This window comes from Phocoena phocoena, chromosome 15 (genome assembly GCF_963924675.1).
Source record: "Phocoena phocoena chromosome 15, mPhoPho1.1, whole genome shotgun sequence".
Classification (NCBI taxonomy): Eukaryota; Metazoa; Chordata; class Mammalia; order Artiodactyla; family Phocoenidae; genus Phocoena; species Phocoena phocoena.
This window is the reverse complement of record NC_089233.1, coordinates 71,230,518-71,291,465: the sequence shown is the minus strand read 5'-3', so window position 1 is coordinate 71,291,465 and position 60,948 is coordinate 71,230,518. Positions and strand designations below refer to the sequence as shown.

Genomic DNA, 60,948 nt, shown 5'->3' with positions numbered 1-60,948 from the left:
TCAGCCAGGGGGAGCAAGTGCCCTCTCCGGGAAGCAGCCATCTGCTCACTAGTTGATACGGGGTAGGAAGGCCCCGCCCCCTTGCCTCAATTTGGGACATCTCTGCAGGGCCTTCTTCCCTCCAGAACTTCCCTTGGGACAGGCAGAGGCCTCTGTTAAGACTACATCAGCAGTTCACATTCTTCCTCCGCCCAACCAGCCTGCTGTCTTCACTCCCCCTACAGGTGATATTCCCAAGGCCACCCCGATAAACCTACACTCAAACCTCCCTCTCAGAGTCTGTTTCCAGGGAACCCGACCTAAAACAACCGTTGGATTCCCAACCCAGATTAGTGTCTAGCACATAGCAGATGCTCAATAAATATTTATTGAGTGAATGTGTCCGTGTTTATTTTCTCTGTCTGCCAAGGCTTCCCCCGGCCCTTGCCCGTCAAGGCCTCACATAAAACAGACCCTCAATAAATGCCCTCGCTCTAGGAGTTGGGGGTGGCGAGCTACCGCCCCAGACAGATACCCTCAACACACACTCTAAGCCTCAGCGAGCCTGAGCGCCGCAAACTTGGGGCCTCGGCCCCGCCCCCCGCTGCAGCTGCGGCCTGAACGCCGGAGGGATGGCTGCGGGCTCCAGGGTACCCGCCTCCAGGGACTAGTGTAGACGGCGGCGGGCGGGGCAGTCACTGACCAGTCAGCCCCGCGGAACGGTTACTTTTTAAAACGCCAAAATGGCGGAATTCTTTTTATTCTTTCCCTTTATGGCAAAATAATAATTCAATTTTCCGTTATAAAAATTGGAAATTAACGGTAGGAAAGAGAAAGTTTGCCAAATGACCCATTTCAAGAAAACCAAAGCCCCGCCCTCTACACCCTCTCTTCTATTAATGAACAACTCTTAATTGACTGCATTTCTCTAAAAACCAAGCCGCCTCCCTCCCCACCCTCCCGATCGCCGCCAGCAGCAGCACGGCGGACGCGCTCGCCTTGCCCTCGAGCCCCGCACCCGCCCAGACCCCCTTGCACTCAGGCTCCCCCAACCTACTTCTGGGCCCGTGCACCCCGCCGGAGGCGCTCTGGAGGAGCAACGCCCCGCGGCCGCAGACGCGAGCACTCGCTTTGCCAGCCGGGCGGCGCGGCGCCCCGCACCCGGGGTCCTACCTGCAAGGCCCGCGTGCGGCCACCCAGCGCCGAGCTGCGGTCCGAGCCCCGCGCGGCGCGCGCCTGCGCGCACAGGGGGGCGGGCCCGCCTCCCCGCAGGACGCGGAGCGCAGACTGCGCGCGGAGCCCGTTTGGGGGACGCCGGCCGGCGGCCCTCCTGCCAGGCACCGACTGCGTGGGCCTAATGTCCCCTAGCCCCGGGGTCGGGTTGCTGCGCGGGCGGGGCGGGTCGAGATTCTCCCTGTCCCCCACCCCCTGCCTCACAGCTAGCAGCGCGCAGCGGGGCGCGGGGACCACGGCTCCGGAAGAGAGAGCCTGGTGGGCCCCTGAGCTGAGCGGTCAGTGACAAGGCCAGGCTGCACTCCCGTACGCACCCCGGCCGGGTCGCTGCGCTATCCAACGCCTTCCCACGGCGCGTGCTTCTCACCTGAGGAAGGAGAGCCGAGGAACGTCAGAAAACCGTCTCAGGGCGCACGAAGGGCCATGCGACCAGAAGAAAGGAGCCCCCCGCGAGGTGCGGGTTCCGATCCTGGCCCTGATGGCCTAAAGGGCAGCATCAGCCGCGCCTGCGTCTGGATGACCACATTGCCACTGGCTGCTGCTGTGACCTGGGGCATATCACTTATCCTCCTGGTCCTCCATTTCTCCATTTGTAAAGACTATAAGCTACTTCATGGCGTAGGGATTTTGTTTTGGGGTTTTTTGTGTGTTTTGTTTTGTTTTGAATAATGGGTTCCCGTGGTGGTGTTGCCTTGCGCAAATCATTGCCTGTCTGTGCTTCGATTTCCTTGGTTGATCTAACTAGTCAAATCTCCCTGTTACTGGTTCTTGTAGCACAAAATGCCTCTAAACGTACGGCAGCTGTAACTTCACATAGATTTGTGTTATTGGAGAGGTTAAGAGACTGCAAGCTCCAAGAGGGAAGGAAACACACTAGTTTGTGTATCCCCAGCACCTCGCACAGGGCTGGACACTTGAGTGGGTGGTCAATAAACGTTTGTTGACTAATGATGTACTGCATGCAGATGAAAACAGGGCAACTCTTGGTACAGTCGAGTTGTGCCCCACACCCACATTAGTGATTTAATCTAACCTCTTATTTTACAGAAAAGGATATTGAGGTCCCTCTGGCCTAAGGTCATGGCCACAGGTCAGACCTCCAGGCTCCTGATTTCCAGTGCAGATGAGAAAAGAGTTCCTAATTAATTGTAGGCAAATTCCCCTAATTGTTGTGATCATCAGATTTAAATTTATGCAGACTTTATTCTGGTTGCCACACCAACGCATTACATGTGTCCTTCCTCGCCGCAGTGTCAGTTTTTAATCACAACTTGTATTATTGGGAACAGGATTACAGCAGTTGAGGATGCTGGTTGCCATAACAATGGAAGTCTCTTTATACACACCAACATACACACCATCCACTCACTTTTCTCTCATTTCTACCCAGACTGTGCTTGTTCTAGATTCCAAAAGGTTTATTTTAGGTATTCAGAAGATTAAAGGAAAGTGACAGAACTACACAAACACATAAATTTCAATAAGGAATGAGTCTTTTAGACTAGTGGAATCTGATCTAGTGGGACGCAGGAATAAACAATGAATGCGGGTGTGAGTTGCCGATATATTATTTTTTTCTGCTCGTTAACAGTATTTGGTGGTCTTGATACCTTTGGTGGGCCTGCTTGCCTCCACACCTTCAGGGATGGAGAGCTCCTCCCAAGTGGATGTGTTTGGGGAAGGTTCTCCCTCTAATATAGCCAGAGTTTGCTCCGCTGGTCCAATCTGCCCTCAGGAGAAAGTGATCAAGTCCAATTCTTCCCTCAAGAGACAGCCCCCTCTTCTACAAGTTAATAGCCCCCAGTGTCTTCTCCAAGTTAACCCCCTATCCAAGAGTGGACCCAAAGCTTTTTGAAATGTTGATGAATAGAAGCACAGAGAAAACTGTTGTTTGTGAGCAGCCCACACCTTTCTGTTCCTACAGGAGATTTTAAATTCACCATTGGGGCAGTCCATGTATTTTACAAAAATCATCAGGATGTGCCCTTTTTGTAAGTGGGAAAACACTTCTGGTTTCAGCGGTATGGCACATTTTGCTAATAGGGAGCATTTTGTAGCACAGACACCCCAAAATCCTGGATAAAATATTACAAGGAAGGAAGGAAGGAAGCAGGCAAGCCAAGAAGGAAGGAGAGTAAATTCATGGCTGAACTTGAAAGAAGGGGAAGTCAGCAGGAGTCAGAAACAAAGATGGAAACAGAGCACCCAGGGGGTGGCCTGATGTCTCTCTTGTCCTGGAGGTGGTTGGATAGGGATTTGGATTTCATCACACACATAATGATGGGAGATGGGATCTTGGGTCCATGTGGTACTGGGAGTTGAAACTGAATCCCCTGTATAAAGACTGGATACCCCTGACCTGGGGGGTCCCACGGTGGAAAAGGCAGGGGAGGTGCAAGTTTCCGAATATGATTAGCTTCAGGTCCTGCTTTCCCCCTGGACATAGGTGTATGGGTGTATGTTTTCCAAAGCATCAGAAACTGACAAATTTTATATTTGGCTTTGGGAATTGAAGCTTATATTTGCAACCACTAGGTAAATTTGTCTCAGTGAGGGCCAGAGCCTCGGCTATTTCTGTTACCCCAGCCCTGCTAAATATCTGAATCTTGTTCTCAACATACTGATAGAATTCATGTCTCATGATGCTACTGAAAAACCCAATGGGTGGGCTTCCCTGGTGGTGCAGTGGTTAAGAATCCGCCTGCCAATGCAGGGGACATGGGTTTGAGCCCTGGTCAGGGAAGATCTCACATGCCATGGAGCAACTAAGCCCGTGCATCACAACTACTGAGCCTGTGCTCTAGAGCCCACGAGCCACAACTACTAAGCCTGCACACCACAACTACTGAAGCCTGTGCACCTAGAGCCCATGCTCCGCAACAAGAGAAGCCACTGCAAGGAGAAGCCCGCGCACCGCAACGAAGAGTAGTCCCTGCTCGCTGGAACTAGAGAAAGCCCGCATGCAGCAACGAAGACCCAACGCAGCCAAAAAAATAAAATAAATTTTAAAAAACATTAAAAAAAAAACAATGGGAAAAAAATCACTGGATTAAGCTTATTTTTTTTAAAATTTTGGTTGCGTTGGGTCTTCATTGCTACGTATGGACTTTCTCTAGTTGCGGTGAGCAGGGGCTACACTTTTGTTGTGGTGAGCTGGCTTCTCGTTGTGGTGGCTTCTCTTGTTGCGGAGCATGGGATCTAGGTGCGTGGGCTTCAGTAGTTGCAGCACACAGACTCAGTAGTTGTGGCACGTGGGCCTAGAGCACACAGACTTCAGTAGTTGCGGCGCACTGGTTCAGCAGTTGTGGCTCACAGGCTCTAGAGCACAGGCTCAGTAGTTGTGGCACACGGGCTTAGTTGCTCCACAGCACGTGGATCTTCCCAGACCAGGGCTCGAACCCATGTCCCGTGCATTGGCAGGCGGATTTTTAACCACTGCACCACCAGGGAAGTCCTTACTAGTTTTTAATTGGTGAACAAATGACCACAAAGTTAGTGGCTTATAACAATACAAATTAATTATCTTGTAGTTCTGGAGGTCAGAAATCCAAAATGGTGGTGCTGAACTCTTTTATCTTTTGCTTGTCCCTAGAATTCTTTCTCTCTCCTTCCAATTTAAATGATAGACTTGCTGGGTAGAGTATTCTTGGTTGTAGGTTTTTTACTTTTCATCACTTTAAATGTATCACACCACTCCCTCCTGACCTGCAGTTTCTGCTGAAAAGCCAGCTGATAGCCTTACGGGTGTTCCATTCTACTTCCCTTGCTACTTTTAAGATTCTCTCTTTGCCATTTTAATTACAATGTGTTTTGGTGTGAACCTCTTGGATTGATCTTGTTTGGGATTATCTTTGCTTCCTAGACCTTGATGTCTGTGTCCTTTCCCAGGTTAGGGTAGTTTTCAACTATTATTTCTTCAAACACATTCTCTGCCCCTTCTCTTCTTCTCAGACTTAGTACCTCTGATGTTGACCCAGAGGTCTCTTGAACTATCGTCACTTTTAAAAATTCTGTTTTTCTGTTCAGCTTGGGTTATTTCCACTACTCTTTCAATTCACTGATCTGTTCCTCCATATCACCTAATCTACTGCTGATTTTTTCTAGTGTATTTTTATTATTGCATTCCTCAGCTCTTTGGCTTTTCTTTATATTTTCTAACGCTTTGTTAAACCCCTCCCAGTGTTCATCCATTCTTCTGCTGAGTTGGTTGAGCATCTCTATGATCATTACCTTGAATTCTTTATTGGGTAGATTGCTCATCTCCACTTCGCTTAGCTCTTCTTTTGGAGTTTTGTCTTGCTCCTTTGGAACATATTTCTGTGTGTCCTTATTTTGCCTAAATCTCTATTTTTATTTCTTTGTATTAGGTAGATCAGTTACATTTCCCTTTCTTGGAAAAGTGGCTTTATTAGATGTCCTATGGGGCCTGGCAGCACACTCCCCTCTGGCCACCAGTGCTATATGCTCTAGGGGTGCCCCCATGTGGGCTCTGTGGCCCTTCTGTTGTGGCAGAACTGATTACTGTGGGTGCAGTGGTAGGTGAGGCTGACCCCTGGGCCACAGCTGGCTGTGGGGCTGGGGTGTTCTGGAACTGATGCTGGCCTGCCGGTTGGTGGGTTAGCGCCTGGCAATAATAGGCCACAGGGAGGACTCCAAAATGGCGCTTGCCAGCACCAGTGACCTCATGGTAGAACGAGCTCCCCAAAATGGCTGCCACCCATTTCTGTATGCCCCCGGGGGGAGTCTCACTTGCCTCCTGCCTCTCTGGGAAGCTCTCCAAGGTCAGCAAGTGGGTCTGACTCAGGCTCCTGAGAATAAAGCAGCAACCAGGGCTCCTGGGAGAAAATGCCTGATTGCAGGTTTGGGACTAGATATATGAGCCTGGAAATCTTATACCAGAAAGCAAAAAAACTGCTAAGATTATTAGGGTTGTTTCAAAAGAACTCAGGAAGCAACTTAAATTGACTCCCACTGATCAAAGATAGAATAAAGCAACATCAAAAAAAACTGCAGTGGGTTGAAAAAAAGTTTTAAAATCAAGGGTTCTTGGATTAATGGATCTTGACAAAGATCCTGACAAAGATCAGTGGCTGCCAATATGAACAAGAGATGAATCAGAATCTTATAAAAAGCCTCCGGAATAATGGGTCTCAAATTTGAGCGTGCCCCAGATTCACCTGGAAGGCTTGTTAAAACACCTATGGCTGGGCTCCACCTACAGTTTGATTCAGTGAGTCTGGGGTGGGGCTTGAGAAACTGCATTTCTAACAAGTTCCCAGGTGATGCCGATGTTACTGATTCAGGAACCACACTTCCAGAACCACTGCTCTAGGTTTATTAATTCACAGGGAATGGAGGGGACAGAACACACTAAAGGATGCCACGAGAATGCAATCAGTGAAATCCAGACCAGGAAACTACTCAACAGTGACCTTCAAGAAATACACTGCAGAAACAAAAAACAAAAAAACTCCAAATACAGTGCAAGGAAAAAAACCTGGAGGACCCTATAGATAAATGGGACTTAAGATGTCTTTTTAGAGGTATATATTGAACCATCTTCAGCTGAAATGTCTAGGATTTCCTTCAAAAGTATCTATAGAGAAAGTGGATAGGCATCTAGATAGTTAAAGCTGGATGAGTGCACAGGAGGTCCATCACACTATTCTCTAGCCGGTGTTTGAACTTTTGTATAAAAGTAGCAGCAATATATTTAAATAGTACACGCAAGGCTGTTCGTGAATGACTGGAAAGGGGTAGTGACATTTCTAATACTTGGGCACCATATTCAGCAACTCTGCTTTACCTTTTTCTCACCTGGCTAGAACATTAAGGTTTGACTATTCTAATCATGGAAATTTTTATTTCATCTTTGGCTGCACCGCTCGGTGTGCGGGATCTTAGTTCCCCGAGCGGGGATCGAACCCGAGCCCTTGGCAGTGAAAGCGCGGAGTCCTTAACCACTGTACTGCCAGGGAGTCTCCTGGAGTGGTTTACAACACAGGGAGCTATTATTTCACAAGTGGCTGTGCCAGCTGCTCTGATGATCGCACGCACTGCCTACAACGCGGGAAGACACTGTTTCATAGCTGAGGACAGTTTTCTATTGCATATTCCTCTCATCTACGTAAAAGTTACCTCCAGCTCCCTTTCGGCCCTTGGCCAGGGGAACCACTGTCCTGGTTTCCACAATAACGGAGTACAAATTGATGCCATCAAAGCTCTCCGTTCAGTAACTTTGTCAGCCTCCAAAAGGATTCCCTCCCCTCCTAAAACCCAAACACCCCTTCTTTAGATCTGACCTTTAAAACAGTCTACCCCCCACAGAAAGCACCCCGACAGAATGTCAATGAACAAAACTTAGAAAATCAACAAATGTTAATAGTGGGTGACAGTTTGATAGGAACTGGGTATTGAATAGGCTCTGGTTATCTCCCACAAATTATTGACTATAAAGGGAAAAAGCGACTTCATAATTGATTCAGGTTATTATCACAATGTGCCACTAGATATGATGCACTGAGGACAGTCTCATTCTTGTGATATTTCTGCCAAAAATGCAATCATGAGGAGACATCAGACAAACCCAAATTGAGAAAACTTCTACAAAATAACCACCCTTTACTCTTCAAAAATGGCAAGGTCAAGAAAGGCCAAGGACCTGTTCCAGTTTAAGAGACTAAATAAAACCATGACAACTAAATGCAGCAAATGATCCTGGGCCAATTGAAAAAAAGTATAAAGGATGTTATAGACAACTGACAAAATATAAATACTGTGGATGAGATAAGATTATATCAAAGCTATTTTCCTGGTTTTGACAGGCAGACACTATAGTTATATGAGAATGTCCCTGGAAATACACGAAATTTTAGGGATAAAACAGAAAGATATAACTTACCTTCCAGAGGGTTTAGGAAAAAACAGCGTAAATGAAACAAAATATTATTGGTGAATGGCAAAGGGTATGTAATTTTTTGTACTATATTGCAAGTTTTTCCTAATTTTGAAATTTTATCAAAATAACTATAAAAGAAGCCTGCTCATTCATGCCTCTTCAATGCTTTTCACTAAGAGGAATTGAGTATCTGAAATAGATACTAACACTTTAGGGCTGTTAAGAACTGAACCAGGATTTAAATCCTGCCTCTGTTGACAACTTCCCATACAAATAACATACTTTTCTCAGTAATGATCTCAAAAATGGGTGCAAGTTTCTGGATGTTAACAATAAATAATATAAATTACATGTGAGAGTTTCTTCGTAGAAAGTATAATACTTAAGTATCACTTGACTTTGTAAAATTCAGATGAGCTATGATCAAACTACCTGGGAAACATTAATTTTACCAGGTTTGCAGCTCCAGAAAGATGCATAAGAAACTAGTAATCCTGGTTTCCTCCAAGGGGTCAAGGATGGAATTTACTGTTTGTTAACTTTTTGTATTTACCTTCTGATTTTTGAACCATGATTCCTTTCTATTCACTTTATCACTTTATTAAGTACTATGCTGGGGGCCCATATGTGAAGTTGTTGTAAGCCAGCTAGGCAAATCTAAACAAGCTATTTAGGATCTAGAAGACCAATTAACACAACTGCAAACACACATCCTTTTAGTGAATGGAAGCATACATGGTGTTAGGGACACAAAGATGTATCTTGTTCAAGATGTGGTTGCTGCCTCAAAAAGCTCAATATTTTGGGACTTCCCCGGCAGTCCAGTGGTTAGGACACCTCGCTTTCACTGCTGAGGCTGCGGGTTCGATCCCTGATTGGGAAACTGAGATCCCACAAGCCGCACAGCTTGGCCAAAAAAGAAAAAGCAAGTCGCAGAACACACTCATGGTATGAATAGCTTACTGAAGCACACAGGAATTACGACTGGAGAAGTCTGGGCAAATACACTGTGTTAGAAGCAGCTACCTTAGTAAGTGGGCTCTAAAAGAGCGATACTTTATATTCCAAGGACATACTACTTTTGCAATTAAAAAATCAGGAACTTAAAACATTCCACAAGATTTGTGTACAACCACAAAACCTGGATGAAGGTAGAAAACAATGCTTTCTGAAAGCAATGTAAATAAAAGTGAAATTAGGTGGGAAAAGATGACTGAGCTCCCTAGTTTATCTGAGTAATTGTCACAGAAAATGTTCAAACTGCTACAAGGTAACAATGGGTAAATTCTGTGTGAAAACTAAAGCAGGACAATAGCAGAGACTTAGCATGTTTAGTCCTTCGTAGCAGCATAGTTACTTATTATGGTACTGTTCTAAGTACTTCTCACATATTAACCTTTCATCTTCACCACCCATGAGGGGTTATCCCTACCACTTTGCAGATGACACTGAAGCACGATGTTAAGTACTTGCCCCAGTTAAACCATCTACTATGTTGATCCTAACCTCATGTTTCTGAGGAGCTGAAAACAAGACCTTTTCTCATACTCAAATCAGGAATGAAACTTGCCAACGGCAACTCAAATTCAAACAACCATCTGCCAAATATGTGGCGCTAAGTGGGAATACACAATAAACTCAAAACAAACCTTTCCCTCAGTGAACATTTTATTGAAGTAATAAAGCACAAAGCAGGTTAACAAAGTGGGAGAAAGAAGATACGAAGAGAAAAGATGGTAACAACACAGGAGTGGAACATTAAGTCACAGGAGCAGGAAGGACTGGAACTGGCCATAAAGGCACTATGGCATGTCCACACGCTATCACATAAAAGAAAGGGGGATCCAGTTATCATTCACTTCTAGTTTGCTCTCCACCAGGTTAATACTCCATCTAGCCACAGATGAACATGTGGCAAGTTGTAGAGACTCAGATTCTACTTCAAAGTTAGCAAGGAACTAAACATTTCACTGGTCAAGTTGGGCCAGTGTTATAAATACAGTGGTTTAGCACATCCAATGATGTAGGTTCACAGGTGTGGGATAGGAACCAGAATTTTAATAAGTTGGCCTTTGCTGCTGAATTCTTATGGTGCAGACATTTAGCTATACAATTACCCACGGGGTGGGGGGGGTGGCGGGGAGCTAACAATGCAAACAAACCTGACTACCATGCGATGGAATATCGACACAAGAAAGCCCAGTTGAAGGATGCTGCATACTTTTAGAAAGCCTAATTTCACATTGTAGTACTCCCCTCTTTCATTTTAACAGGCTGTGGTTTTAAAAGCTTTTGTTCTTCCGCTGAAAACAAGAGAACTTTGGTCAAAGCCAATTCTTAAAAGTAACTTGTCCTTAAATGTAATTTGAAAGGCAGTGGAGGCTTGCTTCCTCATGTAAGAGTCCTAACTTTTGTTCCTTCAAACAGGCAAATCAATGAACTATAATTACAGATACCAGTTTCTTCTCTCAAAATCTGAAGTTTATATTGAAAAAAAACCCCAAACAAACCATATTTCTTATGAACATCTAAAAAAAAAATATCAAAAGCATTAAAGAAAATAAGGTCTTGGAAGAAGCATCAACCTTCTGGGGCACTATGTTCCTAAGATTAGGTTCTAAGATTTCATAACAGGAAGCCCAGTAATTATTAGAACAAGTCTTTTTACATGAGCAAACACTAGCAGTTACAGTGTCACTTTGGCATCTAGATCTTTGACTCAATCTTTTCCACACAGTCTCAATTTGATTAGGCTTGCCTTCTGGATTATCTGAACCTACAAACCAACTCTAGATTATGATGCTTTCTAGTTCCCCCTGCAGCACAATGAGTGGTACCCACCACACCCTAACACTACCCAGCCCGTAACACCTTATATAGATTGACAGCTCCCAGGAAGATGTTAAAGCTGAGCCATATAACCTACATCTTGATTTCAGACTAAGATTAATGAGTGCTTTTAATGAAATTACCTTATTTAAAGAATCTGGAGAAAGATATATATATATAAGGTAATTCATTTCTCAAACTGCAATCCCAACTAACTAGGCTTAACGGATGTATGGACTAATTGGTAACCCAGTAACTCCTACAAATTTGCAGTATTATAAAATTTGGTTTCCACAGTATTCATTACCCTTCATGACGAAGTACAAAAGTTTAGGGTTAACCCATTTAAATTTTTTCCAAGCCAACCACATAAAGTTCTACAAGGATGATCTAACCAATTATCACAGAACCCCACTAACTAAAGGGGACTGACTTATTAGGTGGAATTTTACTTTAATCAGTAAAACTGATTTATCAAGCGATCTGTTTTAAGTGCCTGTTAAGGATGTTTCAGTAGAAAATGAAATATTTGCTTTTCCATTTTGAATAACACACCAAATTTCTGATCAAAGAAAGGTTACTCCCATTTTTACATAACAAACATTAAAGACCACGGAACCTTTTTCTAACAAAACACTAATTACAATGACCACTTCCAGAAAGTGGGATTACCAGGCTAGATAAGATCCCAAACAACAGGAACTATTTTTTGAAGAGTTCAATCAATTTAAGTTTGAAAAAGGTTTCATTATTTAAAAAATCTATTAATTTAGGCAAAACTGTATAACAGATCGACTATAAAATCTTTTTTTAACTTAACCTGTTTAGGGGGCCAATATGACTTTGGCAAATTTGAATAACAGGACAAAATAATGTTATCCAAATTGAATAATTTATTGCTGGTCTGAGACTTGCCTTGTTTTACACTTAAGTAGAATTTACATTACTTCCACAGATAGCAGATAATCAATATTTGAAGGAATTTAAGAGTGACCTATTCAATAAGGCAATCATCTTGGTAGCAAACTTTTATTGAAATCTTACATAACTCAAGCTTTATAAAAAGCCAACATAATTGGAAATTGGGTTCTCCCTCTAAAGCCTTAAGTGTTCAAAGCTTGAAACGGTTAATTTAAAATTAAGCAAACAAATATAACAATGACAGAAACCCCTGCAGCAGATGCTGCTGAAATACTTAAAAAAAAATCTAAATGAGCTTAATCTTTACAAAAGTTATTTTAGCTCAAAAGCTATAAAATCAAAGTTATCTTAATTCTACAAAGGGAGAAGATCTTTGACTTCATGCCATTTCTTTAGAATCTCATCTTTTTCATCAAATTTGGCTACAAATCCAATTTTTGTATGCCCCTGTTTTCGGGGGACTCTTCTTGCAGAAGAGGCCAAGTACAAACGTGGAAGAGTAACTGCCTAAGCAAGTAGGAAAGTGTTCCGTAATAGTGTGCAAAGAATGTAGAGTTCTGGGTTAATCTCTGGAACTCGATCTGGATCGTGACCTTGACTTTGAATGAGATCTAGAACGGGATCTTGAAGCTCTTTTTGGTGGAGGGGACACAGAACGGGCCTTTGAGGGTGGAGCAGGTAGGGGTGAATTGGAACGAGACTGGCTCCTTGATCTGGATTTTGACTTTATATCACCTTTCCCATTTTCTTTGGGGGAACGAGATCGAGAACGAGACCTGCTTCGAGATTTCTCATATTCATCCTTCGATCTGCTCCGAGAGCGCGAACGGGAGCCTCGATCAGACTTAGGTTTAGATTTGCTTTTTGATCTAGATTTCCTGCCTTTTGAACGAGAACGTGATCGACCTTTGCTCCGAGACCTGGATCTAGACAATAAAAGCCAGATTTTTTTTTCAGTACCTTGCCAAACACATAAGCACTCTATAAAGTATGTAATTCAGAAAAACACTCAAGAACACATTTACCGGGAGCGACTTTTTGAGATACTTCGAGATCTACTGCGGCTGCTCCTACGACTCCTACTTCGTGACCTTCTTCTAGACCGTGACCTGTAACAAGAAACGCGACAATAAATCTTTATCTCAAGACATCTTGATGTGAATGTTTGTACCATTTATGAAAAATAGACTAACCAACAATTGCTCCAATGATGCAACAAAAGAAACTAAGAACTGACCTAATTTCAATTAAGCAGCAATTGAAATACTGCTGATTGAATTTTTCTTTATTTGTGGCAAATACTGTTTCCTCCCTTCTCCATATTCTTCAATAAGTTACCTTGATCTGCTTCCAGAATAAGACCGCCTGTGGCTTGTTCGTGGTTTATCTTCAATTAGTCTAATATTTCTCCCATTGATTTCCGTACCATCCAGCTTATCCAAAGCACGCTTCATGTCAGAGTAGGAGCGAAACTCAATGACGCCTTCATTTGTGCGTTCTTTGTGAGCATCCGCATAGGTTACTTCACCTGCTTGTCTCATGAAATCCTAAAAAGAGCAACAAGACACATCAGACCCAAAAATCTAAAGAAAAAACAACTATGCACTAAATCCAATCCTCAGAAACGAAAGAGCAATACAAAACCCTACCTTTTAACCATTAGTCATATCTTTTTTACCTCACATTATAGCACTCACCTTTAAATCTTGCCAACTGCAACGACTAGAAAGATTTTCTACAATAAGCCTGAATTCTGTGCGTACAGGTGGTCCATATTTGTCTCTGCCAGAGGTTCTCCGACTGCTGTATCCACCTCCACCACCTTTATCACATGAAGAGAACAATTAGATGCTTTGTAGTGATAGGGATACAAGTTTTTGAAAGTTAGTACAAACATATCAACTTTTATTTACTGGAGTAGGACTTTGCTACTATATTGCTAAACCTTTGATACAGTTGTGATTTGCCATAAATTAAATTAAGGGCAAGTCAAATAGACTAAATCCAACTAAACTCTCCTACATTCTGTTAGAAAGTGACTGCTCCTTTATTCAATTTACCTCGCTAAGTTTTATTTTACAGAACATTGTAAAATATAAAACTTAACTGATTACATGCATTTCTACATTTTACAAAAATGTTTACTAGTTACACTAAGTACTTACATCACAGTGTGAGGTTTTTGGTGGTGGTTTGGCCACAAAACACGCAAGGTAACAGTCACCTAGTTCAGATTAACCAGTTTTGTCTAACCCTTGGAATCCTCACCATCACCCTGCGTCTAATGGCAAAAGGCTGCTGTCGTCATGGCTTCCGGTAAGGTCAGCCAAAGGGTCATAGGGCAAGGGTCACACAATGTATGGAAAAGCCAAGGCCAATCAGGAAAGGCAGTCATCTTAGCCTCAGTGGACACAGCCTCAGCCCCATTGGTCACTTTCAAATTGAAACATCAAGGACTTGTTAAAAAGTTTGAATTCAACATGCAACAATTTCAACATCAAACATTTAACATAACCAAAAATCCCCCCACCTCCTCCCAATAACATGCCCCAACTAGTTCAAATACAGCATAAAGCTCATTTAAATCTACTTTGTGGTAGACTACCACATTACTTCTAAAGAATATTTCCTTTGGCCCCCGCCAATTTGAATAACACTAAAATCTACTCTTAAAACCCCACCCCCTTTCCCGCCCCGACCCCACCTCCACCCCAGCCTGTCCCCAAACTTCTAGGCTAAATCATTCACATTCCCAGCTAATGCACTGACAGGTAAGTAAGGGGCATGCAACAAATACAGCCATCCCTCACTTCCTCCGTAGGCAGAGCCCACGACAGTGCTGACAGGGGCCCAGCACGTCACCCCCTCCCAGCTTAGCAACCCCGCCCCCAAACACCCAAACCCTGGCTAGGCAAAACCCACCACCCAATCCCCGCGCTCCGGCGTCCCGTGTCTTCACCGGGCAGGCGTGAAGGCAGCGGGCCCCGGGGACACCCGAGTCAAACGACCCCGGCCACCGCGCCTGCCCGGCTGGGAGGCCCCACCCCGGCCCCCCTAAGCCTGCGCCCGCCCCCCGGGGTCCCAAGGACGCGGAGCGCGCGGGGGTGGGACTCACTGCGGCTTCCGTAGCTGTAGCCGTCACGATCGCGGCGCGGGCCCCGGGCGTGCTCCACGATCACGCGCTCGCCGCAGAGCTCCTTGCCGTTCAGCTCGTAAACGGCGTCGTCGGCGTCGCGGGAGTCCTCGAACTCCACGAAGCCGTACCTGAGGGGCGGTGCGAGGGCGGGAGACCGGCGGGAGTCGTTAGGCCGGGGGCGCGCACGCACGCGCCCCCGCTCCCCCCGCGCGCTCCCGCAGCCCCGCGCCGCCGCCATCTTGGCGGCCCTGCCACGCGGCGCCGCGGCCTTGGCCGTCTCCTCCTTCCGACGTTACCCTGCCGCCACAGGCCCGGGGCGCTGCGGCCGGACGTGGGCACCCAGGCTAGACTCACCCATTTTTAAGGTCTATTTCGAGAAGGCGGCCATAGCCACTGAAAAAGCGCTGGATGTCCTTCTCCCGGACGTTGTAGCTCAGGCGTCCTATGTAGACGCGCGGCATGTCCGTGGCGGGCGAGGGGCCCGAGGGCTGGCTGTCGAACGGCGGACCGCAAGGCAGAAGCCGCGGTGCGGGTGCGGGGACGGCGAGAGCCCGGACACACACCTCCCTCCGCAGCGGCGGCCGAGTCCAGCCACACAATGGTGCGCGCGCGCCTGGGCTACGCTATAAGGGCGGGCGGCTGTGGGAGGGGCCCGGCGTGTGGCGTCAGCGCGCTGCACCTACCCTCCCGCGCTTTAAGCCGGAGCGCTGGGCGCGAGGGTGACTTGCGAGTTCTTCGCCCGCCAAGTTTTGGGGAAGTGAGGGTCTAGCAGCTCACCGAATTTTCTCCACACATCCTTGTAAACGTCGTATTCCGTCTCCAGCCGCGGACTTGTTTTCTAATTTGTACTTAAAATAAAAAAACGAACCGTTCCTCTGTGTGATCTCTCCAGGACTGGCGCTAGGAGAATCCCTTTTTTCATTGGTTCTCGAGGTTGTCATGATAGGCCTCCGCGGTCTCTGATTGGTCCCGGGAAACGAGGCTCGAATTTTCTCCGCGGGTCGTTCGGCTCACGCTCGGCTGGTGGGGAAGGTGCTTTCGGACACAGTCGATTAGGTACCCTTTTCCACAGCGTACGAGGTTTGCGCTCCGAGGTCGTGGGGACCCGGCCGGGCGCGCACAGCCCTGCTGGCTTTCTGTCCCTCTTGGTCTCACAGCCGTCATCGTGGTCTCACTTCACCGCCTCCCTGTACGTCCACCTCTCCTTCCATGGGTCTTTCTTGGAGCACTGGCACCTGGAGCCACCTATAGATTGAGGTGTATATGGCAGTCTCACGCTCGCTGTAATTGCCGACGAAAGGAGCAGGGCCAAGGCCTCTGGCCCAAGAAAGTTGAGCAAGACCTGGCAGTCCTGCCCCAGAGGTACGCTCATGTTCTCCCCACTGTGGAGAGTCCGTTGTCCCAACGCGATCCCTTCCCCCATTGGTTTGGAAAGCATCTTATCTATGTTGCAGAAACGCACATTTTGGAGTTTTATCACTAGAGATGCCATTTAAAGCTGGAGAACTAGATGAAAACCACAGAGGAATAAGTATAAGTGGAGAGCAGAAGACCCTGGAGTCCTCTGAAACTTCAGTTCAGGAAAAGGTGCTGGGAAGAAGTGACCAGAGAGGTGGGAAGGAGAGCTGGAGGGCGTGGTGTCACACAGCTGAGACGAAATGGCATCACGGGGATAATACTGGCTGTTTAGGTATCTCCGTATATTCCAGCTCTTCGTGAGTGGGGCAACCTTGATATTCTACAGGTTCTGTTGAAAGGGGGCGATTTTGCCCCCACCAAGGGACATTTGGCAAAGTCTGGGGGTCTGTTGGCTGTTACGACTAGGGGAGGGTGAGTGTTAATAACTGGCATCTGACGGTAGAGACTACACTGTCTGTGCTTAAAGTTAGGTAAGTAAAATATATAGGTGGATCTTAAAAAAGTTGTGTGTGGCATATAGTAATTAGGGAAAGAAGAATTAACGGGATAACATTTTTTTCACTCATTGAATTGTCAATATTTTAAAGTTTGCTCAAATTCATTGTTGGAGGGGAATTCCCTGGCTGTCCAGTGGTTAGAACTCCATGCTTTCACTGCCTTAGCGCACAGGTTTGATCTCTGGTTGGGGAACTAAGATCCCACAAGCCAGGCAAAAATTCATTGTTGGCAAGAGGTGAACCAGGAAATGCCACTCTGAATATTCCTTTTGGGAAGGTAATGGGGTGGTACTTAGAAGCATATGGGGAGTGGGGTGTCACCTCCTCTCTCCTTTCGGTTCATTTGCCCAAAGAGAAAGATGTAGCTGATGTCCTCCACACTCTCTCACCTCTCTTTCTCCAGAGCCCAGTGACGACTCTTTTTTTTTTTTTGGTCGCACAGCAGCATGCAGGATCTTAGTTCCCCGACCAGGAATTGCAGTCATGTCCCCTGCAGTGGAAGCACTAGACCGCCAGGGAAGTACCACCCACTGACTACTCTTAACAAAAAATTTGAGTTGCCTAAGAGGTAACAGTCTCAAGTAGCATCACTGAAGGGAGTGTTGGGTCATCAGCTTTCTGTGGAGTCTTGCTGATAATCTAACTCACCTCTGTTGATATTTTGGAAGAACAACTCAAAGGAGAGATGATGGATGTACAGCATGTGGCGGTGTCTGAAGTGTCTATAAACATGGTGGCAGATACAGGTCACTGCTCATTTGAAAGTTGTGGAGTGCTGACAGGAGTGTGTCAGAAAGAGAGGGAGAGGAGCCTCAATCTGATACGGAAGAGAGTTAATAACTTCAAATCCATAATTACCCAGATTGTAAAGCACAGTCTGGAGCAGGGCATAGTTGTGATTTTCAATCCAGTGGGTATACTTACTTTTGGAAACCAAAAGTATTTCCCAGCATTGTAAGCTGGATTCTGATAGGCTGTCTTATGTTTGAAAAATTTATCATTCCAGAGGCTGTCAATTTGAACGGATTTTGGGAAAACATGGCAACTCAAGAGGGTGGAGTGCAATGACTGTGGCAAGCTATGGCCCCAGACCAAATCAGGCCTGCTTTCGGGTTTTGTAAATAAAGTTCTGTTAGAGCACCGCCACACCCTCTTACTTACCTAGTGTCTGCTCTTAAGCCACAACAGCGATATTGAGTAGCAGAGACTGCCCACAAAGCCTAAGATATACACTAGTTGGTTCTTCACAGAAAAAGTTTGCCTACCCCTGGTCCATGTTAGGGACTTTAAAGATGCCTGTGGTATGTTGTTAAGTGAGAAAGGCTAGTTTTAATATATGCATGACTCTTTCTTTTTTTTTTTTTTTTTTTTTGCTGTACGTGGGCCTCTCACACGGGCCCAGCTGCTCCGCGGCACGTGGGATCTTCCCGGACCGGGGCACGAACCCGTGTCCCCTGCATCGGCAGGTGGACTCTCAACCACTGCACCACCAGGGAAGCCCTGACCCTATTCTTATAAACAACAACAATCACCCCAAGCCTCAACCCTATATATGAACGTATATGTGTGTAAGGGTTGGGTTTGTGGTTGTCTTTGAGCATCCGTGGGGGTGAGTCCTACCCAATCATGTCCCCGCTAATCCTCTCCTAGCATTCCTTACTCCTCCTCCCACTTGCTTCTTACTGTGCCTTGAATGTGCCAAGCACCCACCCACCACAGGGCCTTTGCCCTGACTGTCTCCCAGTATCTGGAGCTCTCTTTTCTAATGGTTTGTTCCCTCATTTCTGGTTTCTGCTCAAAATCACCTTATCACTCCTCTAACCACTCACTTTATTTTATTTTTTCCCAGTTTTATTGAGATAGTATTGACATATAACACATGTAAGTTTAAGATGTAAAATGTGATGATTTGATACATGTATATGTTGCAAAACGATTACCACAATAAGGTTAGTTAAGACCTAAATGTAAGGCCAGAAACTATCAAACTCTTAGAAGAAAACATAGGCAGAACACTCTATGACATAAATCACAGCAAGATCCTTTTTGACCCACCTCCTAGAGAAATGGAAATAAAAACAAAAATAAACAAATGGAACCTAATGAAACTTAAAAGCTTTTGCACAGCAAAGGAAACCATAAATAAGACCAGAAGACAACCCTCAGAATGGGAGAAAATATTTGCAAATGAAGCAACTGACAAAGGATTAATCTCCAAAATTTACAAGCAGCTCATGCAGCTCAATAACAAAAAAACAAACAACCCAATCCAAAAATGGGCAGAAGACCTAAATAGACATTTCTCCAAAGGAGATATACAGATTGCCAACAAACACATGAAAGATGCTCAACATCACTAATCATTAGAGAAATGCAAATCAAAACTACAATGAGGTGTCACCTCACACCGGTCAGAATGGCCATCATCAAAAAATCTAGAAACAATAAATGCTGGAGAGGGTGTGGAGAAAAGGGAACACTCTTGCACTGTTGGTGGGAATGTGAATTGGTACAGCCACTGTGGAGAACAGTATGGAGGTTCCTTAAAAAACTACAAATAGAACTACTGTATGACCCAGCAATCCCACTACTGGGCATATACCCTGAGAAAACCATAATTCAAAAAGAGTCATGTACCAAAATGTTCATTGTAGCTCTATTTATAATAGCCAGGAGATGGAAGCAACCTAAGTGTCCATCATCGGATGAATAGATAAAGAAGATGTGGCACATATATACAATGCAATATTACTCAGCCATAAAAGGAAAAGAAATTGAGTTATTTGTAGTGAGGTGGATGGACCTAGAGTCTGTCATACAGAGTGAAGTAAGTCAGAAAGAGAAAGACAAATACCATATGCTAACACATATATGGAATCTAAGAAAAAAAAATGTCATAAAGAACCTAGGGGTAAGACGGGAATAAAGACACAGACCTACTAGAGAATGGACTTGAGGACACGGGGAGGGGGAAGGGTAAGCTGGGACAAAGTGAGACAGTGGCATGGACATATATACACTACCAAATGTAAAATAGATAGCTAGTGGGAAGCAGCCGCATAGCACAGGGAGATCAGCTCGGTGCTTTGTGACCACCTAGAGGGGTGGGATAGGGAGGCTGGGAGGGAGGGAGACGCAAGAGGGAAGAGATATGGGAACATATGTATATGTATAACTGATTCACTGTTATAAAGCAGAAACTAACACACCATTGTAAAGCAATTATACGCCAATAAAGATGTTAAAAAAAAGGTACAAACTTCTAGTTATAAGATAAGCACTAGGGATGTAATGCACAACATAATGAACAGGGCTAACACTGCTGTGTGATGTGTAGGAAAGTAGTTAAGACAGTAGATCCTGAGAGTTCTCATCACAAGGACAAAACATTTTTTTCCTTTTTCTTTTTCTTGTACCTTTATGAGGTGATGGATACTAAATAAACTTATTATAGTAATCATTTCACAATATAGGTAAGCCAAAACATTATGTTGTACATCTTAAACTTCTACAGTGATGTATGTCAATTATATCTCAAGAAAACTGGGGACAAATGAAGTAAATTAAAAACAAACAAACCAAAAAATGAGGTTAGTTAACACCTCCATCCCCTCACATAGTGACAATTTTTGGGGAATGTGTGTGGTGATGATTTTTAAAGTCTACTCTCTTAACAACTTTTAAGTTGTTAATACAGTATTGTTAATTATTAATTATAGTCACCATGCTGTATATGAGATTCCCCAGAACTTATTCATCTTAGAGCTGGGAGTGTGTAACGTTTGACCTGCATCTCCCAATTTCTCCCACTCCCCAGCCCCTGGCAACCAGTATTCTACTCTGTTTCTATAAGTTCGACTTTTTTGGACTCTGTGTATAAGTGCAAACACGCAATATTTGTCTTTTTCTGTCTGACTTACTTGGCTTAGTATAATGCCCTCAAGGTCCACCTATGTTGTAGCAAAAGGCAGGGTTTCCTTCTTTTTTATGGCTGAATAACATTCCATTGTGTGTGTGTATATATCACATTCCTCACATTTTTTTTCTTTTTGGCTACGCAGTGAGGCACGTTGGATCTTCGTTCCCCGACCAGGGATTGAACCTGCGCCCCTGCAGTGGAAGTGCAGAGTCTTAACCACTGGACTGCCAGGGAAGTCCCTCCCCACGTTTTCTTTTCTTTTTTTTTTTTTAATTAATTTTATTTATTTTTGGCTGTGTTGGGTCTTCGTTTCTCTGCGAGGGCTTTCTCTAGTTGCGCCAAGCGGGGGCCACTCTACATCGCGGTGCGCAGGCCTCTCACTATCGCGGCCTCTCTTGTTGCGGAGCACAGGCTCCAGACGCGCAGGCTCAGTAGTTGTGGCTCACGGGCCTACTTGCTCCGCGGCATGTGGGATCTTCCCAGACCAGGGCTCGAACCCGTGTCCCCTGCATTGGCAGGCAGATTCTCAACCACTGTGCTACCAGGGAAGCCCCCCTACGTTTTCTTTATCCATTCTTTTGTTGATGAACACTTAAGTTGTTTCTATGTGTTGGCTACCGTGAATAATGCTGCAGTGAACATGAGAGTACAGTTATCTCTTTGAGACAGCACTTTCATTTCTTTTGGATATACTGTATACCCAGAAGTGGAATTAAAAATAAGTCTATTTTTAATTTTTTAAAGAACCTCCACATTGTTTCCATAGTGTCTGCACCAATTTACACTCCCACCTTCTCCCCGCATCCTCACTTTTTGATCATAGCCATTCCGACAGGTGTGAGGTGATACGGTGATCACCCACTTTAAACCAGCATCCCTCCCTGTACTTTCTTACCCTGTTGTATTTTTCTTTATCAAACTTTCACCACGTGACATGTATTTATTTACTCTCTCCCCACCCCCACTAGAGCATAAGAGTCATTAGCACGGGGATGTCGTCTGTCTCTTCACTGCTGTATCCCCAGTATGGAGGAAAGTGCCAGGCCCACAGTAAGTGCTCAGCATGGTGACTGTTCAGAGCCCAGGAACTGAGGCTGTCCATCCAGCAGATACCCGCGCTGAAGGGCTCACTGAGACATGCTGGTGGGATGGAATCTTCCTCCTTCTGGCTCCTGCTCACCCACTCGTGTTGCCCATACACTTACCCGCTCCGAGGGCTGAGAGGTGTGCAGAGATGTCCACTCCAGATCCCACACTTCCTCCACACAAGCTTATCTAGACAGAGGGAGAAGGCTGGGGTGCCTATGGAGACACCAGAATTCTCATACATTGTCAGTAGGGATGCAACTTAATACAGTTGCTTTGGAAGACTGGCTGGTAGGGTCCACTAAAGGGGAAACCTGCTAAGTGCTTACCCCATAACCTAACAATCCCACACCCAACAGAACCATGTACATTTGCTCTCCTTAGGGAACGTGCTAGAAATTCACAACAGCATAATGTGTAGCAGCCCCCAAATTGGAAATCACTCAGATGCCATCAACAGGAGAATGGACAAATTAGTTGTGGTTTATTCACACAGCAACGAGAAGGAATTACAACCATACACAGCAAAGTCAGTGGCTCTCACAATGATGTAGCCCTCTGAGCGAGATGCACGGGAATCCGTACTCTATGATTCCATGTATATAAAACTGAAAAAAACAACCAAAATGAGGCTATGGTGTTAGAAGTTAGGACCGGGAGTCTGGGGAGTGACTAGAGAGGAGGCTTCTGGCGTTCTGGTCATATTTTGTTTCTTGAGCTGGGGGCTAGTTACACAGTGTGCTGTGTTTGTGAAAATTCATTAAGGTGTACGCTTATGATTTGTGCACCTTGCTGTATGTGTGTGGTACTTCAATGGAAAATTAAAGAAAAAAGATAATAAATCTCTCGCAAAGAAAATTGTAACTTACTTGACCTGGAGCCCTCTGGATCCTGCTGGGGACTAAAGGTCTACTGAGGACTTGATTCATAATTTTTGCCCATGAATGTTGATTTGAATCCATTAGTTGCTGTGTGTGCTTCCAAATGGTTTTCTGTAAGCTAATTGCTTCTTGGCTGGGAAGATGTGGCTCTGTCGCCACCTGGTGGCTATTTGTTATTACAGTGGTAGATAAATTCCACCTGCTGCCTCGTCCACGCCTCTTGAAGCTCAGTGACAAGGCCTTTGAAGGTCCCTGAATCCAAATCTTCTAATTGTCAAGCCCTTACCCAGAGGTTTTCTGGCCCTTACTTGAACACCTCCCCTGATGGAGAGTTCACTGACTAACTGGGCAGCCAAGTCCATTCTTGGACATCTTGCACTGTGATTAAATTCTTTGTAGAAAGTAAAAAAGTTGCTGCCTTGAACTGTCTACCCACGGGTTCTGATTGTGCCTCCGAGGCTGTTCAGTAGCCACATCTGTTTCCCACACATAGGTCTTTCAGATGTTTGGGGGCAGCACACAGACCCTCTCCCTGTTCATGCCCCCTCTTTTGGCTAAATGTCTACAGTTTCTGCCAAATCTTTCCTGGGGCCTGCTTTCAAGTCCATTTGTCACCTTGGCTGCTGGCTGCTCGTGTGTGGAGACTCATCTGTGGTCCTCTTCAGGTGCGGCCCTAAGAGCCAAGCTCATCCCCTTGGGCTTGTCTGGACGTGCCCGTTGCTGCTGCCGCCATACTGTTCTCTGGGCCAGTTAAGAGCTTCGGCCGCTGTTGGCATAGGTGGCGGCTTCTGTCTTATTCCTCACTCAGCCCTGCCTCTCTTGCTGTGCGGAACCAAATGGGGATTGAGAAGCTCCTGGAATACCCCACTGTGGCAAAAAATGTTTGTCTTGTGAATGGAAGCAGGCTAGGCAGCAGGATGGAAATCCAGTGCTCATAGGCAGGTGGACTCAGAATCATTGCTCCAATTTCTGGGGCAGCCGGGAGGCAGAAGTGCCGATGAGAAAGGTCCGAGTTGGCCATGTGTCAGGTGAAGAAAACGAGGCCGTGGAGGAAATCCGAAAAGAATGACTACAGAACCCACAGCCGACTTCAGCCAGTGCTGTGGGCTCCAAGCCTGTCAGAGTCCCATGAGAGGCAATGCTGGGTCCCCTCACAGACGTTCCCCGAGGCCGCTGCATGTAGGTTTCTGTTCTTCCACCTGGCACTGAGCTTGGCTTGCAGACATTTTACCCATCATCAGTTCCACATGCTGTTATTTGGGGAAATTTAAGCTGAAGCTGATTGCCTTGTCAGTGCTTGTGCTTCTCACTACAGCTCTTACCCTGGCAGCAAAAGCTACATCGCATGGTGGCCCTCTAACGTCGTAGGGCAGAGAATGTGAGTGGAACGTGCTGGAGAGCATCCAGGGGTGTGCCCAGCGGACGAAATCCACTCCTAGCAGAGGGAGGGGAAGTAAGTCTTTTTAAAGGCATCTTGCATGGTCCCGGCACTCTGTGAGGCTCAGGGGACATAACCGGTGTGAAAACAGACCCAGTCAGGCCCTCCAAAAACGAGTCCCAAAGCAGTGGTCCTTGGACACTGGCCAGCATGATTTCAACTCAAAGCTATGCAGGCTCCATCCCTCAGAGCCGGGGTCAGTGGGTATGGGGCAGAGCCTGGGAATCTGCATGTTTAACATCCTCCTGCGTGATTGTAAAGCAGATGGTCAAGTGACCATGCTCGGGAATTACTGGCCTGGGGTCTTACTACTCAAAGCGTGGTCTGTGGACCTCCCACCCATCAGCATTCCCTGAGAGCGTGTTAGACAGGCAGGATCTCAGACCCCATCCCAGACCTACTGAATCATAACAGGCATTTTAACAAGATTCCGGGGGGATTCGTGTGCACATTCAAGTTTGAGAAGCATTGCCAGTGCAAGGTGCAAGGGAGTCGTTCTTTTGACCCTACTTGTATATTATTTTGATAAGAGGAAGAGTGTATTCATGCATTACTCGGTAATTAAAATAAATGAATGAAAATCTTTACCAAAACTGGGAAAATCTTGTACGTGAATGTTCACAGCAGCTCTGCCCATAATAGCTCCAAACTACAAACAGCCCAGGTGAATGGATAAACAGATTCACAAAATACTACTCAGCAATAAGAAGGAACAATGTGGATTAATGCATTATACTATGTGGAAGGAGCTGGACTCAAAAATCTGCATGCTGTGTGAATTCACTTATATGATGTTCTGGAAAAGGCAGAACTAAAGGGACGGGTTGTGGGGCCTGGTGTTTGGAGGGGAGGATTGACTGCAGAGGGGCAGGAAGGAACTTTCTGGAGTGAGGGAAATGTTCCATGTCATGACTGTGGTGGTGTGTACACAAACGTATGCATTAACCAAAACTCATTGAAATGGATGCTTAAAATGGGTGTATTTGTACGTAGATTATATATCAATAAAAATGATTAAAAAAAAAAGACATGTAACAAGACCAAGACCATCAAGTGCTTCCTACCGACTGTACTGTTTCCAGACAGCCTAGGTTAAGCCTCTCCCCGTTGCCCTGCACTCCACCCCCCATACCTGAGCTTCCTACTCACCCTGCCAAAAATGAGTACTGGCCCTCCAGGCCTGAAGGGGGTGCTGTGCCCCGCAATGTCTCACTGTAATAGTCCACTAGGGGACTTTCCTGGTGGCGCAGTGGTTGAGAACTCGGAGTTCGAGCCCTGGTCCGGGAAGATCCCAAATGCTGCGGAGTCCCCTGAGGACTCTGGGAGCCAGTGCACACACACCTCAGACTGGCGAAGAGAATGGCCTTTGCGCAACTGAGAGGTTTCGCAGCGGTACATCAGCTGGCCAGCCGTGTTGGAGGAGGGCTGCTTCCAGGAGCGTTCACTCCCTGCCACTTCCAGCTTGCCCAAGTGGCCAGCTGTTTCCTACAGCCAGAAATCAAGCCCTGGGGCAGAGAGGCACAGGTGTTGCCAGCACTGCAACCTTGGCTGTGGAGGTGAGTGTTGAGAAGAGGAAGCAGCTAGCTCGGCATCTGCCACGGGCATGTCGACTTCCTCGCCTTGCAATTCCGTTTTCAAGGCATCTTCCCCTGATAAGAATGGATTGATGTACGGTTTCTTGTGAACTGATCTGGGCGCTTTTGTCATGCAGCACACGCCAGTCCCCCCACCCCTTCCCTGCCTTCACCAGCTCCACCTTGAAATGCCAACCCCAGTGATTGCTGCTCTGCCCTTCTCATAAAAAGTTCAATAATAAAACCAGTAGAAATAATTACTCGGGGCCTCAGATTTTGGATACTAGCTGGTGAAAAGCATGATACAAGGCTGGAGACCAGATGGGCTTCAGCTGTAGGAGCAGCCTGGCAGATGTCTGGAGGTGGGGAGGGTGGAGGTCAGGGGACTGGCCCAGTGGCGCACTCCTGGTAGGGGTTGTGGGCTGTTTCAAGAGTGAATGTCCGTGTTTCAAAACTTTGGCCGCCAATGTTTTGGATGTGACTTGGAGGAGTGCCTAAAAGGAAAGGGTGGAGGGCTTTGGAATTATCCAAATTTCACCTTTCTGACAGTGTGCCAAGTCATCTTGTGCCCCTGAGCCTTATTCCTCATCTGTAGAATGGACATAACTGTAGGATGAAGCTGTAGAGTTGAGTTGAGCAGTAGTTAAGATAGTGTATCTGCAGTGCACAGCCCGGTAGACCAGATGTCAGCAAATGTTTTCTGTAAAGGGTGAGGCAGTGCATGCTCTGGCTTTGTGGGTTAAATCTCTGTTTCACCTACTCCGATCTGCCCTTCTAAGGCTCAAGCCCCCAGGCTGACCCCTGGGGTAGGGAATGGGCAGAATGGGGAGGTTTTAATTTCTCTCTCTTAGAGGGAAGCAATGTTTCCTACTCACCTTTGTCCTCCTTCGGGCTCAGCATAGGGCCTGGTGCATAGTAGGTGCTCTGGAAAAACAGCATATGACACTGGGAAGAGAATGGCCTTTGGAGTCAAGCAGACCTGGGTCCAAATCCTGTGACTAAGAAAGAAAGGAAAAAAATTAAAGAAATGTGTTAAGGAAAAAAATTATTCACCACCCTTGTTAAAAAACGGGAAAGCAGACTCAATTCAGGGGGGAAAATTGAGGTAAGTGTAGGGGCTACTGCATTGGGGTTTTGTGGTAGGGAGAGAGATTTAGCTCAACTCCGAATACAATAAGGAAAACAAGTAATTTATAGCCAAAGAGCGTGGTGTGTCAGGTTGACAGATGGAAAATTATCAAGAGGAAACATCAGGAGTAAGGGGCGATTCTGGTTAAACCAACCGAAAAGGATTCTTGCTGAAGGCGGGCCAGGGGGATTTGTCATCACCTGGGGGATGGTAGAAGATGAGGAACCTGATTAAATATTGACTGTGTTCAGATATCAAGGGTGGGGAACTCTGGTGAAACCACCTTAGCAGAATTCTTGCAAAAATTGTACATATTAGCAGAGATGAACACAGAAGCTTCGAAATCAGACCCTAGCTGGGGAGAGAGTTCAGAGGTTAAAGTTTGGTCAAGGAGAGATTCTTTGTCACCTAAGCTAGCATACTTCCCTTCTCTGAGCCTCTTCATCTGTAAAATGGGCGTGATAATCCTACCTACTGCATAAGGTTGTTGCAAGTGTGAATGGAGATCGTGGGAAAAAGCGTGGATGCTGAAAAACTTCTTCCTATAAAGGAAGCATAAAGTCTCCACCTTCGATGATTTTTGACTCAACCCCTTAGGCCCCCTGGATTGCCGGTCATTTCTTGTCTTTAGTCTTCACCAATAGCCCTCTCTGGCCGCTCTTGGGATCTGTGGGTGGGTGGGAGATGGAACCATGGGAGAAGAGAGGTTGTCTGTAAAGAGGGTGAGGGAGAGAGTCATGCTTCCTGTTACGAATTCAGGGCCAGGCTGGCAGTAACAGCAGACAATCAGTTTTTGCCCCAAGGGCTCAGTGTTGGCTATGAAAAATTAATGGCCAGGAAAGGTGTCTGCCAATTATTTTTCCACTCAAGGCGCAGAGATTACAGAAACACAGTGGAGCCCATTTCAGATCCAGGCCTCCCAGCGCTGGCTGGCAATTACCCCCCTACTGACTTCCCTCCCGGGAGAGTGTGGAAGTCAGGGGTCTCTCTTTGGGGGCAGGCTCAGACTTCCAAGTATATGCAGAACATTCCATGATTCCACAGAGAAGAGGGTAAGGGAAGAAAGGACACACGTGGATCTTGAAGCAGGCTCTGAGACGAGGATTTGAGTCCATGGAGTTTATTTGGGAGGCGATCCTGGGAAACACCAGGAGGGAAGGGAAGCGAGGTGGGGAAGGGACAGAGCTTAGAGGTGTATTATCAAGCCAGTTACATTGTGGACAATGGAGCTTAATCTCACCTGGGGACTCTGGAAATGGTGTAGCATATACACTTCAAAATGACCCCATTGGAGGGTGAAGGAGTGGGGGTATTTACACTCTTGTGGATCATTGGTTGAGGGCTGCTGCAGGGGTGTTAATTACCCAGTGCTTCTGGCCTGTTTCACTTGGTGGCCAAGACAGTCCTCAGGCAGGAAATGCAGGTGTTGGCAGCTGGCATGCCTTGAAATGGTAAGGCCTGGTGAATTCAAGCCAGGCACCCATAGAGACCTACTGTGGTCCAGGCACTTAACATCTGCCATCTCATTTAACCTCTGCATATATCCAAGACTGAATCTTAGTTTACCTCCTCTTCTCAGTCCTACTCCTTAGGACTGGGACTAGGGTGAGAGTGAGGCCTTCGTGCCAGGCTCAACATTTAAGGGGGCACCAAAAAACATGGCCATCAAATAATATTTTAACGCAACGTTTAAAAAAGAAGGAATGAAGGGGGGTGGTGGGATGAATTGGGAGATAGGGGTTGACATCTATACAGTAACATGTATAAAATAGATAGCTAATAAGAGCCTGCTGTATAGCACAGGGAACTCTACCTCACTTCACCATACAGTAGAAACTAACACAACATCGTAAAACAACTATGCCCCAATTTTTAAAAAAAGGAATAAATGCAAAAAAAATCCACAATGAAAAAGATATCAGAATTTAAAATCTAGACAGGATCAGTAACAGTGCCAAGCCATATTGAAGCCTGAGGCAAAGGAAAAATCAGTAGTACTGATCTTGTTCATCATGGATTTTTTCTGGCATTCATTTTGATTAAAAAAATATTGCACTAGAACATTATTTGTCTTGATCACTGAGTTTTTTGGCATGCCCTTGTATCTGGTGCCCGAGGCAGTACCTCATTCGTCTCACCTTTGTCTTGGTCCCGTTGCAGCCCTTTGTCATCCCCATCTTGGTAGGTTGCACTCAGTCCACTCAGGGGCTCAAGCCAGAAATCTGGGCTCCTCTGTGGCCCCTCTCCTTTCCATTACTCATCTCTCAATCCTACCTCCAAGCATCTCTCAAGTCTATCCTCCTTTCTCCATCTCCTTTGCCACCACTTCTCCACAATGGGGCCCCCCTTTGTGGGCTCCCTTTGGCGACAGGAAGAGCTTCTTGGATGACCCTGTGGGCTCTGCTGTGCACTGCAACACCCACGTCAGTGTTTCCGGCAGACACACTAGCGCCTCTTTCTCTGCCCCTCTCATTTCCTTCCCTTCCCCAAGTCCTCCCACACCTGTGTGAGTCCTTACACTATGAAACATCTTATTCCCATAGCACTTGCAGAGGCTCTAATTTCTGTGACTAAAGCCTGATGGCTACCCCACCTTTCTCCACCATCTCAGCTGCTCCAGGTGGGCATGGGCGTATCCTGAGGCACAGTCTCCTCTTAGAGCCTCAACAAAGCAAAACTCCCTCTGATCTGTCCTTATCCCCTTACCTACTGGGATTGCTAGTTTCTTGCCTTCCCATTTTGGGGTGAGAGAGGTAGGGGCACTGGGTCCCTGAGGCCCAGTCAATGTCTTTCTCCTATTCGCATTGTTTCCAAGTCTCCCTCCTTCCTTGGGTCCACCTCCAGCTCTAGAAGAGATCACCTTCTTCTCGTGGGGTGGGCACTTTCCTGACCTCTTTTCCTGACTCCCATCTCCTGATTGCTCATAATAAACTCCAGATTTAGGCTTTGCCCTTGATATGTAAAAGGAAGATTCTGGAATTAAGAAACTCTATTTTTTTTTTTCCTCCCATGGCCAGATTTTAAGACTACCGTCTCTAGACAGACTCAAAGCCAAACTATGACCTCTTTATTTCAGGTGGTGTCTGCACTCCTTTTAAGGTAATACATGTCTTTGATTGAATGGGGCGGGGGTGGGGTGGGGTGAAGGGACACATAACATCATGATTCATGGGGATGCAAAATAGATGGATCCATTTGATAGTTTCAAAAACATTATCCCCTTTACGCAGTGAAATGAGTCCCCAAGTTCCCAGTATCTTTGCCCCTCTCTGGGCATTCACTGTTTCAGGAGAGTTCCAGCAAGTTCTCCTGTTTAGCATTACTTCCCCACATCAGAGCCATATTTGTCTTGGGCACATGGATGGCTTCTTTGCTCACTTATTTATGTCCTGAGTGGACAAAGTGGTTCCTTGAACCGTTGGTGGTACAATCCACACTTTGGGTGGGCATTTCCGTAAGGAAAAGAGAGACCTGGATTCTAGTCCTGGCCCTGTCTGGGTCTAAAGTCCTTGAGTGGAAAATAGTACCCTCCCCCACCATGTGGGTTGTTGGAAGGACCAAACAAGATAATGGGTGTAGAGTGGAGCTTTACATAGCAGCTGGCACAGACTGAGTGTACTCTTGGTATCTGTTTCCTTTCCTCCTCTACCTCCCTGTCTCCTCAACTTCCTGCCATCCCCTGCCCTCTGAGCTGAGCCTCCCTGTACCAGAACTCTGGGCTTCTGTACACAGAGCTTGGTACTGGGTCTGTTAACCTGCTCAGCAAAGCTCATCCAGCTCTCAAGCACCAGCCCATCCCGCTGCTGTTCAGTAGTGGGGTGATTAGGCGTAAGTGGGCTGCAGCTCCTCAAATGACTAGTTATTATTATTTTAATTAATTTATTTCATTTATTTTATTTTTGGCTGCGTTGGGTCTTCGTTGCTGCACGTGGGCTTTCTCTAGTTGAGGCGAGCGGGGGCTACTCTTCATTGCGGTGCGCGGGCTTCTCACTGCAGTGGCTTCTCTTGTTGCGGAGCATGGGCTCTAGGCGTGTGGGCTCAGTAGTTGTGGCTCGCGGGCTCTAGAGCGCAGTCTAAGTAGTTGTGGCGCACGGGCTTAGTTGCTCTGTGGCATGTGGGATCTTCCCAGACCAGGGCTCGAACCCATGTCCCCTTCATTGGCAGGCAGATTCTTAACCATTGCGCCACCAGGGAAGCCCCCCAAATGACTAGTTGTTAATGCGGCTTTGTCAGGAAAGAGGTTGTGTTGGTTCCCCAGGTGTGAATGACCTTCGAGCTGAAGATTCCCCCAATGTCATTTGATTATTTGACCATTGTCATTATTGTACACACACACACACACACACACACACACACACACACACTCATGAGTTTAGGGTCCTGGGTCTTGGCATCTGGGAATCTTGGTTCAGCAGAAGTGTTGGGTTAAGGGACATGGGTGGAGGGAGCAGAAGAGGGGCCAGACGTCCATCTAGGTACCTACAGGTCCCCCCCACCCCCAGGTCTACTCACTAGTCCAGCCCTCCTAGCCTGGGGCTTAATTTGTGTCACACCTATTCTGGCTGTTGTGCACACAAGGGTGGATGGGACGGAATCCTACAAAGCCCAGAGTGGAGTGGCCCCTGCTGACCTCTTAGGTCCTGAATTTCTCCTCCCCTCTCTCCTCTGTGCCCCAGTCACAGTGACCTCCTTTTTTTTTTTTTTTTTTTGCGGTACGTGGGCCTCTCACTGCTGTGGCCTCTCCCGCTGCGGAGCACAGGCTCTGGACGCGCAGGCTCAGCGGCCATGGCTCACGGGCCCAGCCGCTCCGCGGCATGTGGGATCCTCCCGGACCGGGGCACGAACCCGTGTCCCCTGCATCGGCAGGCGGACTCTCAACCACTGTGCCACCAGGGAAGCCCAGTGACCTCCTTTTGATGACTAGAATGTATCCACCACTTTTCCTCCTCAGACCCCCATCACCTGCCCTGCTAGTCTCTCCTGTTCTTCCTCCTTCTCCCCTCTCTTTCCGTGGCTGGCTTCTCATCCTCCAGGTCTTAGCTCACATCTCACGTCTTTGGGGAACTCCTCCTGGACCACCATCTCTAAAGAAAGTCCCCCTAAATTTATTTTTCACAGCCCTTCACTTCTTTCACAGCATCTATTTAAATTATTTTAACCATTTTTTTTTTTTGGACACGCTGCGCAGCGTGTGGGATCTTAGTTCCTCAGCCAGGGATTGAACCTGTGCCCTTGGCAGTGAAAATGCGGAGTCCTAACCACTGGACTGCTAGGGAATTCCCTATTTTAACCCATTTTTAATTTGCTTTCCTGTCCCCTCCACCAGATTGTACACTCCATGAGAGCCATTTTTGCTTTGTTTCCTACGCTATCCCCAGCACCTAGATAGTGTTGGTACTAGTAGGTACTTAATAAATATTTGTGGAAGAGCAATCCTCACTTCCCCTTTCCATTTTATTGTCTTAAACACATTTTGCAGCCAGTCCAATGGACCACCTGGTTGACACACCTTGGAAATCATTTATGGGGCCAAGTCTCCTTCTCATTCTTTAGAAGTGGCTGGGGTTGGATCCTCCAGCGTGTAATGCCTGAGCCTCCATGAGGCACACATCGCCAAGACTAACCCCAGCAGGCTACCTTCTTTCCAGGAAGCTCCTCTCCGTACATCTGGTGAGGGAAAGTCAGGGAGTAGGAACCAGTCTTCACTGAGAACTTACAATGTGTTAGGTCTGTGAACTTGGGCTAATTCATCTCTATGCAGTTTTCCCATCTCTAAAATGGGATTAACAGTAATACAGGATTTCTCAACCTCGGCACTATTGACATCTGGGGCTAGATGATTCTATGTTGAGTTTTGTGTGTGTGTCCTGTGCATTGTAGAATGTTTAGCAGGATCTACCCACTAGATGCCAGTAGCAAACCCAGTTATGACAATCAAGAATGTCTCCAGATATGGCCAGCTGTATCTAGGGGGTGAAAATCCCCCCTCCCCCCACCCCATTGAGGACCACTCCAATCATATCTGCCTTATAGGATCGTTGGTAGATTAAATGATATAAGTCATGTTATGTGCTTATGAATATACCAGGTACAGAGTAAGGATTTAATGTATATTTTAAAAATCTATTATTGTTATTATTAACATCATCATACCGGAGGCCACCGAGGGTTTTAGGAAAGAGAGGTACATACAAGGAGGGAGGCAGGCAGGCCCAGGAAAATCCACTTCTGTGCCAAGGGTGTGCTGGAACCATCTTGTCCCTGCGTCTAATTGTTAAATTTTCAGGAAATTTGCAAACCAGTCTTTAAACACAGCCATCCTCGAAATTGGCAATGGTAGGAGTATTTACACCGTGGGAATCAGCAAATGCTGCATAGAACTTTATTTTCCAGGAGGCGCTTGGCTACCACAGTGCTTCTTTATTAGCATATTAAATGACAAGATCTTGTCGTGGGCCTGATAACTTACATTTTGAAATGGTGGTGAACATAAATGGCATTTTGAGATACCAGCAACAACTGTAATAGGATATGAAAATATCGATGATTTCTGTTGGTGACAAAGTCACAGGTACTGATTTGTTGCCCGCATTTATAGTAGAAGGAAGTACTACAAAAAATTAGCCCCTGATGAAAGGCAAAGCTGTTATTAGAAGAAGATAATATAACAGAAGATCCATGTATTGTTGGATTTCAGGAGGATTTCTTAAAAAAGATGTAACAACCACAAAATGTGATGGGAAAAATTACATTTGACCACATCAAAAATCAAGGCTCAGTTCATTGGAAGACACCATAGACAGAGAACAATGAGGGACGTATTAGGGGAAGATCGTTTGCAATGTTAAAAACACAGATTAATACCTGTAACAGCACATCTCAATCCCATCATATCTGATGTTCCCTTTTAAAAATTTTTTGTAACCACCTTATATTACCCTGAAATAAAAATTTATAGATTATATTACCTACTATACAAATAATTATAATTATTGTAACGTCCTAATTGTTATATCAAAAGAAATAAAAGGGAAATAGTTTATAATAATGATAATAAAAAGAAGGAAGTACTAAATTGCAGTTAGAAGTGGGAGAAAATGAAGAGGTAGTTTTTTTTCAGCCACAGACCCCCACTCCCCCGCCCCCAAATTCTGTCTGCCCCATTTAAGAACCTCTGTTGAGCGGCAGAGGTAGTGACACCTCTCACCCCAGATGGCGCTCCTGGTTCATCTTTATTTTTAGTTCCTGTCTGGATAAAAAATTTGCGATGTGTACATCGGGCAGAACAAATAGAATTATTACTCGCTTTTCACAAATTGTGTAGTGGATTTCACATTCGTGCTTGATTTTCCACCATGTTTCAAACTGTTACAAAATTTTTTTTCCTTCCTTTGGGACAGTAGGGCGCCTGTCCCAGTGGGGAGGGGGTGTCGTGCTTCCCCCGCCCCCCCCTTGCCTTCCTGTGGCACAGTGAGGGAAGAACTACACTGTCTTCCTTCCTCAGCCTGGGAGCTTCATTATTCCTTGGCACAGGACCATTTTTCCAGCTCATTAGAACCTGGAGCTAAGATAAAGGAGGGCAGAGCCACTAGGTAGCAATTTATATGTAAATGTTGAAGCTTTCTAAAAAAGAATGGGCTAGTGTTCTTTCTTTTTTTTTTTTTTTTTGTATTTCTTTATTTTATTTATTTTTTGGCTGTGTTGGGTCTACGTTGCTGCACGCGGGCTTTCTCTAGTTGCGGCGAGCTGGGGCTACTCTTCGTTGCAGTGCGCGGGCTTCTCATTGCGGTGGCTTCTCTTGTTGTGGAGTATGGGCTCTAGGCGCACAGGCTTCAGTAGTTGCAGCACGCAGGCTCAGTAGTTGTGGCTTGCAGGCTCTAGAGCGCAGGCTCAGTAGTTGTGACACATGGGCTTAGTTGCTCCACTGCATATGGGATCTTCCCGGACCAGGGCATGGACCCGTGTCCCTTGCCTTGGCAGGCAGATTCTTAACCACTGAGCCACCCGGGAAGCCCTGGGCTAGTGTTCTTTTTTTTTTTTTTTTTGCGTTACGCGGGCCTCTCACTATTATGGTGTCTCCCGTTGCGGAGCACAGGCTCCAGACGCGCAGGCTCAGCGACCATGGCTCACGGGCCCAGCCGCTCCGCGGCACGTGGGATCCTCCCGGACCTGGGCACGAACCCGCGTCCCCGGCATTGGCAGGCGGACTCTCAACCACTGCGCCACCAGGGAAGCCCTGGGCTAGTGTTCTTTAGGAGCATTCAAGTTGGGACTTTTCCGGAAAGCGGACACACACAAGCCCTGTAATCTCCCCCACCCCTCTGCCAGGCTCAGGGTATGAGGCCAAGGTTACACAGTAAGTGACAGATGAGGCCAGCTCTAAAAGCATAGGTGGACCCCCAAGGCAGTGTGCGGCCACTTTATGGGGTACCTCTAAGGGCAAGAGGCCCCTCGGACCAGCCTGCAGCCTCATAGTTTCCTCAGTTTTTTTCAGCCTGTTCAGGCTTATCTTTTGGCTTGGGAGTTTGGAGCTGTCTGCTGAAAAAAAAAAAGCGCAACCTAAAAGTTGAGAATTATGTTTTATTTGGGAGGCAAAACTGAGGACTTAAGCCTGGAAAACAGCCTCTCAGATAGCTCTGAGGGACTGAAGAGGCAAGGGAGGAGCCAGGTTATATAGGAGTTTTGCAACAAAAAACAGGTAGTCGGAACATCTAAAGATTACTGTTCATTAAAGAAAACCAGACAGCTCAAGTTAATGAATTTAGTGCTTTTTCTGTGTACGGGAAGATGCAAGAGTCTTCTCTCATTGAAATCATTCCTTTGCAATGCACCTTAACTAGGGCCAGAATCCTGCTTTCCTCCATCCTGAGTCCCCTCAGGGCGCACCATCAGGGGCCGCTGCAGTGGCTGCTGGCTTGATGGTCGCAACATCCTTTGTTTACTGATGTGGCAGGTGATATTCTTCATCCACAGAGCTGAGGGGAAAGGTGTATTGTACACTCCACGAATGAGATTTAATTAAACAGTTATTGTACCCAGCACAGTGCTGTGTGTGTGTGGAGGACAGTCACTAGCAAAGGAGCCCTCTGGGCTTGGTCCCAAGCTCCAATATTCAGGTGTCAGGAGTTAAAATGGAGGAAACTCAGGAGAAGACCAGAGCGGAATGTTTTCCTTAAAGCCAGAGAAAAGTGGCTTCAGCCCCACTCCAGCTGTTCTTCCCTGTGATCAGTAGCCTCCAACCAGCGATTGCTCAACCTCTTGACAGTGTCAGAGGGACAAGGGAGAGAGGGCAGGCTGTCGCTCTAGGAGAAGCAGGCTTCGCCCTCTTACATCTTTAGCCACCTGGCAGGTAGTTTTCTCAGGCAGGAAACACATGCTCACCTCTGCGAAGTGTCTGGTTCTTCAGTCTGTGCCATAGACTAGCTTAGCGCCCTAGACCTTCACCCTGGCCCACAGCAATATTCTCCCTCCTTAGGTGTGGGATGAAGACAGAAGCAAGGGGCTGGAGGCGATGTGTGCTGGGGGAGGCTGAGCATATCCTTAAACCAACAGGTCATGATTAAGAGTTTGATTTTGGTTTTAAGAGCATTGGGAAAGCCTCAAGGAAGTGATGTGGTCAGATTTGTGGTTTAGAAAGATCTCCCTGGTTTCTGTGGGGAATGAGTGAGAGGCAGTGGACAGAAAGACGAGTTTCAGGCTGCTTCATTTTATTTATTTATTTATTTATAAAATTATTATTATTTTTAAAAAGTAACGTTCTCTTTTTTAAAAATTTTTATTTATTTTTGGCTGTGTTGGGTCTTCGTTGCTGCAAGTGGGCTTCCTCTAGTTGTGGTGAGCGGGGGCTGCTCTTCATTGTGGTGCACGGGCTTCTCATTGCAGTGGCTTCTCTTGTTGCGGAGCACGGGCTCCAGTAGTTGCAGCACGCAGGCTCAGTAGTTGTGGCTTGTGGGCTCTAGAGCTCAGGCTCAGTAGTGGTGGTGCACCGGCTTAGTTGTTCCACGGCATGTGGGATCTTCCCGGACCAGGGCTTGAACCCTTGTCCCCTGAATTGGCAGGTGGATTCTTAACCACTGTACCACCAGGGCAGTCCCTGCTTCAGTCATTTTAGAAGAGAGGTACGGTGCCTGAACCGTAGTGGTAGTGGAGGGGCCGACAAGAGGCTGGATTTGATAGAGACCCAGGAGGTAGAATTGATAGCACTGGGTGATTGATTGGCTGCGAGGGTGAGAGCGAGTGAGTGATGATACTCAAGCTGATGGCTTGAGCAACTGGGTGGGTGGTGATGTCTGCAGTTTCCTTAGGCTGGACTTGCAGGAGGAGAAGCAGTAGGTTTGGGGGGAAAGATGATGAGGTTTGTTTTGGCCAGGCCGAGTCTGATGAACCGGTGGGACTTCCAGATAGAGATGTCTGGTTGGAGCACAAGAGAGAAGCTTGGGAGATATTAGCAGCTAGATGGTAATTAAATTGAGAAAAGGAAAGGTCTGAGGACAAAATCCAGAGGGAAATAGTGGGAAGGATGGGGAGAGGAAGATGATTTCACAAAGCTGACAGGAGAAGTGATGGCAGAGAGGCAGAGGTGGGGACCAAGGTGTTGCGGAAGTTGATGGAAAAGAGTATTTCAGGGAGGCAGGATCGACAAAGTGAAATACTGGAGAGAGGTCAAATAAGATAAGGACTGAGCCCGAATGGGGTTGGAGTGAGGTTGTGGGGGTGAATCGGAGGTGAGGATGTAGAAACACTGTGGATGACTCCTTCCTTCCCTCTGCCCCTCCATTCCTTCTGACAAAGAGAAGGAAATAAGAGTCACCTAGGAATCCTACCACCCTGGCGTGACTGACCGTTGTCAACATTTTAGTTCTATGCATCTCTTCAGGTACCACTCACAGCATACGTGTAGACACTTTACCTTAAATGGGACGATACACATGCTGTTTTATCATAGAGTTTCCTGCTTAACCCTGCACCAGTACTCAACCCCTTATCTTAGCCTCTCCCTATAAGCTGTGTTAACAATTTAAAATACGTTCTTCCGTATTTTTCTCTTTACAGATATAATCCCATACAGGGTGTGTGTGTGTGTGTGTGTGTGTGTGTGTGTGTGTGTGTGATTTTTTTTTAAACACTATAATTGCTTTACAATGGTGTGTTAGTTTCTGCTGTATAACAAAGTGAATCAGGTATACATAAACATAAATCCCCATATCTCCTCAATAGGACCATACTCACACTTGCTTTTCTCCCATAACAATACTTCAGTGAAATTCCTTTGAACTATCTGGAGGAGCTCTGATTCATCTTTTTTTTTTTTTTTTTGCGGTATGCGGGCCTCTCACCGCTGTGGCCTCTCCCGCCGCGGAGCACAGGCCCCGGATGTGCAGGCTCAGCGGCCACGGCCCACGGGCCCAGCCGCTCCGCGGCATGCGGGATCCTCCCGGACCCGGGCACGAACCCGCGTCCCCTGCATCAGCAGGCGGTCTCTCAACCACTGCACCACCAGGGAAGCCCTGATTCATCTTTTTAATGGCCATGTAGTAGACCATGGCACGGTCATGCCACAGTTTATTCAAATGAACTCCTTACTGATGGATATTCGTTTTACTTCCAGTTCTTGTTCACTAAGAGCAATATTTCAATAAACATCTTATACATCCCTTCTTATAGACTAGTACTTTCATTGCTGTGGGATAGATTCCCAGGAGTGGAATTACTGGGTTGAAGAGGCTATGTTTTTTTTTCACTAAAATTTTATTCTAGAAAATTTTAAATATATAGATAAATTGAAAGAATTATGCAATTAACATCAATACACCCATCACCTATATTTACAATGAACCTTTTGCTATATTTGCCCATGTACCAACTACTCCTTCGCCTTTTCCTTTATCAACCCATCTTATTTTTGGTGCATTTCAAGGTTGTAGACTTCAGTACTCTTCACTTCTAAACACTTTAGCATCATATTATTAATTTTAGTTCAATATTTGTTTACAGATTTTTTCAGATATAATTTATATACAATGAATTGTTCAAATCTCAAGTGTACCTTTCAACAAGCTCTGAAAAATGCATGCTGTTCTATATCCCAAATGCCAACCAAGTTATAGAACATTACCATCAACCCCAGAAACTATTCTCATGTCCCTTCCCAATCACTCCCACCCCACGCCCCCAGAAATGACCACTGCTCTGATTTTTTCATGACATATTAATTTTTTGTGTTCTACAACTTCATGTAAATGAAATATAGTATAAGTACTTTTTAGTAAGACTTCTTTCACTTTTCATAATATTTTTGAGATATATTTATATTGTTTGTACCTTTTCATTGCTCAGTAGTATCCTATGACTACATCACAGTATGTTTATCCATTCTTCTGAGCTGTTTTCAACTTCTGATTATTATGAATTAAGCTGCTATGAACATTTGTGTACATCTCTTTTTGTAGACATATGCTTTCTTTCTCCTGGGTAAATAGCTAAGAGTGAGATGACTGGTCATGCGGTAGGTGTACGTTTAGTTTTATGAGACACTGATGGATCTTTTCCCCAAATGTACCATTTTCCACTCCCCTCAACAAGATGTGAGCTGTGATCACACCACATTCTTAACAACAATCAGTGCTGTTAGTCTTTTTTTTTTTTTTGCGGTACGCGGGCCTCTCACTGTTGTGGCCTCTCCCGCTGCGGAGCACAGGCTCCGGACGCGCAGGCCCAGCGGCCATGGCTCATGGGCCCAGCCAATCCGCGGCATGTGGGATCCTCCCGGACCGGGGCACGAACCTGCGTCCCCTGCATCGGCAGGCGGACCCTGCGCCACCAGGGAAGCCCCGGTGTTAGTCTTTAAATATATTCATTTTGGTAAATATGTAGCGGTATCTCATTGTGATTTTAATTTGCTTTTCCTGATGACTGAAGATACTGAACGTGTTTTCATGTGCATATGGGCCACTCATATATTTTCTCTTGTAAAGTGCTTGCTAATGGGCTTTTAAATTTAGTATTATTGGTTGTAGGAGACTTTTAAAAAAATCACACTGCATACTGGCTATTTGTCAGAAATATATGTTCTGTGCATTTTTTCTAGTCTAAGAATTGTGTATTCATTTTCTTTTTTTTAAATTTTATTTTATTACTTTTTTATACAGCAGGTTCTTATCAGTCATCAATTTTATACACATCAGTGTATACATGTCCATCCCAATCTCCCAATTCATCACACCCCACCCCCACCCTCCCGCCGCTTTCCCCGCTTGGTGTCCATACGTTTGTTCTCTACATCTGTGTCTCAATTTCTGCCCTGCAGACTGGTTCATCTGTACCATTTTTCTAGGTTCCACATATATGCGTTAATATACGATATTTGTTTTTCTCTATCTGACTTACTTCACTCTGTATGACAGTCTCTAGATCCATCCATGTCTCAATAAATGACCCAATTTCGTTCATTTTTATGACTGAGTAATATTCCATTGTATATATGTACCACATCTTCTTTATCCATTCGTCTGTCAATAGGCATTTAGGTTGCTTCCATGTCCTGGCTATTGTAAATAGTGCTGCAATGAACATTGGGGTGCATGTGTCTTTTTGAATTATGTTTTTTTCTGGGTATATGCTCAGTAGTGGGATTGCTGGATCATATAGTAATTCTATTTTTAGTTTTCTAAGGAACCTCCTTACTGTTCTCCATACTGGCTGTATCAATTTACATTCCCACCAACAGTGCAAGAGGGTTCCCTTTTCTCCACACCCTCTCCAGCATTTGTTGTTTGTAGATTTTCTGATGAGGCCCATTCTAACTGGTGTGAGGTGATACCTCATTGTAGCTTTGATTTGCATTTCTCTAATAATTAGTGATGTTGAGCAGCTTTTCATGTGCTTGTTGGCCATCTGTATGTCTTCTTTGGAGAAATGTCTGTTTAGGTCTTCTGCCTGTCTTTGGATTGGGTTGTTTGTTTTTTTAATATTGAGCTGCATGAGCTGTTTATATATTTTGGAGATTAATCCTTTGTCCATTGATTCATTTGCAAATATTTTCTCCCATTCTGAGGGTTGTCTTTTCGTCTTGTTTATGGTTTCCTTTGCTATGCAAAAGCTTTTAAGTTTCATTAGGTCCCATTTGTTTATTTTTGTTTTTATTTCCATTACTCTAGGAGGTGGGTCATAAAAGATCTTGCTGTGATTTATGTCAAAGAGTGTTCTTCCTATGTTTTCCTCTAAGAGTTTTATAGTGTCTGGTCTTACCTTTAGGTCTCTAATCCATTTTGAGTTTATTTTTATGTATGGTGTTAGGGAGTGTTCTAATTTCCTTCTTTTACATGTAGCTGTCCAGTTTTCCCAGCACCACTTATTGAAGAGACTGTCTTTTCTCCACTGTATATCTTTGCCTCCTTTGTCATAGATTAGTTGACCATAGGTGCATGGGTTTATCTCTGGGCTTTCTATCTTGTTCCATTGACCTATGATTTTGTTTTAGTGCCAGTACCATATTGTCTTGATTACTGTAGCTTTGTAGTATAGTCTGAAGTCAGGGAGTCTGATTCCTCCCGCTCCGTTTTTTTCCCTCAAGACTGCTTTGGCTATTTGGGGTCTTTTGTGTCTCCATACAAATTTTAAGATTTTTTTGTTCTAGTTCTGTAAAAAATGCCACTGGTAATTTGTTAGGGATTGCATTGAATCTGTAGATTACTTTGGGTAGTATAGTCATTTTCACAATATTGATTCTTCCAATCCAAGAACATGGTATATCTCTCCATCTGTTGGTATCCTCTTTAATTTCTTTCATCAGTGTCTTATAGTTTTCTGCATACAGGTCTTTTCTCTTCCTAGGTAGGTTTATTCCTAGGTATTTTATTCTTTTTGTTGCAGTGGTAAATGGGAGTGTTTGCTTAATTTCTGTTTCATATTTTTCATCATTAGTGTGTAGGAATGCAAGAGATCTTTGTGCATTAATTTTGTTTCCTGCAACTTTACCAGATTCATCGATCAGCTCTAGTAGTTTTCTGGTGGCATCTTTAGGATTCTCTATGTATTGTATCATGTCATCTGCAAACAGTGACAGTTTTTCTTCTTCTTTTCCAATTTGTATTCATTTTATTTCTTTTTCTTCTCTGATTGCTGTGGCTAGGACTTCCAAAACTATGTTGAATAATAGTGGCGAGGGTGGACATCCTTGTCTTGTTCCTGATCTTAGAGGAAATGGTTTCAGTTTTTCACCATTGAGAATGATGTTTGCTGTGGGTTTGTCGTATATGGCCTTTATTATGTTGAGGTAGGTTCCCTCTATGCCCACTTTCTGGAGAGTTTTTATCATAGAAGGGTGCTGAATTTTGTCAAAAGCTTTTTGTGCATCTATTGAGATGATCATATGGTTTTTATTCTTCAATTTGTTAATATGGTGTATCACATTGATTGATTTGCGTATATTGAAGAATCCTTGCATCCCTGGGATAAATCCCACTTGATTATGGTGTATGATCCTTTTAATGTGTTGTTGGATTCTGTTTGCTAGTATTTTGTTGAGGAGTTTTGCATCTATATTCATCAGTGATATTGGTCGTAATTTTCTATTTTTGTAGTATCTTTGTCTGGTTTTGGTATCGGGGTGTTGGTGGCCTCATACAATGAGTTTGGGAGTGTTCCTTCCTCTTCAATTTTTTGGAAGAGTTTGAGAAGGATGGGTGTTAGCTCTTCTCTAAATGTTTGATAGAATTCACCTGTGAAGCCATCTAGTCCTGGACTTTTGTTTGTTGGAAGGTTTTTAATCACAGTTTCAATTTCATTACTTGTGATTGGCCTGTTCATATTTTCTGTTTCTTCCTGCTTCAGTCTTGGAAGGTTATACCTTTCTAAGAGTTTGTCCATTTCTTCCAGGTTGTCCATTTTATTGGCATAGAGTTGCTTGTAGTAGTCTCTTAGGATGCTTTGTATTTCTGCGGTGTCTGTTGTAACTTCTCCCTTTTCATTTCTAATTTTATTGATTTGAGTCCTCTCCTTCTTCTTGATGAGTCTGGCTAATGGTTTATCAATTTTGTTTATCTTCTCAAAGAACCAGCTTTTAGTTTTATTGATCTTTGCTATTGTTTTCTTTGTTTCTCTTTCATTTATTTCTGCTCTGATCTTTATGATTTCTTTCCTTCTGCTCACTTTGGGTTTTGTTTGTTCTTCTCTCTCTAGTTCCTTTAGTGTAAGTTTAGATTGTTTATTTGAGATTTTTCTTGTTTCTTGAGGTAGGCTTGTATAGCTATCAATTTCCCTCTTAGAACTGCGTTTGCTGTATCCCATTACTTTTGGATCGTCGTGTTTTCAGTGTTATTTGTCTCTAGGTATTTTTTGATTTCCTCTATGTTTTCTTCAGTGATCTCTTGGTTATTTAGTAAAGTATTGTTTAGCCTCCATGTGTTTGTGTTTTTTATGGTTTTTTCCCTGTAATTCATTTCTAATCTCATAGCGTCATGGTCAGAAAAGATGCTTGATATGATTTCAATTTTCTTAAATTTACTGAAGCTTGATTTGTGACCCAATATGTGATCTATCCTGGCGAATGTTCTGTGCGCACTTGAGAAGAATGCATAATCTGCTGTTTTTGGATGGAATGTTCTATAAATATCAATTAAATCTATCTGGTCTATTGTGTCATTTAAAGCTTCTGTTTCCTTTTTTATTTTCATTTTGGATGATCTATCCGTTGGTGTAAGTGAGGTGTTAAAGTCCCCCATTATTATTGTGTTACTGTCGATTTCCTCTTTTATAGCTGTTAGCAGTTGCCTTATGCATTGAGGTGCTCCTATGTTGGGTGCATATATATTTATAATTGTTATATCTTCTTCTTGGATGGATCTCTTGATCATTATGTAGTGTCCTTCCTTGTCTCTTGTAACATTCTTTATTTTAAAGTCTATTTTATCTGATATGAGTATTGCTCCTCCAGCTTTCTTTTGATTTCCATTTGCATGGACTTTTTCCATCCCCCACTTTCAGTCTGAATGTGTCCCTAGGTCTGAAGTGGGTCTCTTGTAGACAGCATATATATGGGTCTTGTTTTTGTATCCATTCAGCAAGCCTGTGTCTTTTGGTTGGAGCATTTAATCCATTCACGTTTAAGGTAATTATCGATATGTATGTTCCTATGACCATTTTCTTATTTGTTTTGGGTTTGTTTTTGTAGGTCCTTTTCTTCTCTTGTGTTTCCCACTTAGAGAAGTTCCTTTAGCATTTTTTGTAGAGCTGGTTTGGTGATGCTGAATTCTCTTAGCTTTTGCTTGTCTGTAAAGCTTTTGATTTCTTCCATCAAATCTGAATGAGATCCTTGCTGGGTAGAGTAATCTTGGTTGTAGGTTCTTCCCTTTCATCACTTTAAGTATATCATGCCACTACCTTCTGGCTTGTGGAGTTTCTGCTGAGAAATCAGCTGTTAACCTTATGAGAGTTCCCTTGTATGTTATTTTTCATTTTTCCCTTGCTGCTCTCAATAATTTTTCTTTGTCTTTAATTTTTGCCAATTTGATGACTATGTGTCTTGGCGTGTTTCTCCTTTGGTTTATCCTGTATGGGACTTGCTGCATTTCCTGGACTTGGGTGGCTATTTCCTTTCCCATGTTAGGGAAGTTTTTCACCATAATCTCTTCAAATATTTTCTCAGTCCCTTTCTTTTTCTCTTCTTATTCTGGAACCCCTATAATTCGAATGTTGGTGCGTTTAATGTTGTCCCAGAAGTCTCTGAGACTGTCCTCAGTTCTTTTCATTCTTTTTTCTTTATCCTGTTCCACAGCAGTGAATTCCACCATTCTGTCTTCCAGTCACTTATCCGTTCTTCTGCCTCAGTTATTCTGCTATTGATTCCTTCTAGTGTAGTTTTCATTTCAGTTATTGTATTGTTCATCTCTGTTTGTTTGTTCTTTAATTCTTCTAGGTCTTTTTTAAACACTTCTTGCATCTTCTCGATCTTTGCCTCCATCCTTTTTCCGAGGTCCTGGATTATCTTCACTCTCATTATTCTGAATTCCTTCTCTGGAAGGTTGCCTATCTCCACTTCATTTAGTTATTTTTCTGGGGTTTTATCTTGTTCCTTCATCTGGTACATAGTCCTCTGCCTTTTCATCTTGTCTATCTTTCTGTGAATGTGGTTTTTGTTCCACAGGCTGCAGGATTGCAGTTCTTGCTTTTGCTGTCTGCCCTCTGCTGTGTTCATTTTCTTAAAGGTGTCTTTTGATGAGTGGACGTTTTAAATTTGAATAAGTCTAATTTATAAATGTTTGTTTCATGGTTATTCTTTATTATTTTTTTGGAATTTATTTATTCATTTTTGGCTGTGTTGGGTCTTCGTTTCTGTGCGAGGGCTTTCTCTATTTGCAGCAAGTGGGGGCTACTCTTCATCGTGGTGCGTGGGCCTCTCACTGTCGCGGCCTCTCATTGAGGAGCACGGCTCCAGATGCGTAGGCTCTGTAGTTGTGGCTCATGGGCCCAGTTGCTCCGCGGCATGTGGGATCTTTCCAGACCAGGGCTCGAACCCGTGTCCTCTGCATTAGCAGGCGGATTCTCAACCACTGCAGCACCAGGGAAGCCCCTCTTTATGATTTTTTTTTTTTTTTTTTTTTGCGGTACACGGGCCTCTCACTGTTGTGGCCTCTTCCGTTGCGGAGCACAGGCTTCGGACGCGCAGGCTCAGCGGCCACAGCTCACGGGCCAAGCCGCTCCGCGGCATGCGGGATCCTCCCGGATCGGGGCACGAACCCGTGTCCCCTGCAATGGCAGGCGGACTCTCAACCACTGCGCCACCAGAGAAGCCCCTCTTTATGATTTTTTAATGATTATTGCTTTCTAAGTCCTCCCTAAGAAACCTGCCAAAGAAGTCTAGTCTCTAGTTGAGAAGATGGTCTACATTTTCTTCTAGAAGTTTTATAGTTTTAGCTTTTATGTTTAGGTCCCTGAGTCACCTTGATTTAACTTTTGTACAAGGTGTGAGGAGGTGAGGGTTGAGGGCCACTATTTCTCCATATTGGATATTCAGTTGTCCTAGAGCAATATGTTAAAAACAATTTCCTTTCTTTATTGGATTATTTTGTTGTTTTCATCAAAAATCAGATGACCCTATAAATGGGGATATATTCCTGAGCTCTCTACTCTGTTCCATTGAGCTATTTGTCTGTCTTTATGCCATTGCTCCAATGCCTTGATTACTGTCGCTTTATAGTAAGTCTTTAAGTCAAGTTGTGTTAGTCTTCTCCCAGTTTGTCCTTTTTTTATGGCTGCACGGTCCGGTGTGTGGGATTTTAGTTCCCTGACCAGGGATTGAACCCAGGCCCATGGCAGTGAAAGTGCTGAGTCCTAACCATTGGACCGCCAGAGAATTCCCATCAATTTGTCCTTTTTCAGGATTGCTTTGGATATTGCTAGGTCCTTTGCATTTCTATATAAATTTTAGAATGAGTTTGTTAAATTCTACGAAGTGGACTGATTGGATTATTTTTGGGGTTGCATGAAATGTGTAGATAACTGACATCTTAAAAACATTGAGTATTCCAATTGATATATTTGGTATATCTCTACATTTGTTTAGGTCTTCTTTAATTTATCTCAGTATATGTAGGTTTTTTTGCGGGGGGGGGCCCTACTGCACGACATGTGGGATTTTAGTTCCCTGATCAGGGATCAAACCTGCATCCCCTGCAGTGGAAGCATGGAGTCCTAACCATTGGACCGCCAGGGAAGTCCAGTATTTGTAGTTTTTGATGTAATTTTAATGGAACTTTGATGTAGAAGTTTTTCGTGTAGAGGTAAGGTCTTTTGTTAAATTTATTTCTGAGTAATGTTTTTTGACAACAGAGTAAGTGAAATTGTTTTTCTTATTTCACTTTCCATTTTTTCATTGTTAGAATATAAAAATACAATTGATTTTTGTTTATTGTCCTTGTATCTACGAGTTTGCTAGTTTATTTATTAGTTCTAGATGTTTTGTTGATTTCTTAAGGTTTTCTATGTAAACAATCACTCACCTGTGAACAAAGGCAGTTTTAACTTCTCTCTCCAGTTTGTACACCTTTTATTTCTTTTCCTTGCCTTACTTCACTGGCTAGGACCTCTGGTATAGTGTGGAATAGAAGTGGTGAAAGTGGATATCCTTTCTTTATCCCAAATCTTAGGGGGAATATTTATTCAGTATTTAACTATTAAGTATGATGTTAACAGGTTTTTTTTTTTTTTTTTTTTTTTTTTGCGGTACACGGGGCTCCCACTGTCATGACCTTTCCTGTTGCGGAGCACAGGCTCCAGATGCGCAGGCTCAGTGGCCATGACTCACGGGCCCAGCCACTCCGTGGCTTGTGGGATCCTCCTGGACCGGGGCACGAACCTGTGTCCCCTGCATCGGCAGGCGGACTCTCAACCACTGTGCCACCAGGGAAGCCCTTAACAGGGTTTTTAAAGATGCCATTAATTAGTTGAAATTTCCTTTTAATTGTGGTTTGCTAGAAGATTTTTTCCAAATGAATGGCTGTTGATTAATTTTTTTCAAATGGTTTTCCTGAATCTATTTAAATAAGTGTTTTGTTTTTCTTTTTAGTCTGTTAATACGGTTAATTACATTGATTGGCATTGCATATGTTGAACCAAGCTGAGATTCCCAGGATACACTCAATATGGTTGTGATGCATTTTGTTTTTTATATGTTATTGGATTGTATTTGCTAACATTTTGTTAAGAATTTTTGCATCTAGGGGCTTCCCTGGTGGTTCAGTGGTTAAGAATCCGCCTGCCAATGCAGGGGAAATGGGTTAGAGTCCTGGTTCGGGAAGGTCCCACATGCCACAGAGCAACTAAGCCTGTGCACCACACCTGCTGAGCCTGTGTGCCACAACTACTGAAGCCCGTGCACCTAGAGTCCGTGCTCCGGAACAAGAGAAGCCACCACCACGAGAAGACCACGCACTGTAACGAAGAGTAGACCCCGCTTGCGGCAAATACAGAAAGCCCGCGTGCAGCAATGAAGACCCAATGCAGCCAAAAATAAATAAATTTAAAAAACAAAAGAAGAATTTTTGCATCTATGTTCATGAAGGATATGGGTCCGACATTAAAAGGATTTCTTTGTCAGGTTTGTTATCAGCATTACATTGGTCTACTAAAATGAGTTGGGAAGTGTTCTTTTCCATTTTCTGAGTTTTTGTAAGATGGAAGTTAATTCCTTTTTAATAAAATTCACTGGTGAAGCCACATGAAGTTTTCTTTGTGGGAAGGATTTTCTGTGTGGATGTATAGGAAGGTTTTTAATTATTGATTCAATTTCTTGTTAGATATGTGGCTAGTTACATCTTCTATTTTATTTTATATCAATTTTGGTAAGTTATATTTTTCAAGGCATTTGTTTGATCTAGGTTGTCTAAATAATTTTTAGTATAAAGTCATTTATGATATTTTATTATTATTATTTAAATACCTGTAGGATTTGTAAGGCTGTCTCCTGTTTCATTCCTGATATTGGTAATTTGTGTTTTATCTCTTCTTGGTCAGTCAGGCTAGGGGTTTATTAATTTTATTGATCTTTTCATAGACCCAGCTTCTGGCTTTGTTAATTTTCTTTATTTTCTATTTTGATAATTTCTGTTCTTAAAAAAAATCCTGAGTTCTACCTCCTTTGGGTTTGCTTTGCTCTTATTTTTCTAGTTTCTTGAGGTGGGAACTTAGGTAATTTCTTCTGCACGTATTTGATTTTCTAGTATAAATATTTAGATTATGAAGTTCCCACCAAGCATCACTTTAGCTGCATCCGACAAATTTTGATGTATTGTACTTTTATTATGCATATAAAAATGTTTAAAATTTTCCCTTATGATTTCTTCATTGACTTCATTTCTTCATTGACTTCATTGACTCAATGATTATGTTTGTTGCTTAATATTCAAATATTTGTTGTTTTTTCTATATGACTAAATGCTAATGATTTAAAATTCAATTCCATCATGGACAGAAAATGCACTCTGTATTACTTCAATTTAATTTTATTGAGACTTGTTTTATGGCCCAGGATATGGTCCATCTTGGTGAATTGTACTATGAGCATTTGAAAAGAAAAATGTGTATTCTGCTATTTTGGGGTATAGTGTTCTATAAATTTAAACCAGATCCACGTGGTTTATGGCATTGTTCAAGTCTTTTGAATTTGTAATGATTTAAAAAGTCTAGTTGTTCTGTCAGTTTCTGAGAGGAGTGTTAGATTTTGTCAATTTTTGTTTCATGCATTTTGAAGCTTTATCATTAGATGTAATTATAAATTTTTAAGTCCTGATGAAAATGGACCATTTTACCATCATGAAATGTCCCTTTTAATCTCTTATAATACTCTTTGTCTTGAAGTCTCCTTCATTTGAAATAACATAGCCCCCATTCCAGCCTTTTTATGCCCTGATTTTATGCTGTATGGTACATCTTTTCTCATCCATTTCTTTTCAGCTATCTGTATTATTATATTTAAAGTGTGCTTTGTAGTCAGAATATAGCCTGTTCTGTATTTGTTTTTTAATCCATTCTGACATTATCTGTTAACTTTTTTCCCCCAATTTTTTTTATTATTTAGGACCATAAACATTACCGTTAAACAATTACTAATGTATTAATCATACATTAATTAATGTATACTAATTTCTAACATATTTCTACTTTCCACTATTTTAAGCAATTTCAGTGGTTAATTTTTTTAAACATCTTTATTGGAGTATAATTGCTTTCCATTGTTGTGTTAGTTTCTGGTGTATAACAAAGTGAATCAGCTATATGTATACATATATCCCCATATCCCTTCCCTCTTGAGTCTCCCTCCCACCCTCCCTATCCCACCCCTCTAGGTGGTCACAAAGCACCGAGCTGATCTCCCTGTGCGATGCAGCTGCTTCCCACTAGCTATCTATTTTACATTTGGTAGTGTATATATGTCAGTGCTACTCTCTCACTTCATCCCAGTTTACCCTTCCCCCTCCCCGTGTCCTCAAGTCCATTCTCTACATCTGCGTCTTTATTCCTGTCCTGCCCCTAGGTTCATGAGAACAATTTTTTTTTTTTAGATTCCATATATATGTGTTAGCACACGGTATTTGTGTTTTCTCTTTCTGACTTACTTCACTCTGTATGACAGACTCTAGGTCCACCCACCTTGCTACAAATAACTCAATTTCATTTATTTTTCTTTTAAATAAATTTATTTATTTTATTTATTTATTTTTGGCTGCGTCAGGTCTTCATTGCTGTGCACGGGCTTTCTCTGGTTGTGGTGAGCAGGCGTACTCTTTGCTGTGGTGCGTCGGCTTCTCATTGCAGTGGCTTAGGCTCTAGGCACTTGGGCTTCAGTAGTTGTGGCACGTAGGCTTCAGTGGTTGTGGCTTGTGGGCTCTAGAGCGCAGGTTTAGTAGTTGTGGTGCATGGGCTTAGTTGTTCGACGGCATGTGGGATCTTCCCGGACCAGGGCTCGAACCCGTGTCCCCTGCATTGGCAGGTGGATTCTTAACCACTGCGCCCTCATTCTTTTTATGGCTGAGTAATATTCCATTGTATATATGTGCCACATCTTCTTTATCCATTCATCTGTTGATGGACACTTAGGTTGCTTCCATGTCCTGGCTATTGAAAATAGTGCTGCAATGAACATTGTGGTACATGACTCTTTTTGAATTATGGTTTTCTCAGAGTATATGCCCAGTAATTGGAGTGTTTAGTCTTTTGCAGATACTATAATTATGGATATGATTTGATATAGGTTTACAATTTTATTATTTGTCTGTCTTATATATATATATATATGTATTGTTTCTCTGTTCCACTTTTTCTTTCTTCTTTTGGGTTAAGTAAATAATTTTAAGAACTCCATTTTAATTTATTAATCGACTATTTTTTTTTAAATTTATTATTTATTTATGTATTTATGGCTGCATTGGGTCTCCGTTGCTGCACACAGGCTTTCTCTAGTTGCAGCCAGCGGGGGCTACTCTTCGTTGTGGAGCTCCGGCTTCTCACTGCGGTGACTTCTCTTGTTCTGGAACATGGGCTCTAGGCACGGGCTTCAGTAGTTGTGGCTCACAGGCTCTAGAGCACAGGCTCAGTAATTGTGGCACACGGGCGTAGTCGCTCCGCGGCATGTGGGATCTTCCCAGACCAGGGCTTGAACCCGTGTCCCCTGCATCGGCAGGCGGACTCCCAACCACTGCGCCACCAGGGAAGCCCTATTAATCGACTATTTAGCTATACATTTTTGCATTTTTTAAAGCAGTTGCTTAGTGATTATTCATTCTGAACTTTGGCCACATTTTACTTAGATTTAATATTTTTACCATTTCACACAAAATTTAAGAATTTACTGCCACCCCAACCTTTATGCTATATTTATCATACATATTATATTATGAACCTACCATACAATGGTATAATTTTTACTTTAAATGGTCACATACATTCTTCTTAGAAATTAAGATGAATATAATGTTTTATATTTACCTACATATTTAATATCTCCAGGGATTGTCATTCCTTCTTGAAGTTATGAGTTTCCATCTATGTCATTTCGCTTCACTTGATGAACTTCATTTAGTATTCCTTGTAGTGCAGGTCTGCGGGCAATGAATTATCTTAGTTTTTATTCATTTGAAAATGTTTTTTATTTCCCATTCATTGTGGTGGACAGAGCCTGAGGTGACTCCCCAGTGATCCCCACCTTCTGGTGTTCATGACTTTATGTACTGCGCGCGCCCCACCCCCCCGCTTCCCCTTGAGTGTGGGCGGGACCTGTGACTTGCTTCTAACCCGATAGAATATGGCAAAGGTGATGGGTTGCCACTCCCATGATTATGTTACATTGTAAAAGACTCTGCCTTGCTAGCTGACTCTAGAGGTTCTCATTCATTTTTTGGCTCTGAGCAAGCAAGCTGCCAGGGCAAGAAATTGTAGGCAGCATCTAGTTGAGGATGGCCTCATCTTACAGACTTTAAGAAATGAATTTTGCCACCAACCTAAGTGAGTTTGGAAAAGGATTCATTGTTGTTGGTCAAGCTTCCAGATGAGGACTGAACCCCAGCTGACACCCTGAGGGTAGCCTTATAGAGGACCCTGTTGAGTCATCCTCTGATTTCTGACCCAATGTGAGATAATAAACGTGTTGTTTTAAAGCCACCAAGTTTGCAGTAATTTCTTATGCAGCAATACATTCATTTTTGAAGTATATTTTAGTGGATTTAGAATTCTGGGTTGACAATTTTTCCTCCATCACTCTAGACACTATTCTATTGTCTTTTCTCCTCCATTATGTCTGATGCAAAGTCAGCAGTCATTCACATCACTGCTCCCCGCCACGTATCATTTTTCTCTGGCTGCTTTCGTGATATTTTGTCTCTGACTTTCAGCAGTTTGGTGTGATGTATCCATGCGTGGTTTTCTTTGTAGTTTTTCCTGCTTGGTGTTTGTTGAGCTTGACTCTGTAAATTTATAACTGTCACCGAAATGGGAAAATTTTGGCCATTATTTCTTAAAAAAAATTTTTTTTGGTCCCCTTCTCTCCTTGCCTTCTGGGACTCCATTTATACATATGTTAAACCTTTTAGTATTGCTCCCCAGATCCCTGAGGTCCTGTTAATTTTTTTTTTTTTTGTCTTTTTCTTCCTGTTCTTCAGATCGGATAACTTCTACCTACCTTCCAGCATATCTACTCTTCTGTCACCTTCAATCTCTTGTTAGACTCATCCAGTGAACTTTTGAAAAAAAATCCAGGTATTGTCATTTTTAGTTCTAGAATGTTCATTAGGTTCTTTGCTGTAGTTTCTATTCATCTGTTGAAATTCCCTGTTCATTTTTTTGAAGCATGTTTTCTTTTGAGTCCTTGAGCATAGTTATAATAGCTGCTTTAACATTATTTTGTGTGGGTTGGAATTTCTGAGATGCAGTTGCTGAGACAGATTGATGGTGTAGTAACCCCTGTGAAAGGAAATGGCAGGATGCAGGCTTGGGCAGGGGAGCCATCACATCATGATGTACACCTAATACTGTCTCTGCCAGCCTGACAAGGGAGCTCTGAGGCAACAGTTGCCCATGAAAGGAGTCCCTCATTGGGCAGAAATAGCTAAGCCCTTATACCACTTGCTTACTTATTGACCAGAAGCCACTCGGTGAGGCTGGGGCTAACGGTATCTGTTAATTTCTTTCAGCCTTAGCTGGTTGTAGTGGCTTTGAAATATGTGAACTTGGCTAGGCTGAGTAATTTTACAAATTCTCTTATGTATATATTTCTTGTTAGTGTGGGCCTCAAGAGAGATTCTTTTGGGAGATTTTGAAGGCAGAGGTGAAACAGCAGCTAATTTGTGGCTCACACACATTGTCCTCTGTCTGCCGGCTCACCACGATGATGGTGAGTTCTTGCATATCCTTGAGTATCTTTCTTCTACCCTATCATGTGAATAATTACTTAGCCAGCAGTCCTTTTGTCTCCATGGATTGTACAGGCTATCCAGACCTTTTCTCAGTGCAGGGAAGTTTTCTTCTGGTCTGAGCTTAATTTTTGCCTCATTTCCTACTCTTGTTTTGTCTCCATCTGGCACTCATGTCTTTGCATGTTAGGACTCCTGGATCTTTCCTCTAAATCTTTTATCTTTTTTTCCTTCATGACTTTTGTCTTGTTGTCTTTTTTCTCTAAGCTTTAAGATATTTCTTATATGTGATCTTCCAGGTTTCTGATTCAGGGCTCAAAAATGACATCCTTTCCTTTAATTCATCTATGGGTTTTTTTTTTTTAAGCTCAAAGTTCTTGTTTTTAAGTTTCAAATCTTTTTGTGATGGGTTTTTGTCTCTTCTTATAGCCTGCTATCATTTTTAAAATTCAGGTGTTAATTGGTCTCTTCCAGCTGCAGTTCTGTTCAGTGGCCATGTGGTCTGATTGTTCTACCTCATCCTCCTCTGAGGTCCTTCGGTTGGGCTGTTATCTTTTGCTGTCTGCTCCTTAGGGTTTAGATCTGGCTGAGATGTGTCTTTAAAGATGGGCAGAGGAAAAGGGTCTCTGGCCCTGAAGACCTGTAATCCATGGGAGGCTGTTGGCCCCCTGCCAACGCATCCAAAGGAGGCTTCTCTGTTCCCTGGTCTCTCTGGACTCTTCCAGACTTGAGGGTGGGCAGCTCAGACCATGCCAGAAACTTCCTGGCACTTTAAAGGTCAGGAAGGCTCAGCAACTCATGCCGAGTCTATAGATCCTGAAAGCCCAGTTTTCCCCTGGTGTGGCCACTTTTCACTTTTACCCCTGCACTGCTCACTAGTTAACTGTCCAGGAGGGAAGGAGTCTCACAGCGGTGATTTCCTCAGGAACCAGCTCTTACTCAGGGAAGGCAATAGCCTGGAGTGAGGATGGGAAGAAAAAGAAGTCCTTTCAGACTCCATTATCTTCAGAATCCCCACGTCAAAGTACAATTTCCAAAATGTTGACAACTTAACTTTCCCTAAAGTGAGCATGTGTCAAAGATTTAATTAACTCCTTGAAATGAGGGAACCAGCAAGATGGTAAGGAGAGTTCAAAAAAGTATGAGGCAGAAACATTTATAGTCACTTGAAAGAAAGAATTTGGAATAAGATTGCTAAAGTACGTGTAAAAGAAATCTGTAAGCTTTGGGTTATCATCTTTTCATTTACTTCTCTACAGGATAAAACTTCATTGGTCACTTGGTTTTTAGGGTCAGCATCTATGCTTTCAGAGTCGTAAAGCCTGATCAATAGCAACTACAGTAAACACCGCTGAAGCAGTGCTGTCCGGAAGAAATATAATGTGAGCCCCCGAAGTAAACCACATATGCAGTTACTCATTTTATCCACTTTAACTCAATGTGTTCACCATAGTATCATTTAAACATGTGTTGTGGGTTGAATTATGTCACCCCAAAAGATATGCTGCAGCTTTAAGGCAGCAGTCCCCAGTCTTTTTGGCACCAAGGGCCGGTTTCATGGAAGACAGTTTTTCCACAGACCAGGGTGTGGGGGAGGGTTTCGGGATGATTCAAGCACATTACATTTACTGTGTACTTTATTTCTATTATTATCACATTGTAATATATAATGAAATAATTATACAACTCACCAGAATGCTGACAGGAGGTAGAGATCAGGTGGTAATGTGACTGACGGGGAGCGGCTGTAAATACAGATGAAGCTTCGCTCTCTTGCCTGCCGCTCACCTCCTGCTGTGCGGCCCAGTTCCTAACAGGCGATGGACCGGTACCAGTCCATGGCCCGGGGGTTGAGGACCCCTGTTCTAAGGTAGGCTGAAGTTACCTTATTTGGAAATACATTACTTGCCGATGTAATTAGTTAAGATGAGGTCGTACCGAAGTAGGATGGGCCCTTCATTCAGTAATGACTGGTGTCCTTCTAAGAGAAGCAGATTCCATGTGATGATACAGGCATACAGGGAGAAGGCCACGTGATAACAGAGGGAGAGATCGAAGTGATGCAGCTCCAAACCAAGGCGTGCTGAAGATTGACAGCCACCACCATGAGCTGGGAAGAGGTGAGGAAGGGTTCACTGTAGGTTTCAGAGGGAGCACTGTTCTGCTGACACCTTGATTTTGGACTTCAAAACCCCAGAACTATGAGACAATAAATGTCTACAGTGGTAAGCCACCCTGTTTGTGGTACTTTGTTGCAGGTGTAGGGAACTAATACAACGTGTAACATAAACATTAATGAGATACTTGACGTTGTTTTTTTTCTTACCAAATCCTTGAAATCCAGTGTGTATTTAACACTTAGAGCTCATCTCAGTTTGGACCAGCCACATTTCAAGTGCCCAATAGCCACGTGTGGCTGATGGCCACCGTACTGGACAGTACAGTTTCTAGAGAATCAGATAATGCGGAATGGGGCAACTGCTTGGCAACACCCAGCACTGAAAGAACACAGTCATTTTCTTGCCTCATTTCCAAGTGTTGGCCAATTTTCCTTAATGTTGTCTTCTGCCACGACAGCTGTGAACTGACAGTAGAACCTGGTAGAGAAGGAGAGGCTAATAAAGGGGTAACCGAATGAGAAAGGGCTCTGAAAAAGCAGAGATGTCTGAAATTTTGAGCTTGGGGCCGGGAGTCCTACTTGCCTATAAGATACTTCTGTTCAAATTTGAAAAATGGGCCACGCTGGGTGGATGAGTTAGAAAGGGCACGCATGTCTGGGCATCTCTTGCCGGGGGTAGGACTTGGAAAGCAAAGGTGGGTTGGATTTCAGTTCCTCCTGGCACCTTGGCTAAGCACCCTTGTGCAGTGCCCGCCCTGCACAACCACACTGGCAGACCTCACCAAGAATGAGTCAGCCTCAGATGGCAGGGTGATGGGACCTTCTCCACTCTGGCAGGAAAGGAAGGTGAGGGAGTGAGGGGATGTGGCTGGAAGCAGGACAGAGCGAGGGGTATGGAAGGAAATTGAGAGGTTCTGTTTGATGGCATTATTTTCACTGTGAAGGAGAGATGGGCTGAGAGTGAGTGTCAGAGGTTCGGTGGGAGAGGCAGGTCTAAAACAGTCTCCATGGAGAAGACAAGAGGACATGAGACAGAAAGGGGCAGGGCACAACCTTTAAAAGAATGGCATAGCCGTTGAGGACACAACATAAACTGGTTAGAACCAACTAGGTCCAAGATGGCAGAAGATTCAGCTTCCAGCGGACCTTGAGCCTCATTATATGCTCATTGTAATACTCTGGCATATGCTAATGACACACCCACAGGCGCCATAAGTTCGGAGGCCGACCATAAAAGGCCAAAAAGTGGGCAGTGACCCAATTCCTAGAAATCTCCACCCCTTCCCCAAAATACTTGGAATAATCGCCCCACTCATTAGCCTATGAAATTACCCAGCCTATAAAAACTAGCCACCCCATATTTCGGGGCCTCTCGCCTTCTGAGATGGCCCACACTCTGTCTATGGAGTGTGTATCTCCCTGAATAAACCTTCTTTCACTTTACTATGGCTTGCTCTTGAATTCTTCCCTGCGTGAAGCTAAGAACCCACACTTGGTGGCCATCCCAGGGACTCGTGGAATGTGACCATCCTCTCACGCCCCACTCTCTTTCCTGCAGCAGACAGACTGGGACCAATCAGAAGGTTATGGAGCAGATGTAAAGGCCTAACATGTTTGTCTGGAGCAGAAGGCAGGAGTGACAGAGGTTAGAAAGTGAGCAGCAAGTTCACCAGGGAAAGAGACCATCCTCAGGTGCAGACGTGCAGGATGGGCAGGAGGGAAGAAGGATCGGCTGCTGGCCAGACACAAGACAAAACCCCGGCAGCTGGCTTTCGTCAAATACTGTGTGCCAGCGCCTCTTCCAAGAACTTTACAGATATTATGTCTCAGTTGTTGTTACTTCCACTGGACAGATGAGAAAAGCAAAGCACAGAAAGATTAAATCATTTGCTCAAGGTTACACAGCTAGTTAAGTGGCAGAGCCAAGATTTGAACCTTGGCCATCTGGCTCTAGCAGCTTTGTAGGAAACTGTGAGAGGACTTCCCTTGTACCAGAGGTTTCTATGACGTCATGGGGTCAGTCTCAAGGATGGGGAAAGGTGATTTTTCAAAAGCCAAAAGATAATTGTTTGTTTTGTTGAGTCAAGTCTAAACATTCTGATATCACAATGTTTCAATGCCATGTGCCCACAGGGAGGATCTGGGAACCACGGGTAGGTCTGCTTTGTGCTCCAGGCTCAGAGACAGACTTGGGTGGCCCCGGGGACTGGAGGGTGAGGTCAGGGAGTGACACTCTTCTTCTTTCATTAGTTGGGGAGGGAAGAGGCTAGAGGAGTTTAGACCCTGGAGTCTTATTTCTACTTGTAGAGCCCTTCATCTGAGAGAAACCATTTTTTCCATTTTCATTATTTTTTAATTTAGGAAAACATGCCAAAACCAGCTTTATAATAATCTCAGTACTCGTTTTATAAAACGCAACATTTCCACTGAAGCTACCAGCAGAATCATTTCTGTCAGCCACCAGCCTTGTAAAAGGAGTGAATGCATTTTCTGTGCCCATAATCACCCCTCTGTGAGAATGAGGTCAATTTCAATGATTATCTAATAAAGGAATAACTCAGCATTAAAAAAAAAAATTCGGAGTGCCTAGGAAACCTAGAGGCAAAAAGGCAAAGGAAACTTGATCTAATGAAGACTGAAATCTTTTTTAAAGGAAAGCTTTATTATTTTTTCTCCAAAAACTTCATTTTAAAAACAGTAGGTTGGTTTATCAACAAATCTCTATTTAAGGAATTGAATAAGGAACTGATTATACAGCTGGCAAAACCTCACTATTCCAACACATTCTGAGATAGTCTAATTTAGTGAAAGGTCTGAATCAGTTTGAAGCACGTGGTTTCGTAGGCTCAGACTGAGTCGAGAAACTCATTCTTTCAGATTGTGGCCTCCAGAGCCTGGGGGAATTTGCAGCAACATAAAGATGGTTTTAATTAGCATATCAATTGTGCAGTATTAATCACCTACTTCCTCAGGTTTGTACTATTTATTGTACAGGTGTCAGTCTCCCATCTGGGGTCTGATCCCTGTTGGTGTTTGCACACCTGATTAAGACTCCCAGTCCAGTGCTCTTTGTAATGAATGTCAGAGCACTTGGTATATGGCAGTCACATTATTAATACAAGAAGAGAATGTTAGAAAATGGTTCTCTGCTGTGTTTTAGACATTTCCCCTATAATCTTGTCAGTTACTGATTCGGTTTCTCTATGTCATAGTAACATGTATACAGCAGTTATTATGTACCAGGTATCATCCTGAATATTGCATATATCCTCACTTAATCATCCTATCAACAACCTTATGTTCTATTATTGTCATCCCCCAGTTTATATTTAGAGAAACTAAGGTCCAGAGAAGGGATGTAAAATGCCTAAAACAGATTCCCATAGTTTCCCACAATCCTTAGTATCTCAGTATTTTTTTCATGGTATCCAAAGGCCAAAAGAAATACCTAGTAGTTCTGTTTATTAAGTAGTTAAGTCCAAACAGCTACTTATAAATATTTATGTCCTAACAGCTTAGTAATTATTGGAAAAAACAGTTCACACAAATTGAAAAAAATTTTATTCCGTCTTAAATAAGCAGAATGACATAGTGATGGGATGTGTGTGCCTGTTGGGCTCTGCACATCTTCTCAGAACTCAGACTCAGGTGCGACGTTGCCATCTTCATTTTTTGTTCCACTTTGGTTTTCACATGGTATTTGTTTTTTTTATTACTGTAACCACTGAAAACCCAGATTTGCAAGGATCTGGTGTCATCAGAAGGAATGTAGCACAAATTAATGTTGAAACTGTGACTACCGTGAGCTGTAGTTTGTGGATGTACGACAGATATCACTGTGTTCCTCTTGAATATTTAAGATAACCAGTGGTACCCCTCTGGGTTTGCCGCAGTGCCCAGGGGTCTCTTGGCCCATAGTTTGGGAACTGTGGGCCTACAAGGGCGGGGCTAGTGAACACAAGGCCTTGAACCCAAGCACTCTTCTTCCTGAGCCCATATGTTTGGTACTAGGCTGTTTTGCTTAGGACGTCCCATCCATCCCATAGCCCTTACTCTTTAGGAAACAGGCTTATTCATTCAGCAGTTGTTTTATGAGCTGCTACTCTATCCCAGATCTTGGGCTGGCGTGGTGAAGGGACAAAGACTCATTTGCTCTAGGACTCGTTTTTCAATCATTTTGTCATGTAGGAAAAGAATTGCAGTTCAGCTATAATAGAAGGACGTACAAAATACCACCTTATCGAGAGAGGGGTCCTGAAGGTGACGTGGGGTGGTACTGATGTAACTGCCATGAAAGGTTATTTAGGCTACACTGATAGACATTTGGTTTTCGGAGTGAAGTAAGTGCTACCCTTTTCATTCTGTGCAGATCCCTCCAGAATTATGTTCAGTCTGGAGAAGAGACAAATCAGGGGTTTCAGTAGGCATCTTGTCACCTGAAGGCTGCTGTGGACAGAAGCAGGAGGCATGGATCAATAATAAGTCTGTGATGAAGAACTTTGGGCAGAGCAAGTACTGAGCACCCCGTCACTGGAGCTATGTAAGAAAGGGTATGCGGTAGAGACCTACTTCAGAGGGGGCTGGGGCAGCTGGCCCTTGAGGTCCTCTCCAACTCTGAAAAAGGCTGATTTTTCAAAGCTGCCTTCTCACTGTCCACACTTGTCTCCCTTGTCACTGACTCTGAGAATCCAACATGTCTGTCACTGCCCTTGAGACAGCACTGCTGTTGTCTTAGACATGGAAACTGGGCTTAGAAATTGACTTCTCTTGGTTCTGTCCACACTTGTCTCCCTTGTCACTGACTCTGAGCATCCAACATGCCTGTCACTGCCCTTGAGACAGCACTGCTGTTGTCTTAGACATGGAAACTGGGGTTGGAAATTGACTTCTCTTGGTTCATTTGAAGTGCATTTGTCTGGGGCTCCCGGCAGCACCTCCTGTCTGAGGTCGAGGTGAGGGGAGGAGGGAGGAAGGGCTGCTGCCTGACATCCCTTAGAGGCTGGTGGCGCTGGCCCCTTGCTGGAGGTGGAGGGTGGGCACCTGATTCCCCTCACTGCTGCCGAAGTGTCCTTGAAAATACACAGCTCACCTTGGCCCCCTCCTGCTCAGATTCCTCCAGTGGCTTCCCACTGCTTTCTGGATAAAGTCCAAACTTCCATATTCAGCACTGAGGTCCCCCGTGGCAAGGCCTCTGCCTAACTCACCAGCCTCGTCTTTCCCAGAGGTCCTGTGATCTAGTCGTATTGGGTGACTCATAATTCTCTGAAGAGTCCTCTATGCCTTTGCTTATGCTGTTCCCTCTGCCTGGTTTACCCTTCCTGGTTTGTCTACTCGGTAAATCCTACTCATCTTTGTAGGTCTGGCTCAGTCCTCTCCTTTGCTGTGGAGGGCTTAAAATCATAGCCATTTATTTAATTCACAATTCTGTAGTTTGGCAGTTTGGGCTGGGCTCAGTTGGGTGGTTCTTCTGGATCAGCCTGGGCTCACTCAT

The 60,948-nt window shown here is 44.1% G+C and overlaps 1 protein-coding gene across 1 annotated transcript; it reads right to left on the bottom strand.

Moving 5' to 3' along the window:
- Positions 1 to 11,812: 11,812 nt before the first annotated feature.
- Positions 11,813 to 15,589, bottom strand: SRSF6 (serine and arginine rich splicing factor 6). The gene is made up of 6 exons (XM_065892079.1): positions 15,351 to 15,589; positions 14,976 to 15,124; positions 13,558 to 13,682; positions 13,199 to 13,407; positions 12,886 to 12,969; positions 11,813 to 12,786 (listed from the first exon to the last, which is right to left on the bottom strand). The coding sequence occupies exons 1-6, from the start codon at positions 15,455 to 15,457 to the stop codon at positions 12,423 to 12,425; spliced, it is 1,038 nt and encodes a 345-aa protein (XP_065748151.1). The 5' UTR covers positions 15,458 to 15,589; the 3' UTR covers positions 11,813 to 12,422.
- Positions 15,590 to 60,948: the final 45,359 nt, after the last annotated feature.

Coding starts and splice junctions, on each gene's coding strand:
- SRSF6 (XM_065892079.1), bottom strand. CDS start 15,457: ATGCCGCGCGTCTACATAGGACGCCTGAGCTACAACGTCCGGGAGAAG. Junction 15,125..15,350: donor GAAATAGACCTTAAAAATGG/GTGAGTCTAGCC, acceptor ACCGCCCCTCAG/GTACGGCTTCGTGGAGTTCG. Junction 13,683..14,975: donor CTACAGCTACGGAAGCCGCA/GTGAGTCCCACC, acceptor CATGTGATAAAG/GTGGTGGAGGTGGATACAGC.